The 52,830-nt window shown below is 43.0% G+C and overlaps 5 protein-coding genes across 5 annotated transcripts; 3 read left to right on the forward strand and 2 right to left on the reverse strand.

Annotated features, from left to right (window-relative positions):
* Positions 1-2,529: 2,529 nt before the first annotated feature.
* LOC308281093 (deoxyhypusine hydroxylase-like) lies at positions 2,530-15,265 on the reverse strand. The gene is made up of 6 exons (XM_080721178.1): positions 15,179-15,265; positions 9,518-9,624; positions 8,849-9,016; positions 6,432-6,508; positions 4,123-4,378; positions 2,530-3,854 (listed from the first exon to the last, which is right to left on the reverse strand). Exons 2-6 carry the CDS (start codon positions 9,621-9,623, stop codon positions 3,544-3,546), a joined length of 918 nt encoding a protein of 305 aa, XP_080577304.1. The 5' UTR covers position 9,624; positions 15,179-15,265; the 3' UTR covers positions 2,530-3,543.
* Positions 15,266-15,947: 682 nt separating this feature from the next.
* lrrc40 (leucine rich repeat containing 40) lies at positions 15,948-40,986 on the forward strand. The gene is made up of 15 exons (XM_080733869.1): positions 15,948-16,153; positions 18,079-18,260; positions 18,514-18,587; positions 18,938-19,067; positions 19,210-19,333; positions 19,444-19,583; positions 36,235-36,407; positions 37,271-37,361; positions 37,702-37,747; positions 37,895-37,997; positions 38,336-38,449; positions 39,144-39,254; positions 39,447-39,524; positions 39,874-40,059; positions 40,157-40,986. Exons 1-15 carry the CDS (start codon positions 16,006-16,008, stop codon positions 40,260-40,262), a joined length of 1,806 nt encoding a protein of 601 aa, XP_080589995.1. The 5' UTR covers positions 15,948-16,005; the 3' UTR covers positions 40,263-40,986.
* On the forward strand, positions 19,974-21,531 carry LOC308291752 (adenosine 3'-phospho 5'-phosphosulfate transporter 2-like). Its single transcript, XM_080733880.1, has one exon. It carries the CDS (start codon positions 20,397-20,399, stop codon positions 21,453-21,455), a length of 1,059 nt encoding a protein of 352 aa, XP_080590006.1. The 5' UTR covers positions 19,974-20,396; the 3' UTR covers positions 21,456-21,531.
* Positions 30,102-35,075, forward strand: LOC308291763 (COP9 signalosome complex subunit 5-like). Its single transcript, XM_080733891.1, has one exon. It carries the CDS (start codon positions 32,203-32,205, stop codon positions 33,199-33,201), a length of 999 nt encoding a protein of 332 aa, XP_080590017.1. The 5' UTR covers positions 30,102-32,202; the 3' UTR covers positions 33,202-35,075.
* A 2,686-nt stretch (positions 40,987-43,672) lies between the features above and the next one.
* On the reverse strand, positions 43,673-50,855 carry ptmaa (prothymosin alpha a). The gene is made up of 5 exons (XM_080733455.1): positions 50,676-50,855; positions 46,953-47,021; positions 46,698-46,782; positions 44,879-44,958; positions 43,673-44,388 (listed from the first exon to the last, which is right to left on the reverse strand). The coding sequence occupies exons 1-5, from the start codon at positions 50,718-50,720 to the stop codon at positions 44,350-44,352; spliced, it is 318 nt and encodes a 105-aa protein (XP_080589581.1). The 5' UTR covers positions 50,721-50,855; the 3' UTR covers positions 43,673-44,349.
* Between the last annotated feature and the right edge of the window lie 1,975 nt (positions 50,856-52,830).

Below are 52,830 nucleotides of genomic sequence, written 5' to 3' on the forward strand. Positions count from 1 at the left end.
TGTCAAGGTCTCCAAAGTTAGTTAGATATTGTATTCGGTCAGAAGCCATAGCTGCATGCTTAGTCCCCACCTGGCCCATGCAGTCATCTCCAGTTTCCAAGGCATAATGTCCCCTGATCACTGTCTTGGCTAGTGGTGCTCCAAGATGAGAGACTGCTTGATGCTGTAGAAGCATGTGCCGCTGCACACCTAGTGCCATACTTCTACCAGATCTACTTAATCCCCAGTGTATCACTACGACAACTCTCTGGGGTCCACTCATAATCCTGCCGACCCATTATTCCCTCCATTAGGTTAGGGTTATGGGTAGGTTTAGTTATAATAGGGCCAGTTGACTCCACATGTACCAGCAGCTTGGTGACAGCCTCCTCAATCTAGTTCAATCTTTGGGATCTCTTCACCTCCAGCCCCTTTTGCAGGGAGCCACTCATCGTCATCAGAGATAACAGAGTCGACAGACGCACCCATCCCTAATCAACAAATCACAAATTCTGGGTGTCTGAGGAGAACAAACAGCTCTCCAGCTGTGTGTTCGGAATATGGTGTCCATTCAAGCTTGTGGCAATGTAGGTAGAACGGCTGCCTTGGAATCTGAAGGTTCCAGGGTCGATTTCTGGCTCCTCCTGCTTATTTGTCGAAGTGTCCTTGAGCAAGACACTGAACCCCTAACTGCTCCCGATGAGCACCTTGCATGGTTTCATGGTGTGAATGTATGTGTGAATGTGTGTGTTAATGGGCGAATGTGAAATACATTGTACAGCGCTGTGGAGAAGAGCGCTATATACTGTAAATGCAGTCCATTTACCAATATCAGCTCTGTTGTCTCCGTTGATGATGTCGCTAGTGGAGAAGAGATCCCAGACATCTTGAATAGGATTGAGGAGGCTGACACCTGGTGCATGTACAGCCTCCATTATAACTAAGCCTATCCCTAACCTTCACTAACCTAATGGTCAGAATAATGGGATGTCGGAACTATGAGCGGACCCCAGAGAGTTGTTGTCTCCTTCACATTACTGCTATACTACACCCCATATTCCCAAGCACTGGGGATGAAGGAGATCTGGCAGCAGTATGGCACTGGTGAGACTCACTTCACTGCATCAAGCAGTCTCATCTTGGAGCACCACTAGCCAAGACAGTGACCAAGGCACATATGCCTAGACTGCATGGGCCAGGTGAGGATTAAACATGTAGTTATGGCTTCTGACGAGTACAATATCTAACAAACTTTGGAGGGGCAAAGACCTTGACAGAACAAGACACAGTATTGGTAGCAGAGAAGTACAACTGCTGAGACCAACAAGGCACCTTTCTAGCGCATTTCTTGCCACCTGCTTGCAACAGCCAAGGAACCTGAGGAAAGACTAGAACCAATGGAACATGGAACAGGGCATGACATAAAGGCTTGTCCTGTTGTCTGGGACAAGTGCCCATACTATGGAGTGGAGGGAGCAAGGGGGGTCATTAGCCGTCCTTTTGTTATTATTTCAATGTATGACATTTTTATCCAGACAAGTGACTTTTGTTCCCGGACAAGTGAATAGGAAATATACTTGTCCAAAGGACAACTGCATCAAAAAGTCAATGTCAAGCTCTGATGGATTGAAGGAGCACTTTGACTTTAGCACACTCCTGCCATGTCTAAAGCAAGACACTCGACACTGATGGAGTTCTGTGCATCATATTTTGCCATGGAACAATGACAAATCCATCCTGTAAAACACCTCATACTAACTTGCATGCACACAATCACAATATGGTGCACTTTGAGGGAAATTGTTATTTAATTTTGTGTGTGATTTTGTTGTGTAATTGTATTTGTCACTTTTATTCGTAAATAGTCTTATTTGCTCATTTAAACACCCATTTAAAACCCCCCTTTAAAGTTAAATGTGGATGTTTACTTGTTGTATTTCTCACTAGTATGTTTTTTGTTATAAACAAAACAAACTTACTATAAAATAGTAACAAACTACAACAAATACTATAAAAGTAATTTAACAAAATCGTTTTTGAAAAATGGCATTGACATTGATATTTCAAAGACAAGATGATCCTTAATGGTCAAAACAATGTCAGAAATGAATTATACATGTCAGCATTAGTTGATTTAGACCTACTGCACCTGTTTTTACTCCTAACAATGGCCAGGTTATGGCCCATGGTCTTCGGAATAGCAAAATGACCTTGACCATGACCTTTTGAGGTCCAAATCACCCAAAATGGTCAAAACAATATCAGAAATGAATTCCCCACACCACAATTAGTCCAAATAGAGGTATTACATGTGCATATACACCCAGAAACAGAAAAGTTGGATTTTCATCATAGCCGATGGCAGCCATATTTGATTTGGCCATTGCGCCATTCGTGGCACTATGGCGGACGAGCACCTCAGTGATTTTTCATGTCTAGGGACCCACTGACTCAGTTCAGGTGAGAAACTCCCCTAACACCAAATTGCGAACAGGACTTTAAGCCAGATACTGTATTAAGGGGCCACAAGAAACATAGAGGGCATGTATAGCTGCTTTGTTAGCAGGAGAAACTACAACACATAGATGGAAAGCAACTGATTATTAATGTAGTCAGATTTTTTGAAGTTGAAGTTTTGAAGATCAACTTTAGAATGAAGCCATTGTTTCAGGTATATAATGAGCAAAACAAATTGTCATTCAACTATCATGTAAAACCTTTAATTGATGGAATACAGAGAAATGACCCCTGGCCTGATTCTAAATCACAACAGTCAGTATGAACACAGCAGGCCAGGGTCTGACCCAGTCAGAACCTTTCACCATCATATTGAGGTCGTTTCATCTCCACTGTGCTTCAATCAGTTACATTAACAAGAGAGATTTTACTTAATGCACATTAGCTATACACCGTCCTATAGGTACTAAATATGCATATACAGGCCTTATAACCATCAGTCCTGTAAAATCCTCATTATCTATCAGCCCTTCACCAACAGACCGTGTTCTGTTCAGGGGAGTTAAGTCGGGCAGGGAGTATAATAATCGTCAATGCACGAATTCCTACGAGCTGGGTGGCATCTGTCAGCAGGGAATGCTGGATGGGAGGAGTAGGACGAAGGCTCTACGTCCTCCCGGTGGGGGGCTCCTCACTGGCAGGTGAGTCAGTACGATACAACAGCAGTGTCAACACGCAAACGTGTGTGGGGAGGAATCAATTGGCAAAATGACTTTTTAGGGGCAAATTTTGTTTGGTGTACTTTACCCATGAGTGGCTAAAATGACATTCACACATTAAGCCAAAGTGGACCAACGTTATACATTTTGGTGTTGACACTAGGTTGAAAATGGTATACCAATATAAAGGTTTTATGACCATTGGGTACATAAAACATCCAAGTGATGCAGAACTAAAATATATAACTTATTTCGAGTGATGACTGACTTGGAGACATGGTTTTCTTGGGTTACTTTTTAAAGATTTTCAAGTTTTGATCTGTCGGCAAAAGGGCTGGAGGGAAGCAACAGAGGTGTCCTGAAGTCCTTGACCGTATCCACAACATCTCTAGCCCTGTAACCTATCCAGTCCATCAGCGTACTGAAACTCATCACTGTTCTCATACTCCAGCATGTCAAGGGCCACTTCACAACTCTCCTTGACCACACGCTCCCCGTCTCCACAGTAACGCTGCAGCACGGTGATGCAGTCATCTCGGCCGATGGAGCCCAGTGCTTCAGCTGCCTCGTGGCGAACCATGGGGCTTTCTCCGGAACGTTCCAGGGCAGCCTGCAGTGCGGGGATCGAGGCTGGGTGCTGCATCTGGCCTAGGACATAACCAATCTCATGGCGGAACAGAGCACTGGAGCACTGCAGACCTACAGGAGACAAAGAAAGTGCTGCTTCAGCAGTGACCTTAGCACGCTGGTTGAACAAAGACAAAGAGACAGCTCTACATTGATATTTTATTAGAAGGAGTATATGCATAACGGTATTGCAAAATGAGGGGAAAAGAATTAAGGAGCACGTTTCATAAAAATACTCACTATATCCACACTTTTTGGGCATGTGCTCTTTTAATTTCTAAAAATGTGTTTGTGGAAGCTGTGCTACTTAAAAAGGGTAGTACTTCATCAACTATCTTACCATCTCCCAGTGCTAGTACTGCCTCTTCACTGCCTAGGTTACGCAGAGCAAACATGGCTCTGTAACGTTCAAAGAGTGGAAGGCTCTCGTCCAATAGGGAGTCTCTTAGCTCCTTGACGCTCTTCCTGGTTGCAGGGGGTGCGGGGTCAACAGAGCAGTATGGGTTGGGGTCTTTGACGTCACCCGCATCCTGTTTCTCTCCTCCACTTTGCAGCCACTCCAACCGACGAACAGCCAGCTGGCATGTCTCTGCCACCTACAAGTTAGGAGCAGAAAATATACTGTTTTTCATAACAGCTGTAGTGAAAAAAAAACACACACACACTGCAGCATGATTCTTCAGAGCTGATGCCAAATCAATCATACCTTTTATGAATTGGCTAAACCATCCATTGGCTAAAAGCTGTCCATTATATAGGAGGTACCGTATAAACCAGAAGTAGTTGTTGTACAAGAGAACAGTTGGTGGCATGGCCAACATCCTTTTTGTTTGCCAACCACCAAAGAGGATTGGTACTCCCTTCGGCCTTTGTCTAATTAACTCATTTGCTGCCAAAACCGAGGAGCCCGAGAATTTCCCGTTGTACGGCCCTGCCATGCCCGAGGAACCCGAGAATTTTTGAAAAAAAAAAAAAAAAAAAAAAAAAAAAACATTTTCAAAAAAAAAATTTTGACCCCAAAAACTATAGTAGGCATGATAGCGATCGCGAAATCGCATGTTTAACCCCCATAGCAACCCCATCTTTCAAGCATGGCAGCCATCTTTGTTTACATTTTAGGAAAACATAGTGGCTGTTGTCTCATTAATGCCTGAACGGATTTCCATTCGGATTTTTTTGTTTGAAAGCTGTGAGCAATGTGGACACACGTGGTGCATGATCTAGGCATGGGTGTGCATGATCCGTGCACTATGAATTACATGGAAGTCTATGGAGACGAATGGCAGGATTGGAGTACGAAGGTATTGTTAAATGGCAGCAGATGAGTTAAAGGCTTTTTAACCAAGTCCTTGCTCGAGTGTGCTTAAAGTTTGGCCACTTGATGGGACCGCTCTCATCTTTGCCCATTTGATGGGACCCTCTTCATCTTTGATCCTGTATCGACTTTGTGAGCACTGTATCACCACCTGGACTGGAGTCTTCACCCATTGTACTCTAAAAAGCACTCGGCTCGCATTTGTTCTAAGAGTGAGCAATGTTCTGTATCCTTTCATACTAAAATAGTAAATAATACATAGTAATAAACTGATATAAGCCAAGGTGTTCCATATAAATTACAGGTAAAAAGAAAACATCCATTTTCATATTTGTATTTATTTTACCTTCCTCGGAGTGAGGAGGAAGGGTTTGTACTGTGTATTTCAAGAAGTCACAGAATTTGGCAGACAGTCTGAAAGGTGTTTTCCTACTTAGTGTCCAACCAAGTTGTACTGAAGAACCAGGTAGACTGTAGAGGCCTTATGAGTTCAAAATGCCACCTAGTGGATGGAAGGTGAACAGTATATAATTTGCCACAGGTTCAATATACTGTAGCAGTCAGTTAGTGGTGACAAGTTGAGCAAATTGTACAAATGGTCAGCAGTGGAAAGATTGAATGTCACATCTAACTATTAATTTAATGAAAGTCTGTCCACCATCCGCCTTCTGACCGTCTGTCTGCATGCTGACATAACTGATACTAAACAGTGTCGCCACCATGGTAACAATGCCCAACTGACATCAACAAAGCCCAACTGACATCACTGACTGACATCACTACAGTGCCCAAATTTGGAGATGACATCACAGACTGGCCTGGACACGGAGCACCATATATGGGCATAAAAGAGTACCAGCCAGACAGACAGATACAACGGGTATTGCACAAGTGGACATCGATGGTGACTATTCTGCCCAACGGGCACCGGACTGGGTTCTCCAACATTACTTCTGAGTCCTGACTCCTACATTCAATAGTATGTTATAATTTAAACTAAAGCAATATATTACTATAATGTGGCAAATATTTGTCTAAACTTGGTATGTCCTAATGATGTGACGAGTTGTTTATAAAATAAATCTAGAACACTACAGTTTACAGTTTACAGTTTAGGCATTTAGCAGACGCTTTTAATCCAAAGCGACTTACAATAAGCAGATAATACAACAAGATAACATGTCAGAACATTAACAACAATATAACAATGCATATGAATTTCAATCTAAAACAAAAAATCAGTTAAGAGGAAAAGAAAAAACAACACACTAGGGTTCATGTGGTTAAAGGTTAGGGTTTTTGATTAAATAGCCGGTCAGGGGATATGTTCCTACCTCTATGACAGGGTCCCGACTATATTCTTTGAGCAGGTCCAGAACTACAGGGTCAGCAATTGCTCCCAGAGCCTCGCCTAGAACGGACCACAAGCAGACACATACTCATCAATTAGTTTGAATACTCATGTCATGACATTACTCTGTGTGATCTGTTCCATAAATTGATAACATGAACCCCAACACTCCTATTCTGGGCATGTGAAAATAGGCAAACATTCTGGGAAAAACTGTGAATATTTGCAGACAATAGAAGATCTACAAGCTTGCGACAAGCTGTGAACTTGCACATATATAGCATTGGTTCTCAAACCTTTTTGGCTGCAGTATAGAGCTGGGATACCCGACCGAAAACGCGTGGGGCCCGACAAGCCTGACTGGCTCGGGGCGGACGCATTTTCATAATTAATTGTCGGACGTCGATTCGGGTTAGACATATTGTTGAATAGCCTCTGCCTACCTATGACATGCATCATGCACTCTCTCTGATGATGCACGGCACGCAGCGTGTGGCACTGTGTGTGCTGCTCGCAATAATGCTGCAGCCACGGAGACATAACTCGAAGCATGGAAAAGTCCCACGCTGAGGTAAACGCGTTGTTGTGGTTTGATTGGAAGTGGCGTGCCGCTGAATGGAGCTCCTAGCTTGTGTTCCCACTATTGTCCCTTGCATTGGATGTTTATTTTTCGGCGCATGTGCAGTCGCAGTGCACTGTGTCAGCCTCGTCCGTCCATCCGTACAACACACATCACATCACCCAAGTAAATCCTGGCTTATACTTCTTCATTGCGGGGTGTTCCGTGCCAAAAGCTGATCTACAAGTTCACAACACCTCGCATCCGCGACACGTTGTGAGGCACAGAAACTTGCAGAATGAGTGTGCAGCAAGCCGAGTCACTGCATTTAGACGTCCAGCGCAGCGAGCGCACGTTATTATTTTTATTATTTAATAATCGACGTAGCCTACTATTTACTTTCACAAACTGTGGCTTAATATTCACATTAAGGTAACAAGCAGCCTTGCACTGCACATTAGAACAAGTTTGCTAGTGAGTCAGTGTAAATCAGTGGCTTCCACAAAGAAAAAGAAATGAGGGGAAAAAGAGGTGAAATCTAAGGGCCTCTCAGCACAGGTCGGACGCATTTTGAAGATTAATGCTCGGACCTCGATTCAGGGCGGACAAAAAACTGTCGGACACGTTTCGGAACGGACAGACAAAATGGGCCCGATCCCAGCTCTACTGCAGTACCCCCCACTGATTTCTGAAGCTGAGTACCCCCTTCCCCTGACTACAGCATTTTGCTTAGAACATTTTACATCAAAAATCCAGTTCCCAAGCCAATATTTTCAAAATAAACCGGCGTAATGGCAAATAAACATTGCTTTCTATTAATTCATGTGATTTGGTTTAACAATTTACAGATGAGCAGGTTCACACAAAGACTCTCAATGTTTTATCATTGACCATAACACTAAAATGTTCCCATTTTCTAGTTTGTTCTCACGTACCCCCTGCAGTACCCCCACATATCCCTAGGGGTACACATACCCGCATTTGAGAAACACTAGCCTTACATTAATTCTCTCCTGTAGTAGCTTCTGCTTTGATGACGTCTATGGCTACAGGAGAGTCTTAACGCTTTGACAGACAGGTCGGGAGTATGGTCTGCAAAACTGCTACTGCGGCTCTACACATGCATACATGCGAGACATATCTTCCGTACAAGTTCTGCAAGGTGTATGCGACTTGTACGGTAGCCTTGTTTAATGTATAAGTCCGTATTGTTAAATAAAATGAGTTTTTACCAAGTGTGTGTCTTTTCCAAATCGAGCAGCTCTGGTCTGGTTAAAGATGGCTGCACTTATCACGTGACGTTCATCCATTCCCCCATTCGTTCATACAAGGACATGACGTATGTGTATAGGGAATAATGCTTCCAGCCACCAACGGGCGCTGTTGCAGCTAACATTGTAGCAAACGAGGAAAAGCTGTAGACTTGGTAAAAACGAATTTTATTTAAAAATACGGACTAATACATTAAACAAGGCTACCGTACAAGTCGCATACACCTTGCAGAACTTGTACGGAAGATATGTCTCGCATGTATGCATGTGTAGAGCCACAGTAGCAGTTTTGCAGACCATACTCCCGACCTGTCTGTCAAAGCGTTAAGACTCTCCTGTAGCCATAGACGTCATCAAAGCAGAAGCTACTACAGGAGAGAATTAATGTAAGGCTAGAGAAACACTGTTATATAGGGTTGAAATAAACAAGATGACTTGAATTGGTCACAAAAATGAGAACCTCGTCAGTTATCAGGGGAGTGTCTCTGCATTTACTCGATGCATCTTGAATATGATTCTGGCATCATATTTCAGTAGCTGTTGTTAGTCTGCATCTATGTGTGTACCTACCCGCCTCATGCCTGACCATGGGCTCTTGCTGTGTGTCTTTTAGGACGGTGATTAGCGTAGGTATGGCCCTTTTGTCCTGCATCTGTCCCAGACAGTAAGCCAGCTCGTGTTTCAACAGAGCAGATTCATCACAGAATGCCTTGCTGATCCACTCTATGGCTTCAGCACCTAACAGAGTTCAGGAGTAAACAGATACAGTACATTACACAAGCTCTAGCCATCTGTCCTCGCAAATTCACTTTTCACAGAAGTTCCCACGGGAATTCAGGAAAACATTTAGCTAAAATGTGCACACAAAATCTATAAAAGCTAAATGGAAAGTTCCTTTAACAATTCTGCTCTCCAACAGCTGTTAACTTCCACCTAACACATGTAACAGTTTTTCTTTTTTTCAAAACAATTTGCGACATGTTTCCGAATATCCCCGAGTATAAAATGGGGTTGAAGTGGTTAAGTTGATTTTGAAGCAACATTAACTAATTTTGCTGGGAGGACCCTCCTCAAGGAGGACCACTTGAGGAGGGATAACCACGGTTATTAAAGTACTTTTTTGGAGATATGGAAATGAACACCATTTACTGTATATTGAAATGATACAACACAGGGATTGAATAGAGTAAGAAGATGAACAAGTGCAATGGTGTGTTACCAGAACAACATGTTATTTACCTCCCAGGTTCCTCAGAGTGAACAGTGCTCTGAAGCGTCGGGTCAGGTCCTCTCCTGAGTCCACCAGCACCTGTCCTACTGCTGCGATTTGATCAACGCTGGCCATACTGGGGACAGAGATGCAACTAAAGTCTTTCAATTATGTGGCAGTGTAGTCTAGTCTCAAACTAACCTCTAACAACAATGTTTACTGTCCAAGTATCAGGTCTTCTTGCTAAAAGAAATCATCATCAGTAGGCAAAAGGCAATAGTGTTGCCCTGACCCTAAGTCCAGACCTGTCGATACAGACTGGTATAATGTTGCACTGCAATGTTTTATTCATTCTGGGGAGCTAGTTAACATTACCTGGAGACTGGGGTTAGGAGGAATGTGATGCAATGGCAATGCTCACCCGCACATATAACTAAGCTACAGCAAAGACCAACTACCTTTAATATCAATGAATAAGAGAAGAATTTCAACAAATGAATTAGATTAAAAATAAACAAACAATTCAGTTTCAAGCCAACGTTCAGGTTAGGTCTTGTAATGTGAGTTTAGTTAGTATCACAGCAGGTAATGACATTTACGTAATCTTTGACTTGTGGTTTCACTTACAATTCCCTGTTGCTATTCATACCAATTTGGTCAGTGGTCAGTGGTAACAGACTAGTGTAGTAGCAGCAGCAGTCGACGTGAACGGTCGCATCTTTTCGTTCGCTCCGTCCAGGGACAATGGAAAGGAGGGATACTTTTTCTTCTTTTTTTCCTATTGTTTCTTGTTTGGTTTGCCGACTCGTATCTCAGTTCACCATGGAACGCTCATAATTGTAGCCTATATACGGAGATTTATGTGCGGGATGGAGAGGAATCACGCAGTGTTTTTTCTCCTCCACATTGGATCGGAGCCAAAACATCTCGGCTTCGGTAAACTGACGGTCCTTGGGACGCTGCTGTTGACTAAGAACAAACCCCAGATAGGCAGAATGGACAGGCGGTCCATCATTTACTTTATCCTGCTTCTTTCTGGTGATATTGAGGTTAATCCAGGTCCCGTAGTCACTCGGCAAGCCGCCCGTCTCACGAGGGAACTACAGCTGCTTTCCGAGACAAAGAACCCCAGCGGAGGAAACATCGACACGGGTTCTACTGGTGACGAGTGCTATGGATGCCCACCCGGCTCTCTACAGCAAAGCTCCAACATCGAGGCTACTCGTGACCAGCTCGCGGCCGTGGTGTTCGAGCCGCCGCCCGATAAAAACAGCGCCGACGTTGACCTGGATGTCCCCCTGCCGCCCCCCCCCCCCCCCCCGTCACCGAGGATGCTGGTGCCCAGTTCGCAGCCGCTAGATCGCCGGAGATGACCGTCGAGCCGGATGCCCCCCCGCTGGTCCCGCCACCCCCCAGGGATCGAGATCAGTCGTGGCTGGCGGCATATCTTGGCTTTGAAGCTGTCGGCGCCGCCACACCAACACCCCGTGCGGTCGAAAAGGCATGGATCTCCTCCTGTTTGAGCTCCCAGTCAACAAAGGAACCTGGCCTCCCCCCCACCCCCACCCCCACCGCTCCCCCACTTCAGTCTCAACTACAACCGGACTATGATGACCACCTCCCCCCCACGACAAACTTTCCTGTCTCGGTCCAAGACAAAGAGCCCCCCAGCTCCGACGTTGGCTCGATCACTACAGAGAACATGCACTCTGTTGTTTTTGCGAAACCAGGACTTCATCTAGTCCATTTAAACATCAATAGCTTGAATCCCAAAAAACTGGAGCTAATTAAGGGAATGATTCATGGCGGTAAGGCAAAGATTTTATCCTTCTCTGAAACTAAACTTGATGACTCGTTTACAGATGCTAGCATTGAAATTGCCAACTACACTGTAATCAGGAATGATAGAAACAGGTGGGGAGGCGGAGTTTGCATGTATGTACATAATGATGTCAATTTTATTCCCCGTCCAGACTTACACCACAGTTCTCTTGAAACTGTATGGATTGAGGTAATCTTTGAACATGCAAAAAACATACTAGTATGCGCTGTCTATAGACCACCTGATCAGAATGATTTCTTTGAGCTGTTTGATGAGAGCTTAGCAAAGGTGGACGGTACTGAGTATCACATTTTGGGCGACTGGAATGTGGACATTTTGCGTAAAGACGCACCCATGTTCAAGTCCTTTGATGGGTTATGCAATCAATACAGCCTCACTCAGCTTGTCACAGTACCCACCAGGGTGACAGAGCACTCTCAAACCCTCATAGATCTCGTCGTAACCACTGACAAGTCCAAAGTCACCGCTAGCGGGGCTATTGTATGCGGTCTTAGTGATCATTATATGATCTACTCTACCCGAAAAATACACAAACCCAAGGCTAGTGGCCACAGAACTGTCGTTGCTAGAAGCCTGAAGAACTACTCCAGTGAGGCTTTTAATCTCAAACTAGCGGGTGTAGACTTTTCCCCAGAGCTGCAGTGTACAGATGTCGAAGAAGCATGGCGCGGTTTTAAAACCAAATTGACCAATGCTCTAGACGACGTGGCCCCCTTGAATACCACCAGGGTTAAAGCCCGCCAAGAGCCATGGTATAACTCAGATATTGCAGAATCAGCTAAACTCAGAGACAAAAAATACGATGAAAAACGAAAGTGCTGCAAAAAGCTCAGGAAAAAATTCAACCCTGGCCTCAAAATCCACGTTGAGCATCTTACTGCTCAATGCAAGAGACTTAGAAACCAGACAACCGCCCTAGTTAGATCCGCCAAAAAAAACTACATCGACGACAAAATCGATGAATACAAAAACAAACCACGAGACCTATGGAAGTTGCTTAACAACCAATTAGGCTTAAAATCAAAAACCATATGCCACAACATAAACATCAAAACGGACGCCGCTCTCATTTCTGACAAAGGTGAAGTGGCTACCCATCTTAACTCATTAAAAGCCAACCCCGCGATGTCGCGGGAAAAGTAATAGAGTATCTATAGTGCCATCCACGCGATGTCGCGGGAAAAGTAATATATTACTGTAACGGCGAGTAAAAATACCTAGTACAATGGCCGACGCTCCGGAGACGAAATCCGCGCTGATTTGTCATCATCACGGCTCCACGAGCACACAATAGTCATCCCATAACATTGAGGTGGACGGCCGATCTCATCTTTAATGTCCATTATCTCAAAACTACACTTTAGAAGCTAGGATGGAGGCAGATGCTCGCTTATTTTACACAGTTATAAAAGCTCCCGGTCGGCCATTACACAACTCCACGTGGACACGCATCGGTTCCGGCGCACGATCCGATGACGTCAGACCGGAAGTACTTCCGGTCTAGACTTCTGGCCTTCAAAATAAGACAGCGGCCGTTAATGGGGCCGGGAGGGGGCACTCTGGACCCCCTAATCCGTTAATGTCCTGGGCTCAGAATGAGTTAACAAAACCTTTACCACCACAGCCCGTTCACTGGTCAAAAGACTGGTCGCCCCATCTGGGCGGTATGGTGAAGAATTTGTTAATACATTCTACAAAAAACTGGGCGTCAGTAAAGACAGCTTTAAACTTTCCACAGTGACAACTGATGAAGTGTTTAAAAAATTGAGCGCCCTACCTCAACACAAGGCCACTGGCCTTGATAAAATCCCAGCTAGATTTCTCAGAGATTCAGCCGCCACCATTGCTCCAATCATTACCCACATAATTAACCTTTCCATCGAACAGGGTCATGTCCCCCAGGACTTCAAACTAGCAAAAGTAACCCCCCTGCACAAAAAAGGTAGCAAACTAGACCCTGGAAACTACCGCCCCGTTTCCATTCTTAGCTCCATATCCAAAGTCATGGAGAAAATAGTCTACGAACAGATTGCAAGATATCTCGATGAGAATAATCTGATTTACGAGTTCCAATCTGGATTCAGAAAATCCCATTCCACTGACACATGCCTTCTCTATTTGACTGACCAAATCAAACGCGAAGCGGATCAGGGCAAATATAGTGGCATGGTCATGATGGACCTCCAGAAGGCATTTGACACCGTGGATCATGCTATTCTGATTGAGAAACTAAAAGCCATCGGTCTTGACAGCGCAGCAGTGAGCTGGATGCAATCTTACCTGGTGGGGAGGGAACAGGTGGTGGAGATTAACGGTACCCTGCCCCCCCCCCCCTCCCAGTAAGCTGTGGAGTTCCTCAAGGTAGCATACTGGGACCTCTGTTGTTCCTAATATACGTGAACGACATGGCATCTGCTTGCGACTGCAACCTGTTCCTGTTCGCGGATGACTCGGCTCTCCTAGTCTCGGGCAAGGACCACTTGCAGGTTGAAAAGACACTTAACTCTGAACTGAGTAAGATCTGCACATGGCTTAACGACAACAAATTATCAATTCACCTGGGCAAAACCGAGTCCATCCTCTTTGGATCAAATCATAACCTCAAAAAGGTAGAGAACTTCACAATCAAAGTGGGTGACAAGGTCATAACACGAAAAAACGAAATCTCTTACTTAGGATGTATCCTTGAAGCTAATCTTTCCAGCGAAAAGATGACTTCAAAAGTAATACAAAAAATCAACCAACGAACTCGTTTCCTACAGAGGATCGCCCCAATGGTCAACTTCAACACACTGAAGACCATAGCTGGTGCAATAATCCAGCCCCTCTTTGACTATGGAGTCCACGTATGGTATCGTGACGCCCCACAAGCCCTAAAAACTAAACTCCAAACAGCCCAAAATAAACTAATTAGGGTCCTGCTTAACCTTCCCAATCAGACTCACCTCACCGCTACTCACCAGTTAAGAGTGGGGTGGCTCAGAGTAGATGACAGAGTACAGCAACTTGCAATGGGACTGGTGTACAAGATACACTACACCACTATGATACCCAAGTACCTGTCAAAATACTTTATAAACGTTAAGGATGTCCATAATTACAACACCAGAGGCAGTGCCACAGATCACGTTCAACCCAGAGTCAACTCAAAGAAAGGGTCGAACTCGTTCTTCTGCTATACCACAAAAATGTGGAATGCCTTACCGAAGGCCATAAAGGAGTGTGGATCACTAGCATCCTTTAAAATTGCCCTAAAAAACCACTTACAGGCAGCAGCCGTTCACAACTGGTAAAAACCTAGCCCAACCCTACCCTCCCTGCCCCTTCCTTGTATATACTGTACATACTGATTGTTTAGACTTACTGTTACCTGCCCCTTCCTTGTATATATTGTATATACTGTACTTACTGATTGTATAGACCTACTGTTTTTCTTTTTCTTTCTTTTTTTCTTTACATGTCTACTGCATAGTACTGTGTTCTATTTGTCTGTCATTCAATGTTATATGAGATACTTAAATGGTTTCCTGTTGAAATAAGCTTAGTCTTTTCATGGATCTCCTTTTAGTAGACCTTGTACCAGTGAACTGTACCGTCATGAATCTGTACATTTTCCTATGCAAACTTCTAATAAAGCCTTCAATCAATCAATCAATCTATTTAACTCTATGGCTACTAGCCCACGTTGCTACTAGCAAGCTAGGCTAACGTTACATGACCACCAGTCTTTCTGTAAAACGTTGGCCAACTCAAATGAGTTGGTAAGTTTCTCCAGAAAGAAAAAGACAACAACTAAAAGTAAACAGTCCACACTCGGGTTGACATGATAACTTCACTACATACTCACTTTGAGTGGTTCAGGAGGACTTTACTTCATCTTCTAGAGTTGGTTCCAGCTGTTTGACCAGACAGTCTCTCACTAAACATGCTTCCTCCAACAATATAGTCACTCCTTCAAAATAAAAGCTCCCATGGTAGGCGAATATATTGGACTATAATCAGTGGTTCTCAACCTGTGTGTGTGTGTGTGTGTGTGTGTCGTGTGTGTGTGTGTGAGTGTGTGTGTGTGTGTGTCGAGTGTCGTGTGTGTGTGTGTGTGTGTGTGTGTGTGTGGGGGGGGGGGGGGGGGGGGGGGGTCCCCAGATGATTAGCTTAATGTGAAACATTGTTTTCTCATTCAACAGTAAACAAACCAACATAAAGTTTATGTGTATGCACGTTTCTAAAGTGACAATTTAAGGACTTTTTAATATTAATATCTCTAAAATGACAAATTAAATATTGGCCAAATTGTCAAATATTAGAGGCACTGTCTGAGGCAGAAATTTTGAAAATGGCAGATCTACAACAGCACCGCATTATACAAAATGTAATGCCTCAACTGTTAGTGCTCGTTAGGGTGGGAGGAGGGGTCCCCAGTTAAAATATGATTATTTTGGGGGTCGTGGCCTGAAAAGGTTTGACAAGAGTTTTGATTTTGATTTGATGGATTCTTACCTGACATCCTAGACATTTATTTTGAAAACTCACGTGATAACCCGGAACTAACCATTACCAAGCGCAGAGAGACCAGAGAGACAAACTAAAACAACAAACTGACAGCTCAGCTAGTTGAGCTGTTTCATTGTATTGGACTGTACAGTTACTGGTGTTTTTAAGGCATAAGAAGAAGAAATGTCTCGTTTTAAAAGAGGTGGTAAAGTAGACTCTCTGTCGGGATTCAAGACGGAGAGCAAAGAAGAGCCCGCGGTGCCATACGGACTGTTGAAGGCAGCTAGAAAGAGCGGGCAGCTCAACCTGTCTGGTCGTGGGCTGACTGAGGGTAAGATAACTTTTTCATGAAGGACCCCCAAATTGACACTTATAGCCCGCGGGCCCCATTGAAAAGATATGCCAGGGACCCCCATAAGAGAAGATTTTTACAGCTCTAGACTAGCAGTGATTCCCAACCCATTTAATTTCAAGGACCCCCCCAGTTTGACATGCATTAGGCTACGGACCCCCATTTAATGGCATTTCTATCTCTGAGACCCCAATTTTGTAAAAATCAATGTTAATTTAACTCTGAGAGTGTACAAATGGAACCAAATAATTTGCTTTCATTTTTGTACACACAAGCCGAAAAGCTTACTAGGATCTCCTTTTAGTTGACCTTGTACCAGTGAACTGTACTGTCATGAAACTGAACATATTATTATAAAAACTTCTAATAAAGTCTTCAATCAATCAATCAATCAAAACACTCCCTGAGTTACATACCCAATAAGGGTCTATTTGGTTCTAACAATAATTTAGCTGGGGACCCCCCTGGAACTCCCGGCCTCAAGGACACCTTGGATATGGTATTCTGTACAAGCCTTGGATCAAGACTATCATTTATTTTATCGGGCTATGCAAATGTCAGACTATAAAATACATCTATGGCAGCGTTGATCCAAGGCTATATACAGTAGGCCTATCTCTGTAATACACCTTAATAAACCTCAATATAGAGGGTATGCGTGTGACATCATCATCATACCCAGAAGTTGAGCCGCTCAACTTCTGGGTATGATGATGATGTCACACGCTCAACTTGAGCGGGAACGCCTACTGAGTGGCAAAAACGACTCTCTCACCTTGATAGCCCATACAACCAAACAGAGAAGTCCTATCTAATTGCATTAAACAACGTTAAACTCACTTTGCCACTCGATTTGCCACCTGATTTGCCATTCACTTTATGCATGTGCATACCCTGCACTTAAAGATGAGTACAAGATGGACTTTTAACGTTAAATGCTATTCTCTTAGTCTCGGAAACCCAGGCTTATTTCTCTAGACATTTGACCTTTTACCTGATCCACCTGTTCTGTACTAGCCTAGTAAACTAGACTCCTCCTACCTTCTGTTTTACGAGGCTAGTTCTGTACATTCATCCACTTCTCAATGTTGCAGAGATCAAGTTGGGAACCTAGCTCTGGTCCATACTTAGCCGGAAATTGCAACTCTAGATTGTATTAATTTTGTTATGTTGAATCTAGAGTTGCAACACCAAACATTGACACTGACAGCCCATAGCCCCATACATGATCCAAACAGAAAAGTCCTATCTGATTGTATTAAACGTTAAACTCACCAACATTGCAGCTGTATGAAAAGCTTGAATTATCCTCTTTCTATTTGCAAAGGGTTTGTTTCATAAAAATCCACCATAGACATGTTATGAGCAATTTTCTGTCAAGAAATTCTGTGCAGGTGATTATCTTTTTAAGTGTTGGAGTTTGGGAGCACTCATGGAAAATCACTCAACGGTCCTGCGTACCACCTGTCTCTAAATGTCACATAATGCAGAAGGCAGCAGGACACTGCGTTATTGAAATTATTGGTTGCAATTCAACACAATCTAAATAAAATCTAGATGCAAAAATAGATCTTTAAAAAAATTATCCTCTGTGTTAATTTAACTCTGAGGGTTAATGTAACCAAATAGACCTAGTACAGGTCCATTTCTAGTACAGGTCCATTTGGACTAAGTTAAAAATGTATGGATTAAACATTATTGGATTAAATTTAATTGCACAAAATGGTTAAATGAATGCTGAGGATTTTACTGTGTGGCTATCAGCTATCAGTTTGGATGTTGACTTGAAGCTCATCAGAATAAAAGTTTTTGTTTACAAATATGAACACAAATTGCAATAGTTACCAAAATGGGCAAAGTGAATAAAGGTTATTTCATTTAAGAAAGTGTAATCTGTCTCTCAGTTCCTCAGAATGTGTACCGTCTAAATGTTGATACACCCGAGGAAGCCCATCAGAATGTATCGTTTGGAGAATCAGATCGTTGGTGGGAGCAGACTGACCTCACCAAGCTTCTGCTCTCATCCAATCAGCTTACAGAAATATCTGATGACATCAGACTACTAACTGGACTCACAACACTTGATGTAAGTAACACTAAAGTGTCCAAAAAGCCCTGCTTGTGACTCCTAGAGGTTTTGCTGCTCTGAACACTAAAGATAATAAATAGCTTTGGAGATATCTTGTTTGATACTAAAGTCATCACAATCTTCCCGATTGTGATATTTTGAGTGCAAGTGGAAATGTTATTCTATGGGTGCTATAGGAAATAATTTCTCTGCTAAGTAATGTTGCAATCAATGTAAGTAATTTAGTTTGTTTACTATGTTTGTTTGCCAGCTGCATGATAATCAGCTGAGCAGTTTACCCAGCGCTTTAGGAGAACTGGAGCAGTTACAGCAATTACGACTCGGGTATACACACACACACACACGCACGCACGCACGCACGCACGCACGCACGCACGCACGCACGCACGCGCGCGCGCACACACACACACACTCACGCGCTTACACATGAAACCTATTGCCACTGTTTTCAAATCTGCATGTTGTGATGAATGACACTTAGAAACAGTAAGTCAAGTCAATTTCATTTGTATATTTCATATTTCATACCAGGTAAATGCAGTGTGTTTCACAATCACATACATAAAATCACCAAAACAAATAATCGCAGTGCAAACATACAGACCGATGTGCAAAGTGCAGCCACTGTCCCATCCACACCTTTTACCGTCTGGCTTTCTGATCTTCCTTTCCAGTCACAACAAGTTGAACGTGTTATCAGTAGGGGTGTGCATGCTGAAGAACCTTCACAGTCTTACACTTAAAGAGAACCTTCTGGAAACACTACCTGAAGAGCTTGGACAATTAGTCAATCTGACAGAGCTGGTAACTAATAAACACAATTTGCATACAACTACTTACGTAGATATAGAATACAAAATACACAAACATTTAAAGAGAACCTGACTGATTGACAACCTGCCTGATGGACAACATGACATGATTTTGCTTTTTGGATTGATTGAAGGATGTTTCCAGCAACCAACTGAAGTCCCTGCCCTCCAGCCTGGGCTGCCTGGTTAGTTTGCGGAAACTAGACTTGTCTCACAACCTGCTAACCTGTCTGCCTGACAGCCTGGCCCACCTGTCTGGTAAGATTACTTGTCTATATATTTCTTGGTTTTCAGACATTTGTGTTCTTTTTTTAACCACCAATGTCTGCTTGAAATACTGTAGCATGTGCATCTCTTTGTTTTTATAGGACTGAAACTATTGGAATGTAGCAACAATCAGTTAACTGGTGTTCCAGCGAGCCTGTCAGCAATGGTCGCTTTGGAGCAGCTCTTCTTGAGACACAACAAGCTCCGTCTCCTCCCACAGCTTCCCGCCCCTAGCCTTAAGGTATTGTTTAATAGTACATAAAACATCTACCGATGCAAACTTGGACACATCATCAGTGTTTTTACCTGGAGTCACTGGGTGTTTCGGGTCTTGCAACAGACACCCTCCTCCAGGCGACCCAACCGAGGCTGATCAGACTCTGGCCTGTGTCCAAGTGGCATGCTTGGGGACAGTCAGTGGGGATAGCTGATGAGATGCTTGCAGCAGGTGTTTGCAACCAAGAAGTGGTTTGGGCTGCAATCCTATTCTTTCTGGCCGTCCAGTTTAAACCAAAAAACAAAACAAAAAAGTAGTGGAAGACCCCATGTGGATCTTTGACTTCATGTGGCCAGCCTGTGATGACAGTCATCCTGACCATGACATATATCTATAATTTGGGCAATTTGAGTAAGGATTCCAGCCCAATCTGACCCCTTTGACTTCCATTATAAAATAAAAGTTAAATATTTCAGAAAATGTTTTAAACATAATGTGGATGTACTTTACTTCCTTTGCATATGACAGTGAGCACACATTTGCCATTTGATACCAGGTTGCTATGCCTATCAGAGTACTTGGAGGCCAGTCTGATGTCATGGATCTCCATATTTGGGCAAGACTGGAAGAAGCTAACCCTTTAAATACAGTGTGTTTTTCATGTGTTTGTCATTGGTCGGGAAGATATTGAAATATTTTGGTTAGGATATTGAAATGTTTTGATTCTTTTCTGGACCGTCACAAGCAAGGACAATCTACCAGTGGTGTCGCCTCTGAAGACGAAGAAAGGCTCCCATAAGCAACACCCGGAGGTGTTGCTTTCTTGCTTCAGAGGTCATGTCTCCCCACTGTAAGCATGTGAAGGAGCTGAGAGTCCTGGGCTTCAACCTGAACCGCTTCAGCACTGTGACACAGTTCTTCATCTGCGTGGCCGGTGTCTTCATCTTTCACCTCCTGTATGGATACTTGCAGGAGCTGATATTTTCTTTGGAAGGTTTAAAACCTTTTGCATGGTACCTCACCTTAGTGCAGTTTGGCTTCTACTCCGTGTTTGGCCTAGTGGAACTGCAGCTCATGAAGGACAAACGAAGGATTCCTGGAAAGACTTATATGATCATGGGTTTTCTAACTCTGGGCAGCATTGGGCTGTCCAGTACATCTTTGGGATACTTGAACTACCACATGCAGGTCATCTTCAAGTGCTGTAAACTCATCCCCGTCATGATCGGAGGAGTGTTCATTCAAGGCAAACGATACAATGTGGCTGACGTGTCTGCCGCTCTCTGTATGACTCTGGGTCTCATCTGGTTTACACTAGCTGACAGCAAAGTAACCCCCAACTTCAACCTCACAGGTGTGCTCCTTATCTCCATGGCACTATGTGCAGATGCTGTAATGGGAAACCTGCAAGAGAAAGCCATGAAACTCCACAATGGCTCCAACTCTGAAATGGTTCTGTATTCCTACTCCTTTGGGTTTGCCTACATACTGGCAGGCCTGTCGAGTTCGGGTGGCCTGGGCCCCGCAGTGGCATTCTGCTCAGAGCATCTATTGAAGACATATGGTTATGTGTTCTTATTCTCTCTTACAGGCTATTTTGGCATGTCCTTCGTGCTGGCTTTGATCAAGCTCTTTGGCGCTCTGGTTGCAGTCACAGTGACCACTGGGCGAAAGGCCATGACCGTCATCCTGTCCTTCATGTTCTTTGCAAAGCCTTTTACTTTTCAGTACATCTGGGGAGGCCTTCTGGTGCTCTTTGGAATTTTCCTGAATGTTTATAGTAGAAACAGTGACAAGATTAAACTTCCCTTTGTCAAGGACCTTAGGAGGTGGATGCTGACCAGAAAGAATGTTGGACAATGTATAGAAATGCACAACACTGTCAAAATCATGTAGTAGTAGACTGCATAAATCTACTAAATCTAGGTTCACGCCCAACTCTGGGGGACATGAGATTATGGCCTTGCTCTCAGCCTCTCTCAGCCGGCTGAGACTACAGTCAAGATGTGTAGGTGGTGGAAGAACCTCTCTCCAAACGAGAAGAACAAGGCTCGAGGCCCGAGCCTCTCTACTCCGCCTAAGTTGCACTAAAACTTCAGAAGGTGAGGTTATGCGTAGAACAGAAATGAGTATGAATGTGCCAGTGAAATCAATACTAAAAACAGGAGACTTCTATTTAAAATAATAGCAGTTAACTTTATTATATCAATACCGTTTGCACAAATGGGCTATTCTAAGTTCTAAGTAAAATCTATGTAAGGAGACAAAAGAGAAAATAATCCAAGTACCGGTACCAAGAGGTTCGTTCAGTAAAGTACACAACAGGCAGCTGTAGTGTTCTCGTAGAGACGGACGCAAAATGAAAGTAACAAGAGTCTTTATAGTATTTCGCAGGTCTTCAGCAGGGGAGGTGAGACTTTCTGATTGGTTCGTGGGAGGAGTCCCGGGCTGGACTCTATTGGCTGTTTCTTCAGTTGAGCAGGCATGATTGGGCCACACACTCAAAGGGGCAAGGCTGTCTGCCTCCGCCCCATCACCACGTGATCTTCACTCCTCCTTCCCCCGCCCCTGGGCTGTGCCAGGAATCGTTGGGTTTCTCTTTACAGATAACAGAGAAATGTAGCTTTTCCAAGGCGGCTGAGACCCCGCAAGTGCGTGGGTGCGGGTATCTGCACGTACAGGCTGACTTGTGCAAAACAGGTGCAAAACATCATTCACAGAAGATAACAGAGAAATGTAGCTTTTTCAAGGCGGCTGAGTCACAGAGCATGCACTACTATATCATTGGTGACATGAGGTGAGCATGAGCTGATCACGCTCTAGGTGCATGCTGGCGTGCGTGTGAGACAGGACTGTGCGTGAGTGGATGAACCTTGAAATGAACTCTAGTAACCTGACTGTGGGACAATACTGTAAAACATTGGCTTTTGGTACTTAGATATAATATAAAAATATAGATTTACTTAAATCAGCTTAGATCAGATATTTAGCAAACGTTTTGGTACAAAAAGTATTTACAATGTCATCATATCATATCATCAAATCCCCCTTTGATCTGCCTCCAGGGCAGATCACTAACTAGTGATGTGATACTTGGCACATTTTTCAGAAAAGTTTAAACTCCCCCTTTGGACTTCTTTTAAGAAGTCCACCTAAACTGGGTAACGTTTCTGAAAAATATGGTGAGCGGGGGTCAACAGAATCAACACTTGTTTTTTTTAATAACTTAGAAACAATAAATGGCACCCCCTTTGGGATGCAACTAACACATAAACAATGGCACAGGATTCTATGTTTCTGATGACATCTATTTCATACTTGTCAGTTTCTATCTTTTGACCATAAGGTCAACTTGGTCCCTGAATCCAGAGTTTTCACTTGGTTGGACAGACCACAGTTTTTAGCCACTGACATGTCAGTCTATAGTCGGGTATTGTTGATCAGATTCCCTAACTTTTTCTGTTACAATTGTGATCAACGTACCCCTGTCATTCCTGTGTGACTGTCCAACTTTACTTTTTTGGTTGTAAGACAACATCCATAAGATGACATCAGAAAACATGAATTGACACAAGACCCCCTTCGGGGTAAAACAGAAATCAGTGCAGAAAATACCTAAAACTATATCACCTAGTCCTTTGGGGATGCTAGGGATTCACACAAGCAGGGAAAAACAATTTCTTATAGAAAACAACGGGTTCAATGTGTAAGTAGACTGGAGGCTGGTCTATGCGTGGGTGGATTAAACCATCAGTATGTAAAAAAAACAAAAGCTCACTCAAATGCCTCCTCGTAAACAGGAGGTGGACGGACCTGGTCCGTAACAAGATCCAGGAGAGGTTGGTGGACCTCTCCTTCGGTCAGTTGGGCTAGCTGGAAGTCAGTAGAAGGGTAAACAGTGCGGACAGCTTTGTTAATCATGCATTTCAACATTGGTATGGCTACGAAAATGATGAGCCCTACGATCAACAGGACTGGGAGAATGGTGGTGACAAACCAGTTGCTAAAGCCCCCTAGTAAGCTAAAGTCAAACCAAGTGTTTGGAATCTGGGGCTGTGGGATGGTAGCTATGGCATCACGAGAATGAGAGATGAGGGAGGAAATGTTAGCATGATTATTAGGGATTAAGAAACAACATTTTCCACCTAGCATTTTGCACACACCACCTTCCTTAGCCGTCATCCAGTCCAGGGCAGCACGATTTCTGAGGACTACTGTCCTGATTTGGGACTGTTCGTTGGTTAGGAGCTGACCTGCCAGCTGGAGGTCAGAGAGGGAGTCATGTAACATTAGCAGCTCGGCAGCTAGAGTGTTAATTTTTTTCAGGGTGAACTCTTCAGTCACACCAGAGGTGATAAAGGTGGTGGCACCTAGGCCATAGGCCATTTGGGAGTCTGAGTCAGTCCATGGGTCCTTGAATGTGTAACCTGGGTACTTGGCCCTAATGTATTCTAAGTTAGTCTGAGTCTGGTCTGGAGTGGCCCAGGCAGTGGTGGGTGTTAGGCTTCTCTTAACTCTATTGTGGGCATTGTCATCTTCTGGGGGAACAACAGGGTAAATTATAACACTGGTAAAAATATAACCCGGGTGGCAGCAGCCGTTCCATTTGGGTGGGAGAAAATGTCTTGCGGCTCTGCCGCAAGTCCACACAGCTGCATAGCTGAGGTGAGAAACGGATACATTAAACCATGGACATGAGACATTTAGCAGGGTGCCATCTAGAGCCACAGAGGTGCAATAACCGTCATTAAGATGGATATTGCGTTCGCACAGAGATATACCTAACGCTACAGTGCCTGGGGAGGTGTCGTGGGAACACAAACATACGGGGGCCTTGATGGGTTTGACAGGTAGAACGTGAGTACGTTGGGTCATTGATTGGGCTGGTTCAATACACTTCAGGGTACCATCTAGGGAGGAGTTGGTGATGGTTATGTTCCTGTCTATTAAATGGGACATTGCTAGTAGCTGGAGCATGTCACGGGGAGAGGTGCAGTTTTCAGTGGAGCTATCATGGTCAGTGAGAGAAATGGGGGTTACCCTAAGATCAGGACGGTGATGGACACAGACCCAACAGTCAGCGTCCTGCATTGCATGGTGGGCGGCAATCGCTGCCTTAACACATGCAGTATTACCTTCGCACCTCTCCAGGTATCCGTGGACACGATGTTTGGTGATGTCTGGCAGTTCAGAGTTGAGGTCTCTAGTAAGCCATTCATCGAGCTCCTCCTCATCATTGATTTCTTCTTCATAAATGATGCGTTCAGGAAGTTTAGCTGTGGCGTTAGGTTTGGGAGAAACATCAATAAACAGTTTAGCATAGGAGTCTCGTCCGGTCAGAGTTAAACCTAACCATAATTGACCTGTGTCGCCAAGTTGTGGGTTTCTTAATTTCATGATCACATAAGGACCAGCCCGAGCCAGAGTTAACCTTCCGTTAGCTCGCCCAGTTGAGTCACCATCAAAGGATCCCCAATGTTCCCTTTGGGCTCTGCAGTCTCCGTTATGGCGATTGGACAAGGGGCGGGATCCTGCAATAATTTGACAATTGTCCTTGCAATTTCCTAAGCATGCGTATACATGATAACCAGTGCCGTAGTAAGTATACCAGTACCCTTTCACGTGAGTGGAACAATCCACTCCCTCAGTACAGAACATGTAATGATGATAATAATCTGATGCTTGGTAACTTCCGGATATGCGGTTTGCACTTTGGACAGGAGTTAGCAAGTGTACAAACATCCATATTTTGAGGAGCGTAAGTACAGTCAAGAGCATGGTATACTTCAGACGGCTGGGCTTGGTGTTCCTATATATCCTAATATCACTCTCTGACTTACTATATGTTTTCAGATCTTTCTTTTAAATCTGGGCGTAGTCAATTTCTAAATTATGTGTAAGTGTAGGTTCTTATCTAAACGCCCAGATCTCTCAGTTATCCTGTTTTGGCGTCAGAGGTGGTGTTCATGCAGTTTATCAATGGAAGTTTCTGTGGAGACATAAAACAACAAACATTAGTACATGACAGCACAACATTTAACAGACTTACTATCATTTGAGCAAAATCTTTGAGTAGTGTGCTATTACACTACGTTCCCCACCATCCCCCTTATGTTTCTGATACAGGACTACATTGAAAATGCCGTCCTTCTCGGAAACATCTAATAAATGGCTTATTGGCTTCCTCTGCTGCAGCTACCCTCAATCTTCTTGGGCAGCCCTAGTAACCTTGGTCTTGGGCGTAATTTTGGTTCTGGCTGAAGTAGTCAGTCATTGCTGCTTGTACGGCTATGTGTATGTCAGGTGGGGCTGTAGTGGGGGCTGGTGGGTATTGGCCTGAGAGAGACCTTGGAGGGACCCGTCCATCCCTGCGGGAGAGGGTGCTGTGTAAGGGGGGGGGGGGCAGGTTATATGGACTGTGAGTGGGTGCATTTTGGTGTGACGGAGGCGGCCCCTGGTCGCTTCGCTGATTTGGAGGGAAACCCTCATAATCCTTTCTTTTCCTCTCTTCTGCTCTTGCAACCTGTTCCTTCCATTCTAACAACCTTTCTCTTTCCAACTCTAGCTTTCTCATCTCCTCAATCCTTCAGCTGGGTGTCTATCCCTCACCCTGGCCCTTTCGTCATCTAATCTCTCTCGCTCTGAGCCCTCAGAGGAGTGAGCATTTTCACTTCTCTTTCCCCTTGTGTCAGAGCTCCTCCCCTTCAACTTACTTTTCTTTCCTGTTTTCTCATCCTCGCTGGAGGACCGTCACTATCTTTACTTGCGGTTTTCCTTCTTCTCTCTTGCTCCCCCTTCTCTTACTGTTACTCTTTCTTCCCCTTTCCCCTTCCTCAGATTCCTGACCAGGGGAGCCTCCTATGGGTGTTTCGAGTGATATGGGTGTTCCTAGAGTTGCTAAGTTAGGGTAGCAGCCTCGCATGGGGTCTAGCGGGGTGGACTTCAAGAACTTCTCTCTGTATTGGTCTATTTGTTGCCACTCACCGTTATCAGTTAAACACATGGGGCAATGAATTTGAAAAGGCTCTGCAATACGGTGTAGGAGTTGATCGTGATTCATTAATTTTTCAGTAAAAGTAACAGTTGGACCTATTACTATTTTAAAACTCCACTCCGTGCTGAGGGTAGCACTCCAACTAAACAGTTCACCTTCAAGGTTAGAAGCGCAGTAAACCAGTGGACGGATGTCAGACATTGAAAATTCCCAAATTGTAAAATCTCAAAGGTTCTCTATCCATAAAGGACCTTGGTTCATATAAACAGAATTCTAACGGGTGGTGAGTACAAATAGGCTCTGCAATTGGACGGAATGGGTCTGTTCTGAAATATAATTTATTGAAATGTATAGAACTATTAGACTCTGTTGTCCTTCAGTCTCCTCTCCTAATGAAACAGAGACAGCACTTACGGGTTTCGACCTCAATTATCCTTGTTCCTAATTGTGCCCTATTTTCTAAAATCTCTGTAAACACACAATGGCAATAACCAATTACTATTTCGAAACACCATTCAGGGCTGGGAGTTGAACTATAACCTATAAGTTTCCCATCTCTTGTAAAGTAGTCCGCTACAGTAGTACACATTGACAATTGGACTTCTTAAATTTGACTGTTCAGCTCACAATATTAAACATGCAGGGATTATCAGCCCTTCAATGATTGGATTGGGATTGTCAGCAGGGGGAACAAAGTCCTGAGGCGGAACCGGCGCTGCAGCAGGCACCCCAGATGGTACGTCTGGGCTCTGGGGCGGGGCTGATGCTACTGTAGGTACCGCTGGGACGTCTGGATCCTGAGGCAGATCAGGCACTGAAACAGGGGCCGCAGGAAGTAACAATAGGAAAGGAGTTGACTGATTAAGAGAACGACGCTCAGCGTCTGGGGGCAAGAATGGATTAGCCTGCTCAACTTTAGGGAGTGGAGTCAATGGAGTAGCACAAGTCCGACCTGTGCACTTGTGGTCTTTCCAATTAGGAATAGTGCGGCCTGCCTGTAAGTCACTCAATATTAGTCTTGCTCTGAGTTTGGTAATTTGGGACGCCCAAGTGTGGGTCCGTCCATATCCTAATTTCACCACTACTCTGCTGCCTTCCGAGTTAGTGGACAATTCACAGAACCTCTGGATTTCTGGGTTGTTCCAGATTACAGTCGGGTTTTTCGGGTTGTATGTCACGGAAATCGCGACATGTTCAGAGAACCCTTCAGTTTCAGGTTCGGAAGTGAATGGATCTCTGTCGGGCAGCAGAGACACAGATCCTGATTGGTGCTGGTCAGACACGTGCCTACAGTTTGCTAGAAAATGTTTGTAATGAGTCGTAGACCAACTTATAGTCGGGGGAAAGTCCCTCTCGGTGGAGTTTCTAGAGTGGAGTAGTACTGTGTGTATGGGCCTTAGCCCTTCATTTTGTGTTTGGGAGGAAGAAATAATGGTTTCAGTTTCTTCCCCGGGTCTGTCGGTTCTGATCACAGCTACCAAACACTCATTTGGCAAAAAGGGGAAAAAGGGAAAAGCCCAGGGATCATTTCTTATACTTTCCAATTCTTTTAGAGTGTAACTAGTTCTGGTCCACCCAGAAGGCTCTCTAAGTGGTTTGGGGATTTTTCTCGATGTCTTGCAACCCTGGCTCACTGGTTGAGTCATAATTGGATTGTCTTTGCCTTTTGAGAGTCTGTGTCCTGATTTTTTAGGTCTCACTAATTTGTCCATGTGTCTTCTGAATTTCTATGAACCAATGTTTATGATAATTGACGGCAATATTAAAACACCAATCGAGACTGGGAGATGAACTATAACTTGTTAGTACACCAGCTTCAGTAAAATAGGCTGTTACTGTAGTACACATTGACAAAGATATTCTTACTTTAGCTGTTCGTCTTACAACAGTACACAGGCAGGAATTGTCAGACTTATACTAGGTTTAATTAATGATTTAACACTGTTTAAGTATTTTTATCCAAACCATCTAATGTCGGAAGCTTCTTAAGACTTTCTAATTTCTGGACTCTTTGAGACAGTCAAGATTGGTTTTTATTCTAAAATGTTCAAAAATGGTTTTAATTCAAAAATGTTCACTTAGAAGGAATCGTGCGGCGCAGTCAGCGAGGACAGGGCAAATAGTCAAACCAACACTTACAACACCTCAAATGACAACCTTTGGTCAATCACATCTCAAACTCGACTTGTACTTGGCATCTTATGCTATGTGTATAACATTACCAACTGACTTGCTTGTTTGAAACTGTTAACCAATATTGTCAACGCTCACAATAACCACACTCACTAAATGCCTGCCCTCGCAGTGAACCACCAATATCAATAACAACAATATACATGTCCCATGCCTCAAACTGTAGTCCCCGATTTATATGCTGACAATATATATAATATATATGCTCAGAAGGAACGCTGGGATGTATTCTATCTACTAAAATTATTTAGAGAGCTTACAAAATTGTTTAACTATTTTTAAAACAGTCCGTTATACATTGAGCTCATTCAAACCATCAATCATTCACTTTATTCCATTCGCTCTAACAATCTCTCACAGTCCCTCTTGTCCTCCAGAGACACTGTTTAAACATTCACAACACGGCGGAGACACCGTAACAGCCCCCCTTGTACTCCAGAGACACTGTTATTATTTACAATACGGCGGATACACCGTTGTGTTATTGGGCTAGGATTTAGTAAATGCACTCCCCTCACACTGCGTTCTTGGCTAGGATTTACTATAGTTACCCCCCTCACGCTAGGTTCGGGACTTTGAGACTTACCCTACTAGTGCTCTAGGTTCGGGACTTGAGACTTACCCTACTAGTGCTCTAGGTTCGGGACTTGAGACTTACCCTACTAGTGCTCTAGGTTCGGGACTTGAGACTTACCCTACTAGTGCTCTAGGTTCGGGACTTGAGACTTACCCTACTAGTGCTCTAGGTTCGGGACTTGAGACTTACCCTACTAGTGCTCTAGGTTCGGGACTTGAGACTTACCCTACTAGTGCTCTAGGTTACCTTTTACTCATTCAACCCAGGCGCGACCCGGTGTTGTAGATGCCTGTATTTATACCGCACACTATTCACGGTAGGATGCAGTTATACTACGCTCCCAAGCAGTGTTTGTCCCACAGATTTTACTGTAATATTCCTATCGAACTAGAATGTTTGACAGTTCATACAACAGCACAACTAAATTTAGAACCTATGCCAATGTGCACAATTTCAGCGTAAGAGGTTTGTGCTTACCTTGTTAGATGTTGTAGGTGGCCACCTGTTGTACTGGTTGGAACTGGAACACTCAGGGAAAGCAACAACGCGTTTTTTCCGAAAATGTTGAATCTCGAAAATTGTTAAAAAGGCACAAAACTCATCACGTCGGGGTCACCAGGTTTTTGGAAGAACCTCTCTCCAAACGAGAAGAACAAGGCTCGAGGCCCGAGCCTCTCTACTCCGCCTAAGTTGCACTAAAACTTCAGAAGGTGAGGTTATGCGTAGAACAGAAATGAGTATGAATGTGCCAGTGAAATCAATACTAAAAACAGGAGACTTCTATTTAAAATAATAGCAGTTAACTTTATTATATCAATACCGTTTGCACAAATGGGCTATTCTAAGTTCTAAGTAAAATCTATGTAAGGAGACAAAAGAGAAAATAATCCAAGTACCGGTACCAAGAGGTTCGTTCAGTAAAGTACACAACAGGCAGCTGTAGTGTTCTCGTAGAGACGGACGCAAAATGAAAGTAACAAGAGTCTTTATAGTATTTCGCAGGTCTTCAGCAGGGGAGGTGAGACTTTCTGATTGGTTCGTGGGAGGAGTCCCGGGCTGGACTCTATTGGCTGTTTCTTCAGTTGAGCAGGCATGATTGGGCCACACACTCAAAGGGGCAAGGCTGTCTGCCTCCGCCCCATCACCACGTGATCTTCACTCCTCCTTCCCCCGCCCCTGGGCTGTGCCAGGAATCGTTGGGTTTCTCTTTACAGATAACAGAGAAATGTAGCTTTTCCAAGGCGGCTGAGACCCCGCAAGTGCGTGGGTGCGGGTATCTGCACGTACAGGCTGACTTGTGCAAAACAGGTGCAAAACATCATTCACAGAAGATAACAGAGAAATGTAGCTTTTTCAAGGCGGCTGAGTCACAGAGCATGCACTACTATATCATTGGTGACATGAGGTGAGCATGAGCTGATCACGCTCTAGGTGCATGCTGGCGTGCGTGTGAGACAGGACTGTGCGTGAGTGGATGAACCTTGAAATGAACTCTAGTAACCTGACTGTGGGACAATACTGTAAAACATTGGCTTTTGGTACTTAGATATAATATAAAAATATAGATTTACTTAAATCAGCTTAGATCAGATATTTAGCAGTGGATATACAGAAGCTGGTGGATATTAGGGATGTTCCCAGTGATTCTTTTCACTGACATGTACACGACATTTCTGAAAACGTTTATTCAAATAGTCTAAAATGTAGTCATTCATTAAAATGAAGACCTATAAAATAACCAAAACTGAAAACATTTGAAAATATTAAGAGTATATGAAAGCCATTTAAAATGTCTATACTATTGGAATCTTACACAGCTGCCTGCTCCCAAATAATTAATTACATCATAACACTATATACACACGCAAACCTTGCTCTTTTTTTCAAACCGAACAGTGTCTGTAGCAACTTAGTAGTAGGCTAGATTCACTCACTGCCCTGGGAAGTGAACGATGCCAGGCAGAAGCTACAGCTGACTAAGACATGATCATAATATGGGTGCCAAAGGGAAATCAATCAATTAGAAATATATTTATTAGAATAACCTAATTTGATTAAGTAAACGTTTAGTAGGGGCAGCACCGTTTATCTGTATATCCGCACACATCCTTAGTGGCTATCAAGGCAACAAGTTTCAGCGGCATACACAGATTCACCCTCGCACCATGAAAGAACGATGGACTCAGTCAGTCCTTTCGTGCCCGTATCCATGAAGCCATACTATGATGCCAACGGTCACTCCACTACCAGATGTTCTGCCCAAGGACCAATGTGGCTGTTGCTTACACTTTGAATTATCTCCCTTTTTTTACTTTTTAACACTAAAACATTTAAGCCTTTTTTCTTATCTGCTTTTGTGCTTTTGTTATATATTATTTTCTTGCTGTAACTGCCATGGTGACTGAATTTCCCTAGTGGGATCAATAAAGGTTGGTCTATAAAGGAAATTCCTGTCCAAGCAATCAACGTCAAACTCACCATGGGATTTGCCAAGGAGAGGACTCGAGGGAGTGATATCATATCATATCAGCAGTTGTCGCACATTGATGTCCAAATATTGAGATCCCCGAATCCGTAAATGCACGGTGTGTGTGTGTGTGTGTGTGTGTGTGTGTGTGTGTGTGTGTGTGTGTGCGTGCGCGAACATGCATCTGACTGACACCATAGGTTTGCAAGGGTTGGCCACACCATATTTGGGCATGCCTGTTTATGTCACGCACATGACATCACAATTGCTCTTTATAAAAGCTCATGCAAGCTATATATTTGTTCTTATGCTATCGAATCTCTTGAGTGCATTGAGGTTTTGAATGCTTAATCACAAAGTTTAGTCGAAAGGCAACGAAGAAAGCTTTAGTTTAGCATTGTTCTTTGTCAGCATGGCAGGGAGCAGCACGGCCCAAAAGACATGGGAGATGACCAATAGCATGCAGGAAGTTCAGAGCGTAGATGACATTTACAAATATGACAAGAAACGACAGCAAGAGATCCTCTCTGGGAAGCCATGGTTGCGGGACCGTAACTATTTCAAGTACTGCAAGATCTCAGCTTTGGCACTGTTGAAGATGGTGATGCATGCCAGATCAGGAGGCACCCTGGAGGTAATGGGTCTGATGTTGGGGAAGGTGGACGGTGAAACCATGATCATCATGGACAGCTTTGCCTTGCCAGTGGAAGGAACAGAGACCCAAGTTAACGCTCAGGCTGCAGCGTATGAATACATGGCTGCCTACATTGAAAATGCCAAACAGGTTGGTCGGCTAGAGAATGCTATTGGCTGGTACCACAGTCATCCAGGCTATGGATGTTGGCTCTCTGGCATAGATGTCAACACTCAAATGCTCAACCAGCAGTATCAGGAGCCCTTCGTAGCGGTTGTGGTAGACCCCACTCGCACCATATCGGCAGGGAAGGTCAACCTTGGCGCCTTCAGAACCTACCCGAAGGATTACAAACCTCCAGATGAAGGACCATCAGAATATCAGACAATCCCCTTGAGCAAGATTGAGGACTTCGGTGTGCATTGTAAACAGTATTATGCCTTGGAGGTATCTTACTTCAAATCCTCCCTTGACAGAAGACTCCTGGAGCTCCTTTGGAATAAGTATTGGGTCAATACCTTAAGCTCTTCAAGTCTTCTTACGAATGTAGACTACATTACAGACCAGGTGTTTGACCTGTCCGAGAAGCTAGAGCAGTCTGAGGCCCAGCTGGGCAGAGGCAGCTTCATGCCAGGCCTGGACACACACGACAGGAGGTCTGAGGACAAACTGGCCAAAGCAACAAGAGACAGCTGCAAGACAACCATAGAGACAATACATGGTCTGATGTCTCAAGTCATCAAAGACAAACTCTTCAATCAAATCAACACTAACTAAACCTGTCTATTAGGCAATTGAGCTACCAGTTAGTGTGGTAACTCTCATTCCTCTTTGAGGCGCTTTTATTTCTACTATAGCGTGAATGCTGCCACGCTATATATAGTAGATAATTGTGGTATGGAAGGAAAAAGCCACAGTGACAACTCTGCTCACAAGTCTTCTGAATGCTTCCATGCAAGCTGCCTCCTAGGAAGGCTAGAGGCAGGCAGGATGGTGAGTTACCAGATGAATCCAAGACCGCTCATGCTGCATTGCATGACAGTTACCTGCTGAAAAGGTTATTTTTGCCAGACCCATGAAATGGGTAGGCCTACATAAGCAAATGTCGGTCTGTTCTTTTTCTATATAAAGGGTATATATGATGATGACATGATGATGACATGCCTACAAAAGGCATGATGTCATAAATGATGATGACAGACAGGGGGTCTGGCACAACCAGGTTGACCTGGTCTAGTTATACCCGGAAAGGCTCTAAAAAAACTGTTTCCTCCCCAACACAATCACAAGTCTTTTTTGAGTGGTGCAAACCGCTCCTACGTATCACTCTGTGTGTCAGCCCAAAAAATGTATGAGCACGGATCTCCATGTATAGAGTTCCTTGCTCATTCACACAAATAACTGATGTTACGGCCAGAACAGCCCATACAAGGAGATACTGTATGCACGTGTGACATGTTTGCACTGCTCACTTCGCACTGGTGCGATTTTTTATTTATTCATTATTATTATTATTTTGCCGAGGCTTTTAGGATTCAACTTGACTTGACTTGCCTTTTTATGGCATGGTTCTGCAGGAGGCATGCCACCCACCTGCCACCCAGTTACTCTTGAAAACAACTGGACTGATCAGCGGCAAATGTCTTGCACTCACTGACATTAGGCCAAAGAGTTTTATTCCTTTTTTTATTTGAAATATTACATTCGTTTTATAATGGAAGTCAATTGGGTTAGAACACTTTTTCCTAAACGTTGAAATATTTATTAAAATATTTATTTATTTATGGAATTTCTTAGATTTTTCTTTTTAATGCATGAAATTCTTTTTAATAAAGTTTAAATTTGTCTTTAATTTATGATGAAAACGTGTTTTAAAAACAAAGGACATTGTTTAAATAGAATAATACAAAACAAAATATAAGAAGCGAAAATATATCCTTTACTCACGATCCACATTGTTTGGTATTCATCTACTGTTTATTAAAATTGACATGTGGGTGACAAAATGTCACAAAAAATGTGATTGACCAAGTATCGTGTGGCTACTTAATTGTCATGCTACGAAGCATATATTACGTTACGTCACAAATGTAAAATGCCCATACTGTATATGGAGACCACTTGAAACTAGATTTGAAAGCCTTCTAGACAAACATTCTTTTTACGGAGTGGCTCCTATAGGGGCGAACAGTCTGGGCGAACAGTCTGTTTCTGGAGCTAACCTACCAAACCATATACTGTACTTTCATACTGAAAACTTTTCAAAATCAAAAGATTTATACTGAAATTCAAAGAAGGTCGAGCTGGTCTGAAACCTTGTCCAAATATTGCTTTCAACCCATTCAGGCCGGGAACACATTTTGCTGTTTGGGAGGGGCTTACAGTACATGTACAGTATGTAGCAACATATTTGTTTTCTAGGCTAATTTCTGATTTAGCCCTAATAGGTTAGGCCTAAATGGGTTAAATCAGAAATTGTGCTTCACAAAGTTGAACACATTTTTAAAGATCAAATCAAAAGAAATCACACAATTTAAGAGCATGGTGACAGGGAGTAACGCATAAAAAGAGATAAAGTAAATCCAATTGTTAGATGAGATTTAAAAGATGACACAGAATCAGCTCGTCAGATGGCTTCAATGACCACCTCACCTCTGCTGCATTCTGACATTATTGATACAAAACTGTGTCGTCGCCATGGTAAAAGCCGCATGCTGAAACAATGCCCTACATCTCTGACTGACATAACGGCTGACATCACTGATATTAAACAGTGTCGCCAACAGCCGCACGCTGAAACAATGCCCAAATAATGTCTGTCTGACATGATGAAACAAGTGACCAAATTTGGAGATGACTGACATCACTGACTGATAAATGTGGAGACTGGCCTGGACACGGAACACCATATATGGGCATAGAAGCGAGCCAGACAGACAGAGATAAGAGATCTCCATAATGTATGGGCATGAAAGGGACACAGCCTGACAGACGGATACAACGGGTATTGCACAACTGGACATCAATGGTGACTATTCTGCCCAACGGACACCGGTCTGGATTCTCCAACATTACATTATTATTGTTATTATTTATTTAAACCTTACGTTTTTAATTGTAATACCGATAAATAGGAACTATAAAGTGTACTACATGAGTTCCATTGATCCAAGCCAGAACACAATGGATTACTGTTTTTTTTTTTTTACCGACTATATCTACTGCATAGTACTGTGTTCTATTCGTCTGTCATTCAATGTTATATGAGATACTTAAATGGTTTCCTGTGGAAATAAGCTTAGTCTTTTCTAGGATCTCTTTTAGTAGACCTTGTACCAGTGAACTGTACCGTCATGAAACTGTACCTTTTCCTATGCAAACTCCTAATAAAGTCTTCAATCAATCAGTTAATCAATCAATTCATCATTGAAATAAACATGCACTGAAAATGCACACAGCCCGCCCACCCATCTGAATACCTGTCGTCTGGTCAGATGAGGGGGCTGTGAACACTTTGAGATTTTTAAGTGGGCCCTTATCCAGAAAGGTCAGACTTGAAAATATTTTACTATAGCTCTCAGCAGGCAGAGGAAAGAACCTCGCGTGCATTGGCGACCGCAAGGTAAATGCCCAGTGCAACGCCAAGCTGCTGAAGTTTCCAAAAACGCAGTGCTCCCATTATGCGCTCAGGAAAAACATCTTGGTGGACACAAGATCCATACTGTATGTCCGGTAGTGTAGATAACCATCTTAACCACTTTTGTAAGCTAACCTGTGTGTGTGTGTGGTGTTTGTTTTTCTGTCATATAGGAGCTGTATGTCGGTAACAACCAGATTGAGGAACTGGAAGCAGAACAACTGGCCAGCTTGTCGGCCATTTCTATACTAGAACTCCGAGACAACAAGATCAAAGCTCTTCCTGATCAGATTACCTTACTGAACACACTAACACGCCTTGATGTAACCAACAATGACCTCGCCACGTAGGTTCATGGCATCACCATCACAGCACCGTATTTGTTTATAGTATCATCATCATGTAGTACAGTACATTTGGTTTTGCTATGTTTTCAGGTTTGGCACAGTAGTGGATCTTGTTCGCCATGAGTGGTCCTTCTCTGCGTTTTCATTCCATTTGCCTAATATCCCTCCTCTGTTGCAACAGCGCTTAAAACTAAAATCAACACAACTCCATTTGTAGAACACAGCGTACCTTTAAAGCAATATTTATGCTTCCATGGAATCTGAGAAAGCGTGAATGCTACAGAAAGGAATTTGTTGCCCTGAGTGACTCTGGCAACACTCTTTTAGCCTTAATATGAGAGATATGATACACCAAAGTAGTTTGAATACAAATAACCTTGTGCCCTAAGCACCCTGCAAATTATTTTAGCATGTACATGTTCATGTGTTTGTTGTTATAGGCTATTTCTTTGCAATATAGTCTGTCAATGTCTGCTCTCAGGTGCATTTAGCTTTTTTTTTTTTACTTGGGCCCTATTTTGTACTAATATATAATTGTGAGGTTGTAGATTGGCTACTTTACTCTCTCTACCCATAGGCAGAAAACAATCCACTAGTCAGACAGAATTTGTGAGCATGTGTTCATTTCTTATCTCCCTAACCCAGAAAGAAAAACTACAAATGAATTGCACAGTTTTGAACCAGAAAATACAGTATAGCCACATCCCCACAAACCTCTACCCTTATTCTGGTATTGTTTATTCACTGATAGTGAAGGACAACAATATGTAGCCTACAGAATCTCCATCACCAAGTGTATAACATTTGTGTTTGTATGTTTATGTACAGTATGCCTCTTTTTGTGTGTGTACATATATAACAGACTTCCAGCCTCTCTCAGCTTGTTGCCCAACCTGACGATGTTGCTTTTGGAGGGGAACCCACTGAGAGGAATCAGGAGAGACCTACTCACTGTATGTTACCCACGCACAAACTATCCCCCAAAATACAGTACTCACTATACACAAACAGTTACTTCTTACAGGACCAATGTCCTAGGCTTTAAATACATTTTACATTGCATCTTAGAAAACACAAACCACATCTTTCTAGATGCACTTGAGTTAGCAACATCATTGGAGTTAGAAACAGGTAGCTTTCTCTGTGGACCTCCACATTTATTGCACCTTAGCCCTGTTATTAGCCAGGGAACATGCTGTTGAATGTTACTGTATTATACTTCCTCCCAAAGATCATATTCTAACTGCATTGATCTCTGCCACTAACTTTTGTCATCTATTGTCTTTCTCACAGAGGGGAACCAGTGAGCTGCTGAAATATTTAAGAGGACGAATTAAAGGTATACTAGACTGTTTCTGCTGACTCATACTGAACACACCCTGTTGGTGTAATCACCTGACTCTGTCTGAACAGTGTTGATTGTAGACCTTCAGAGCTAGATGTGTAGAGGATGTGTGCATGTCTCATGTTTGTATATTTTGTCCAGAGGAACAAGAAAACGTAGATGACAGGCCTACAGCCATGACTCTACCTAGTCAAGCCAGAGTCAACCTGCATAACATTAAGACACTCAAGACCCTGGAATATAGGTTGGTTATGTTCCAACTTCATCTATCCTTAATCCTACCTATAAATACAGGCTAAATTTAGTAAAAGATAATTAAACTTCTGAACTAGAACTAGTAGTATGTAATTACACTGTAAAATCTAAGGCATTAATCTATACTGTGATAAGTAGAGTATTGCTAACATATATTGTAAAATATAGCTATCCTTTGAACTTCAATGTACATTATATTGGTGACAATTCAAGAACTGTACATTGACTCATAGCTAAATATGATTACAGGGCAGCTAACGATGGACTTAGAATATTACTTAATTATAGGTTTATGTACAGTATATCTGCCTTGCATGTGTGTCTCAGTGAAAAGCAGGCAGAAAACATTCCAGATGACATCTTTGATGCTGTAGCAGGGGAGGCGGTGCCGGTGACTACTGTTAACTTCAGCAAAAACAAGCTGACTTCCCTGCCCAACAGGTACAGACACACAGTTGTGTTAGGTTTTACTTTTGTTGATGTTGTTTTATTTAGATAGGGTAGTAGAGAGACAGGACATCGAGGACAGAGAGGTGGAAGAACATAGTGAAGACAGACTGAAGAAGACAAAACCACAAAGTTGCAACCAATTGGGCTTCATTCCTCACCGTCTACCCAATTCCCTGCGTGTCTCTACTGACTTTGTAAAGACTGTACTTGGAATCATTTACAGGGTCTGTTCGAGTACAAGTAACTTAAACGTATAACTTAACTTAAATTGTTAAAAAGGATGATTAAAAAAGATAATAGTCAAATTCGAAGTCACTGCCATGCTCCAAAACAGATCTACAAATGGACAAAGCATCGCGTAGTGACGTGGCGATACCTTGTATCTGCACTTTTGCAGAACACCGTCGTACTATGGAGAATGATTGTGACATGCAAATAGATAGCAGTAATACATCGCTCTTTTGAATGAGACATGATCGTAGTCAGCAACAACTGTCCACCTCTCTCTCATCACCTCACTGTCCCTTCACTGTTGTACACTCACCATACAAACAAACAACCACAGGGGAAATAATTTCCTTGATCATTGTATGATGTACAGTACTGTTCTTGTTCAAATGCTTGATGTAACTAAATATAGTTAGTTATTTCATCTCTCTCTCTATCTTTCCCTCCCTCCTTCCAGACTTTTAGAGTTTCAGTCTTCATTGGCTGAGTTGAATCTGGGCTTTAACACACTGAGCTGCTGCTCACCTGAAATCGGCAAGATGCTTCAACTAACGCACATAGACCTCAGGTATGTCCACGACTCCACGCACGCACGCACGCACACACACACACCACACACACACACACACACACACACACACACACACACACACACACACACACAATACACACTTCAAGAAAAGGAGAAAGCTAGTTAAACTGACATACAGTATTTTAAATTACTAGTAAAATACTTTATTTTTTCTTGTGTTTCTTTCAGGAACAACCAGCTGAGTGATCTGCCTTCTGAACTGGAGAACTTGACTAAACTACGCTCCATTACACTCATCTACAACAGGTAACTGACTAACTGTTCTTTTTAATAAATTATGACCGTTTATGACCGGTCGTTACATTCGGTTATTCACTCAGCTAGTCCATCAGTCAAAGAACTGGTCAGCAATTTTACCAGGAACTTATAAAGGGTTCAAAGCTTGTCCATTTACTATACTTATTAATTATAATTTAGTTTTCATGCACCTCCAAAGTTCCAGGTGACAAAAGATGACCTCCAGAGTGAAAATAAGGAGAAATGTGTAGTTTATGCATAGCAGAGGAATGATTATAACAGACTGCCACCTAGTCAATTACTTAAGCAGTAAACTAGCTTTTCAGTGAACCTTTCTTTTTTTACTGACTGGTTGCAGGTTCAAGACTTTCCCTGATGTCCTGTATCAGATAGTCTCCCTGGAGACGGTGTTGCTAGGCAACAACCAAGTTGGTGCGGTGGACCCTGGTCGACTTGTGCGAATGGTCAATCTGTCAACACTGGACCTGTCAAACAATGACCTGTTAAACATACCACCTGAACTGGGACTGTGTACAAGCCTAAGGTATTATACATAACACATGCAACCTGAAACTCTGTACCAGTCTGAGATTAATCCTAACTCAGTACACAACCCTAACCCAACTCTAACCTCTCTACAGGTGTCTGACTTTAGAGGGGAACGCGTTCCGCACTCCCAGAGCTGCAATCATTGCCAAGGGAACAGACTCTCTGCTGGAGTACCTCCGCAGCCGCATACCCACATAAACTCTTCCCTAACCCCCATCTTAGCCCTACCCCTACCCATCATCCTCGAATCAATAACGAGGATTGATCAATGATGTCACCTTCTACTTTAAATGAATCACTAAAAGCCTTTAAAAAATATATGTAATCATCAAGGAACAGGTTAAGTAAAAGCACAGGTGCATTGTACTTGTCACTGCCATCGTGCACACTGGTCTCATGAAGTCTAGCACATGAAGAAGTTCATAGTTCAAGCTCTGATTGCAACTTTAGCTTGTACCTGTCCACTATTGGATTTGGAACAGGAGGTGCACCTTGTCTGGTTACTGGCCAGTCAGCTGGCACCATGTTTACTGCTCTCCATCAGTCATATCATTCTAGTATGGAGACATACTGTACCAATCAACTTGATTTTGTATTGATAGTATTTCGAATTCAACCAGTCAGACATGTTTACACTGTGGCTTCATTTGACGATGCTGCCCAGTGGCTTTAAGACTTGTATTGTTATACACTCATTTATAAACTGTGGCTTCATTTAACAAAACTGCCCAGTGGCTCTCTAAGACTTGTTGTAAATTCATTTTTACACTGTGGCTTCGTTTTACAAAACTGACCAGTGTCTTTAAGAGTTCTTGTATTGTTGTAAATTGAAATTGATACTACATACTTGGTGTTCCTGGATATGTTCTGAACCTTTTTGGATGGGTGCCAAATCTGATAATATATATATATATATCCTTGATGCCTGCAGTGAGTTGAATTAAATGCTGATGATGAGGCAATGTTCAAAACACTCAATAAATGTCCATTATTAATTTGTTAATTAAGAGAATGTTGTGTACAATTTAGAATGTAGAAATTTACCAGACTTATCCAGAGCAATAAGGAGGAGTGCAAGGGGATGAGGAAGGAGTGCTAGGAGTATTCAGAGCACAGTGGCTCTGCAGTCCTGATTGACTGTCTTTCCACTGCTTGGGAGCCATAGAACTGTATTGATAAGAGACTGATCATGACTTTAGGGAGCATAAAAACATTGTAATTCATTTAACAATTTAAAATGCAAGACAAGCTTTTGTTGTGGCCTCTATAGTTGTTGGGGATTCTTTGATTGATGTTGATTGACCATGAGATATAAGGGCTGTGCAGTGCAGAGACCACTGGAGGGGCAGGTGCTCAAAGATCATAAAAAGGGCACATTAAATAGATTTTGGGAGGTACTTTGGGTTTGTTGTGCCATTTCACACCAGATATGTAGTACATAATAATAATGCAAGCAAGACGTTCCACAATAACTTGGTTCATGTCATTCCTGCTATTACCCCTATACTGTATCTTCTCTGCCTCCTGCATACCACAAACATGTGCACTTTAAAATGATAGTCAATTAACTGATTGGAAATTAAACAATTAGCCTGATTCACGAGCTTGTGAAATGAACACATCTCAGCTTTGTTGCTAATCTGCACAAAACTTGAAGTGTAAAAGCAACAGTTTATTGATGGGGGAGTGAACTTGCCATGCTTGCGGAGTGCCTGTCTCAAGTTGATTGCAATGCAGCTGCAAGCACCGCTTTCGAATGATATCAACGCACTGAATGGGAATTTGTCAACACCACTGCATTGGGGGAAAAGTGAAAGGAAAACTGCCTGATGGCTGCCAGCTCATTTTAATTATAATATAATTATAAGTAATTATAATAGTGCAATTATTATTATTTGTCAAATGTTCTTGATAAAGGCTACAGGTGTTGTGCAGACCATTAGAACATGGCAAGACTATGTCTAAAAGCCCCACTAGAGGCCATGCTGCTCCCTAAACCCAACCAAGGTGATTTGAACCAACTGACATTGCAATCCATAGAGCCTTAGAGCTTACTAGTTGTGCAAATTGAACCAATTGCTGACATTGCAGCAGAAAATACATGTTGCTTTTGTAGTAGAATACCATTATATTAGTTTTAAGCAGAGTTGTAGTAGAGCAGAGTTTTTTGTTTTCTTGCTTGCAAAAATGAAAATTGGTGTAGTGATTTAGACTTGAGATGGATGATGTCTCTATGAGACTTGTTTTGAATTATTTTCCCAATGTTTATGCCGGATGGCTCCAGACTTGTCTCTAGACTGTCTTGTTTCAAATTGTGTGTATATAATATAACAATGTGTAGTGTAGTCATACTTTTTCTTTCACTGGAAGTCATGCCAGGTAGATTATCTTCAAAAGCTTAAGAAACAATTGGTCTTCAGTCTCATTTGGTATTGTATACAGATGTGCAATAATTCTATTCCATATACAGTTTGTGAACATGACATCAGTATGAAGTCAGTCCTGCCTAATTAGGGTGTTGGGGGACATACTGTACACATATTTGGGCAAGTGTCTGGGAGACATACATACATATTGGGGAACATTTTGGGAGATACTGTCCTGCAAACAGACAAATGCTGTTTTAGGTGGCTGACTTCTTTGGTGCAACGGTGTAATAATTCAAGCACTCTTCTTTTATGGCTCTTATGACTTGCTCGCCCTTGAGTGACACCTGACACGGTCTCCTTTTAAACTCAGCACAGCAGTTCGTTGAACAACCCCACACCACTCCCAATTAAACCAAAATCCAGCTTAGTAGAAGGCTACTCCTAGTACTCAATACTGCACTCATATACCAGTATGCATGTGCCTTTGTTACACTATAGCACCCTCCTGTGGCTAATACTTTCCACTCCTGGTTGTCAGTAAAGCACTGCTGTCATGGATATGAGAAGGCTGTGTGGGGCAATGCCAGAGATGCAGCAGAGAATATGGCAGGGTGAAAAAGAAAAAAGGGAAAAAGAGAAGAGGATGTAAAAGATAAGTGTGCCAGAATAGAAGAGAGAAAAAGGTGAAGACTGGACTGTCGGAAGCAGATTATAAGACAGAAGAAAGAGAGGTAGAGGAGGCGAATAGAGGTCAAGAAGTGTGTATCAGAAGACAATTAACTCAGGTCAATTTATTCAGCAGAATAATTCACCAGGTTTTCTCCATGTTAAGGCATGATGAGGCATTTACAATGAGCTTCTATGACAATCACTTCTAGGACTACATACCCACAGGAATAGGATAAATCTGATATTCATCCCTATGCCTGCACTTCCACATGCACAAAAGACCAGTTTTTAACTAAATTTAAAGGATCTGATCTTCTACTGGCTTTCTAAACAAAGACAACCACTTAGAACTTTATTTTGTTGGTGTTTAATCAGCCTGGAGAAGATCAGGGTTAAAAACGGACTCTTTTGCTCCTACATAAATACAGTCTACGTATATGACCATTATCTGAAGATTCTTCCTTGTATAGCCTGCAAGGAAAAGATCATATAGCTCACACAGCTAACACACTTTGTCTCTTCCTGCAGATAGATGTAGCCTTTAACAGACAGAAACTAATCCAGACAGAGTTAAGAACAAACAAAATCAAATCCCCGTTTATTGTTCAACAAAATAACACGGACATAAAACCATTAAAACCAGGCCATAACAGCTGGACAGACGGACGGACGGACAGCAGAGAGCTTACGGCCTTGATGTTTCATACAAACTACCACTGGATGGTACAACTAATAGACACACAACGTTCTTAAAAAAGCTGGTAATTTTCAACACATCCACCAGTCTACAGGGATAACACACGTTTGTGTTACTTACACCAGAACTTGTGTTATTATATATTATTAAAAATCAACACATTGTGTGTAATCCACAATCATACACGTAGCTGTGTTGATAATGACACAGCCTTCTTAAAAAGCAGGAGTGGGACTGGAATGTTTGGCTGAATCGTTCTATTTGTTTGTACAGGGTTTGGACGGGAGATAGATGAAGTATATGATGAATCTAAAAGTCTTCAAAGCACCGCTTGATAACCAGAGAGAGAGAGATCACTGTCGCAAAATGGCCGACCTCCTGACAATATTTACAAAAATATAAAATGTAAATAAAAATACAAACAAATTCTCCTTTTTAAAGTATTCTTGTTAAGAAGGGAGGACTGTGAAGTCTTGAGGGTATTCTAGAAAACTGGCTGTTTGTTGTTGTTGTTGTTGATGTTGTCCTCTAGGCAGAGGGGTGCTTGTCTCTAGTCATCAGTTTTCTGTTTCTTGGTTCCAACTTCATCCTGGAAACAAAGAAGCAACATGCTGAGTTCACTGTGGTTCCCCCAGACGGATTGTGCACAGGGTGCTGTTATTGCACCAGAACTGATAACGGTTGGCTTCAAACATGGAACACACTTCTCCATTCTGAACATAACCTGGTGATGAATCATCGGTTATTATACTAGCAGTAGCCATGGACTGCAATTTTAGGCAACTAAAGGGGCCTAATTCTATCTATGGCCCCATGGATGTGTTAATCATAAATCCCACAATTATGGTCTCATAAACCAGAAGTGAGATCAGATAGTCTATTCTAGTATAATGAGGCGGCTCCATGGTCTACAAAGATGCTGTATAGAGGTCTATTCATAGCTGTGGGCAGACACCAATGCTGACATGAACGGTTGCAGGTACAGTAGGATGAGTGTTACATCATCCTACTGTAACTGCAGGTAAGAGGGCTTTATTTTTAAAAGCCGTGTTCTTTTTAGAACAAGCAGTCCTTCTCACCTCATCATCATCATCATCCTCAGCTGCTCTCTTCCCCGTTGGCCCATCAAGGTCATCTTCGTCATCATCATCCTCATCACCTAAATGCATGCACACAGAGTCAAAATCTGACATTCAATTTTAATAAACGCCAACCCTTAAAACAGTAAGGGGAGGAAAAAAATAAAAATAAACTAGAGTTCAGAGAATGTCATCAGTATTCCCCTTTGATGGAGCATTTTTCTTTTCACATACAACACTAATATTAATTCAGTCAAACTCCGTTATTAGTTGCGCTGAAGAACTGAGGTCAGCACAAGACATTAAATTGTTTTTGCTTTTTTCCTCAGCTCTCTGTACTGACAGTTGAAAAAAGGCTATTACTTACTTTGAGTCTATTTTTTCCTTGTTTAAAGGTGCTCTGTGGTTACCATAGCAGCCATTTTTTAACCCTTTATTAACTTCTATGGAGATATATGGAATAAAAAGTGAATCTAGTTGACATATTTAGGAACAATGGATTTCCTGTTCCTATTTTTAGATGAGGTTTCAGTCTGTTGCTTTGCTCTAACTGAGTAGCAGGCCTTCATTTGCATGGTTTTCATCAACTTAGGTTTTTATGGTCTCAGACAACAGCTTGATGTAAATTTAATTTGTACCAACTGAATTTATTCCATGCAAATAAATAAAAGGTTAAACTGTAAAGGTGTCCATGCTTTCAGTGTGTTCAGTTACATTAATCTAAGTGGCCACCAGGTGGCACTCTGTGACTACTCTGTGAACATAATCCACTAGTCACTCTTTTTTGAGTGTCAGCTGTACTCTCAATACACTTTAACATGGCAAAGACCCCTACATGACACTTGGTTGATGGCTGGTGAAAAGTAACATTTACTCAAGTACGATTTTGAGGTAGTTTTACTTTAATTGTGTATTTATTTTTCTTCTACTCCACATTTCAGAAATAAATATTGAACTTTGTTCCTCTACAATTATTACTTTGCAGATTTAGATTATTATTACTTTGCATCAGGTGCAAAATAAAGTATTTAAATTGAACACATGAATGCATTACTAATTACAATCCAATAACACGATTTTGAAATGGCCTATTCTGCATAATAACTAAATTTATATTTGATAAGTATATTTTACTTTTGTGCTTTTACTCAAGTAAAATGTTGAATGCAGAATGTGGTATTGCTAGTTTTACTTAAGTAATAAGTGAATATTTCTCCCACAGTGGTGTTAATCTTCATCTTGCACCAGGCACAGTACTGAGCTTTAATACACTACTTACTATATCACTGCTTGTCAAAGTGGGGCCTGGGCTCCCCAAGTGGACCTTGATGGGGTTCCCCAACAAAATGAGGAACTTATGCTCTATTTTAAGTTAAGAAATCTTCTCTTATGTGGGTCCCTGGCACAATATTTTATAAAGTGGGGGTCCACTCCGCAGCCAAACGCATTTGAAGGTCCTTGACATGAAAGTGTTTGAGAACCACTGCACTATGTAAACAGTGAGTGGGTGGTCAGATTTAACAGGTTGGACAACTGCCCTGTAAAACTACTGTCTCTATACTTGTCTTTAAAGGGTTTAAGGATATGGGAGGCAACATATGTACTACCTTAAACAGAAATGGAATAGGCACAATGATGAAAGTCTCTAACATACAGGGCAATAAAGAACAAACCTAACAGGACAACATACTATTGGTCCCCATTCTTGATGCAACTGTCTATTTCCCTTGCATCAAATCGTTGGCTGTGCGTCACGGCCCAAGAAAGTGTCTGGTTTGCCTTTCTGCTGTCTTCTTATCCCTTCTTCCCAGTCACCTACCCTCTGCATCCTCTTCTTCCTCTTCCTCTCCAACATCCTCCTCTTCCTCCTCTACCTCATTCTCCTTCTCTCCATTCTCCTCCTCCTAAGAGAGAGAGAGAGCGAGCGAGAGAGAGACAGAGAAAAGAGAGAGGGGGGGAGAGAAATGACACCATTGAGAGGTTAAATCAGTTCATCACTCAAGTTATGTTGACCTCAGCGAACAGAGAGGAGGACTGTGTTCTAAAGAAGGTGAAACAGTGGAGTTGTTCTTACGGTCTTGCCATTGGCAGCAGCGTCTTTCCCATTCTCCTTCTCTTCTGTCACTTTCTTCTCCTTCAGCTCCTGAAACAACACACGCACAACTCACGTGTTACTGATACACACCGGTTATGGTATGCCGTGTGCTCTATCTCTCTTTACTACAATTCAAGGTGTTTACTCAGGAAGCCAGAGAAAGGAGTGTAAAGCATGTATGTCGTTATCTCGTAGGAAGATAGGAACCTCCCCCTGTTTGGCTGAATTGGGCCCACTTCCAAGGCCTAAACTGCACCACAAGGCTGCATGTGAAACACACACTAATGGTACACTTGAATTGTGTATGTTTACTATGTATTAGTAAATTTCACTCATCTGGCACTTGCGTGTAAAATATATTCACCCCAAGGTCTGATCGGAAATGACTTCATGTCTTGTTATGGAATGTTTTTGATGTCATGTCGTCTTGGTATGACATCAATGTGTAAACTGGGACATGCCCAAACTAAACTGGGCATACTGCAATGTTCATAGATGTTTCAGTTTGTAGTCCTCAGTTAAACTGTATTAATAATACTAGAACAAAACATTTGATGGGTTCGACCTGTGTTAAATGTCATCATTTAACTACCGGTAGATACACACATGAAGACAAGGTTAAATAAAGGCATCATTCTGATTCATGGCAGGAGGTGGAACTGCTTCCTCCAGAAAGGAGCGGGAATCTATCAGAGATGTTGTTTTCCCCCCTCCCCCTTCTCTCCTCTTTCTTCCCTCCTCCTTAAACCTTCCTCAAACTTGTAAGGGAAGGCATGTTGCATTCATTTTCCATTTGAAATGTGATACTTAGATTTGATGTCTTTCTATTGGTCAGCACTCTTTAAATCCCTCCCAGCTCCCACAACCCTGTTGCAACATGACACTGTCTATCAATGCTTGTAGTCCATTCAGAGCTGAGTCTCATTGGGAAACCAAAAGACACACCCGTAAAACAACTACAAATTCCAGTGGAATTTGTAGTTGTAATAAAAAAAAAAGAGAAAACCCTACTGCACACACACACACACACACACACACACACACACACACACACACACACACACACACACACACACACACACACACACACAACTTCGTGGTGGCACTGTGTGTATATGCCTAATATAAAACACAGTGTATGGTATAAATGTATACAAAATATAGCTTAATAATAATGTTAATAATACATATGAGTCCTCAGTGTTATAATTAACACAATTACATTATTCCAATATGCTAATTAACAATGTTAATTATATGGGCTAATGTAAAATATAGGCCTATCTAAAATTCTAACTGTATCATACTTCCCAAGTTCTCAACTTATTACTGTAAATAAGAGAACATGCACTTTGCGTGGGACTGGGACCCAATTAAATTACACAAAAACGAACTGCTGCCTCAACAGAAACTTTGCAGCTTACTATGACAGAAGACAATGAGGAAATCCACCTCTGCTTGCATGTCCTGATAGATTAGTTCAAGCTGCTCTGTTTTCTCTGTTTTAATTGGTCTGTCTGTCAAAGTTCTAGGTAGCCAATCACATGCAAGCGAGCGGCAGCCTCGGGCCGTTTCATCCACTGATATCCACTGCCTATAGTAATCATTTACATAAACACACACACACACACACACACACACGCACACGCACACGCACACACGCACACACACACACACACACACACACACACACACACACACACACACACACACACACACAGAGAGAGAGAGAGGGAGAGAGAGGGAGAGAGAGAGATACAACTACTGCTTGAGTGCGAAACAAGACCTCAAGGACTTTTTTCTTGTGTTATCCTTTTAGACCAAAGTGTTTGACTGTACTCGTGCTGTTTTGCATTTCTATCTAATAACACGTTCAATCAATCAATCAATCAATCAATCAATCAATGATGAGTGAGAGACCTGGACTTTGTAATAGCCAACAACTATTAATAGGTCTATATCTATCTATCTATCTATCCATCCATCATCACATCATGTAACCTATGACACCACTGACTGTCAGTGTGCAGTGCACTGTGCAGACGCTGCACATGCAGGCGATGCGTGATGTCAGCCCTAGTGACTGTGAGTGATCCAGACGGGTACCGGGAGCCGCCGCCGCCGCGCCAGACGGTGCCCTCCTGCTCTACAAAGCAACCCAGAGTCTCCTCGCACGCCCTCACCCTGCCTGCGGCTTCTACCAGTACCTATTAGTACCGTCAGCAGCGTCCCACCGTCCCCCGAGACGAGAGAGAGACGACGGGGGAAGTGGGGGAACGGTCGTCCCCTCCTTCCCTCCTCCTCGCTACACCAGCTGCTCGCAATACTTAACTGAATGAAAGAAACGAAAGCATCACGAGCTGCGTTCATACCACGCTCGTCGCGCGTTATCATTATTATTACGGACCGCACAGCCCCGGTCGCCGGACCGACCGAGCCGTCAGCGCTCGTCGCGCGTTGTTAATGTTATCACGGACCACCGGTCCGAGCGCGAGAGCCGACGGTCCGGTGGTCCGTGACCGTGTAACAATTACGCACGACGAGGAGCACGACATACGTTCTCTCCAGTAGCCTGCTCTCTCTCTCTCTCCAGTCAGTCAGTGTGGACTGAGCCTCAGCCGAACCCAGGCAGCCTACCGGAGCTCATATAAAACAAACAATACCAGCAGCCTCCGTGTTGAGCCTTTCTTTCGCTCCCTCGCCGCGGTCACCGGGGGAATTGGCACGCGCTGCGGGCGTCAAGATAGAAGCGACGGCGCGCGTGGAACTGTTTATTACAACAACAGGAACTGTCTACAACAACGATGATACAGAATAATAATGATAATAGCTTAATAGGCCTAACGATAATCGCCTAACAATAATTAATCGCGACCGGAGAGGCACGCCGCGCGCGCCCCGGGGGATTTGGTGGTACTGAATAGCTACGTGACACAAATAATCAACAATGGACTCTGTTTAGTTTTGACTTAAACAGGGGGACGGAGTTAAACAGCCGTGAAAAGAAGCATTATCCCATCCAAACATGTTAGAAGCAGCGCAGCCCACACAGTCAAACCCTCGGCCAGTGATTTTATTATCCATGTGGAACTCCGAAAGTGCATAAATGGAACCAAACTGACGGTTCCATTTGTGCACTCTACTTTCGGAGTTAAATGAACAGCGAGGATTTTGACTGTGTACAGTCCAGTGATATCGGGAGGCTGGAGTCTATTCATTCCTGTTTGAAAGCTCTCAGACACAGAGAGAGAGAGGCATCAGACTGGGCTACAGTTCATTCCAGTTTTGTGCATTTAAATGGATAGCCAGTGACCTGTGTTGTTATAAAGCTGCACGGAAACGCAGCGGCTTTCTGTTTTCCTCCTATGCTGTGCTCAGTGTGCTGACACCAGGCTCAGGTCAGTTATTGGAGTCTACACAGGCGCGCGTCTGAGGTTCAATGTTATAGCCTATAGAAATCTGTAACTCTTGTCCATCATTTACCTTTTGCGCCTCAGTGGGCTCCAGCAAGTATAGCCTAAAATCCCAAATCTGTTTGAATAACTCGGAGCGTGCAAACGTGACCAAGTGGACACTCACTCATCGGGTCCGTTTGGGCACATGCGTACACTTTCAGAGTTACAAACTGTTAGATTAAAACAGCTGAAGATTTTAGTAGAGGCTACTCCTCCAGTCTCTCTCTCTCCATCCATCTCCTCTTACCTTGGCGCTCAATTCCTTTTTGCTCTCCACTTTACTGTCCGCCATGGTAGATATCCTGCTTTCAATGAGGGGGGAGGCTGGAGAAAAAAAGAACAAATGTCTACCTGGAAAAGACGGCTTTGTTTTTTAGTTCCCTTTATAGTTTAAAAGGTAAAATAAATGGTCAGATTGCCAGCGGCGGCTCTGTTCGCCGGGGCTCGCGACTTTATAGACTGGTGGGCGGCGCCCTTTACAGGACGGAGCGCGCCGATTGGTCGGCCAGGTCACAGAATGCTCTAATTGCGATTGGTCAGACCGTGAACAATAGACAACCCTCCCTCTCTCTTGTATGCGCGTGTACGTGGGCTCCGCGCGTGCACGTCAGCGTGTGCGTGCTGGTGATGGTGCGCGTGCACGTATGTATGTGTTGGGCAAGGGCTACCTCGATGTGGAACACGGTCATAAATATACGCCTTTGGTCGCGCGCGCGCGCTGTCCACCCGACAAGTTTTTAATCCCGTGCAATCACTTCTCGCTCACGCACGCGCGCACATCAGCCGCGTGCCTTCCTCTCTCTCTCTCTCTCTCTCTCTCTCTCTCTCTCTCTCACTCACACTCACACACACACACACACACACACACACACACACATAAGCGGCTCACGTATTTAGAACGTTAGATCAGCTCTCCAACAGGCGGTGTGTGTGTGTGTGTGTGTGTGTGTGTGTGTGTGTGTGTGTGTGTGTGTGTGTGTGTGTGTGTGTGTGTGTGTGTGTGTGTGTGTGTGTGTGTGTGTAAACTAATAGTTGATCATAATCCTGAACTGAACTGAACCTCACCATAGGTGTTCAGGTGTTTGAATGAAGTCTCTGGATGAGGAGAGAGAGAGGGACCATTTCTCTGTAGGATAATGTATATCCATCTTTAAGACCCTCTCTCTCTCTCTCTCTCTCTCTCTCTCTCTCTCTCTCTCTCTCTCTCTCTCTCTCTCTCGCTCTCTCTCTCTCTTTCTCTCGTTCTCTCTCTCTCTCTCTCTCTCTCTCTCCTCCCCTTCTGACTCCCCCGCCTCTCCTCTCCTCTCCTCTCCTCGCTCTGCGCCTCACAGAGGAGGAGTTTATCCACCACTAGGTTGTTTGTTGAAGGTCGGGAGAGAGAGAGAGAGAGAGGGGAGGGGGAGGGAGAGACGAGAGAGAGAGGAAGGGAGAGCGAGAGAGAGAGGGAGGGAGAGAGAAGGGGGGAGCGAGAGAGAGATTGATTGAACTGAGAGAGAAAGAGAGAGCTAGAGGTAGAGTGAGCGCAAAAGAAAGAGAGACAGAGTTAGAGAGGTAGAGAGACTGTATTGAAGTAGATACCGTAGGCAGAGTAGAGTAAGGGAGGGAGGGAGGGAGAGAGAGAGGGAGGGAGGGAGAGAAAGGTAGAGTGAGATAGAGAACAGAGTAGAGTAGATCGCGCAGGAATGAGAAGGGTGGGATGAACTCTAAAGCGAAACTGCGTGATATAGCAAGTGTGAGTTGGTCTTCTCTCATAACCTAGTAGTCTATAGTCCATTATTAAACTATATCTAAATGACTAAATCTACATACAGACAGATAGATTATGTCTCGGGAAGGATCACATTTTAGAAGTTGATAGCTGTACAGTAATGGATTATTAACCCAGGAGTAAACCAGTCATTTCTGCAGAAAGCAGTGAGGTCAAATGATCGGACTTTCCCTTACCAAGATGGTTGCCATTTAAACCCGCATGGCGTCGTGATTGTTAAAGCTTCCATTCCATTGGAGGATGAACTGGAGCAAACATAATGTTGACGCTTTGCGTCTGCTGATTGGATGATCCAGCTGTCAGTCAGTCAACTAGGCGCAAGGGGCGTAGCTGCCTATAAAACCGGGAGCGGATTCGTAAAGCAGGCGAGAAGGAGCGCCTGTATGTGAAATAGGCTTATTCAATTATCAAGGGTTCAAGCCTGCAGGGCTGAAATCCTATTTTTGTCCTAGTTTAGTTTGTCTCCAGAACTCGTTTTGTCAGTTTCCGCTCAGATGGTGTATGAAACTGAAAACGAAATGCTGCACCATGACAATTACAGATGTATGACATTTTCTCATTTATAGGCCTATGATAAATGAGCTTGAATACGAAGTTGAGAAATGTTGAGACACAATATTGACACATTTTGTCA

Source organism: Nannobrachium achirus, assembly GCF_963921795.1.
Source record: "Nannobrachium achirus genome assembly, chromosome: 1".
Lineage (NCBI taxonomy): Eukaryota > Metazoa > Chordata > Actinopteri > Myctophiformes > Myctophidae > Nannobrachium > Nannobrachium achirus.

Coding starts and splice junctions, on each gene's coding strand:
- LOC308291763 (XM_080733891.1), top strand. CDS start 32,203: ATGGCAGGGAGCAGCACGGCCCAAAAGACATGGGAGATGACCAATAGC.
- ptmaa (XM_080733455.1), bottom strand. CDS start 50,720: ATGGCGGACAGTAAAGTGGAGAGCAAAAAGGAATTGAGCGCCAAG. Junction 47,022..50,675: donor AAAAGGAATTGAGCGCCAAG/GTAAGAGGAGAT, acceptor GTGTTGTTTCAG/GAGCTGAAGGAGAAGAAAGT. Junction 44,959..46,697: donor GGAAGAAGAGGATGCAGAGG/GTAGGTGACTGG, acceptor GCATGCATTTAG/GTGATGAGGATGATGATGAC.
- lrrc40 (XM_080733869.1), top strand. CDS start 16,006: ATGTCTCGTTTTAAAAGAGGTGGTAAAGTAGACTCTCTGTCGGGATTC. Junction 36,408..37,270: donor ACCAACAATGACCTCGCCAC/GTAGGTTCATGG, acceptor CATATATAACAG/ACTTCCAGCCTCTCTCAGCT. Junction 39,255..39,446: donor CTAACGCACATAGACCTCAG/GTATGTCCACGA, acceptor TGTTTCTTTCAG/GAACAACCAGCTGAGTGATC.
- LOC308291752 (XM_080733880.1), top strand. CDS start 20,397: ATGTCTCCCCACTGTAAGCATGTGAAGGAGCTGAGAGTCCTGGGCTTC.
- LOC308281093 (XM_080721178.1), bottom strand. CDS start 9,623: ATGGCCAGCGTTGATCAAATCGCAGCAGTAGGACAGGTGCTGGTGGAC. Junction 9,017..9,517: donor CACTCTGAGGAACCTGGGAG/GTAAATAACATG, acceptor GAACTCTGTTAG/GTGCTGAAGCCATAGAGTGG. Junction 3,855..4,122: donor AGTACTAGCACTGGGAGATG/GTAAGATAGTTG, acceptor TGTCTCCTGTAG/GTCTGCAGTGCTCCAGTGCT.